The 72089-nt window shown below is 36.6% G+C and overlaps 3 protein-coding genes across 3 annotated transcripts; all 3 read left to right on the top strand.

Annotated features, from left to right (window-relative positions):
• Positions 1-5804: 5804 nt before the first annotated feature.
• Positions 5805-7188, top strand: LOC104903750 (uncharacterized). The gene is made up of 2 exons (XM_010691863.2): positions 5805-6745; positions 6828-7188. The coding sequence occupies exons 1-2, from the start codon at positions 6129-6131 to the stop codon at positions 7186-7188; spliced, it is 978 nt and encodes a 325-aa protein (XP_010690165.2). The 5' UTR covers positions 5805-6128.
• LOC125491578 (uncharacterized) lies at positions 7141-8640 on the top strand. The gene is made up of 3 exons (XM_048646891.2): positions 7141-7332; positions 7417-8058; positions 8359-8640. Exons 1-3 carry the CDS (start codon positions 7249-7251, stop codon positions 8638-8640), a joined length of 1008 nt encoding a protein of 335 aa, XP_048502848.2. The 5' UTR covers positions 7141-7248.
• A 179-nt stretch (positions 8641-8819) lies between these two features.
• LOC130592020 (uncharacterized) lies at positions 8820-10449 on the top strand. The gene is made up of 3 exons (XM_057396058.1): positions 8820-8937; positions 9048-9335; positions 10167-10449. Exons 1-3 carry the CDS (start codon positions 8893-8895, stop codon positions 10335-10337), a joined length of 504 nt encoding a protein of 167 aa, XP_057252041.1. The 5' UTR covers positions 8820-8892; the 3' UTR covers positions 10338-10449.
• The last annotated feature ends 61640 nt before the right edge of the window (positions 10450-72089 follow it).

A 72089-nucleotide genomic window follows, 5' to 3' on the forward strand; every position in this document is an offset into this window, starting at 1 on the left:
ATTTTTGTGTATAATTGTGGTTGATTTGGTGAATTTGTCTTCAAAGTCTCTTGTAAGTGGTGATACTCTTGATTGTTAGCAACTTGGTTGCTACTAATTGTGGATTGGCTAGCTGGTAGATCTTAGGATTAGTTTTTGATTTTTCTTTTTGTGTGTTTTCTTTTTTGTGTGGTTTGATTTTTCTTTTTGTGTGTGTCTTTGTGTGAAAAGTCTGCTTTGTGGTGTGTCATTGCAGCAGATCATCACTTCTCCTTCCCCTTTATTGCAAAATAAAACTTTTTACCACCATGGGAAGAAGTAGTGGTGAAGGCTCCTCCAGTGGGACGAAACGTGCGCTCATAAACAAATTTTTCCACAACTTTCTGAGCGCACGTTTCGTCCCACAAAGTTCTATGACTACACTACCTGCAACTACCATAACATCGAATCGATGATAAGGGAGATGGCAGGTAATGTCGGGTTATCGGACTTTCTTGACGTCCATGCACCTACTTATGATCAACTCACTCTCGAATTCTTGAGTATGTTGAACACAAGTAAGGAGCCGGGCACGGGTGCTCTAGCTATCCAATTTCGTATGTTTAATCAAGCTAGAGCACTCTCGACGAATTCTGTGAGGCATTCGGGATGGATTCTCGAGCTCCTTGTGATGCCCCTTTGGGCACCATCTGGCAGGGATACAATGAGCAAGAATGGTGGGCAAAATCACCAACGGCACGACTCCGTTTCGGACGAATTCGTCCAAAGCGTCGGAGATCATCCACTTGCTCTCCGTTATTCCATAGGATGTTGGTTTACACCATCTTTCCTAAACAGGAAGTCGGGCAGTTGAGAAGGACGAGCTGCTGGTTCTTTGGTTGGCACTGACGGGGCCCACCATGAACCCGAATTAACTTTGCTGCGCTCCTCCTTAACCGACTGAGGAGATTCGGGGGGGGCACTACGGTGATTGGGGAGATCCTTTGTGGTGGCATGGTCACCCGACTAGCGTCCTACCTTGACTTGCACGATGACCTGGCTCGCTTCGAAGGAAGCAGCGTGCCACTGTTGGTAGTCCAACAGATTGGATGGTGCCAGTTTGCAGCAGATGAAATTTCTGCGCGTTACAGAAGGAAAATGTACTGGCTTGTGGGGGGGGCAACCTTACTGTTTTATAGGGCCCGACTTCATCTGGGACCTCCCGCTAACTGTGAAAACCGTTGGCGGTTCCCCCTGCCCATGACATCCCACGGGCTATCCCTGAGCCCATCCTACGGAGCGCATTCCACGCGTTCCGAGAGGTCCCCGACCACGCATTCCTGAGAGTGAGGTGGCCGAAGCTTCTCCTCTCAATCCTTCGACATGGGCTCGTCATGGCGCCATAGCCCGATGCAGGCCTCTCAGGAGGCCAATCACCGTGCGGTTACGCTACTCTTGCCGGTATCCGCACCGACCTCGACCATGTGTCTAGGGTGGCTTGGCGCACTCACCTCGCCAATGTCCACTCCGGACATGAGCCTCCCTTCCCTAACCATCCCCACATCCTCCTTCTTTCGACCCTCGAGAAGGGCCGTTTGAGGAGCCTTCTTTCCGTCCTTACCCCACTACCCTCCTACTATCCTGATGGGTACTCTGGTGGGTATTTCCCTCCTTACCCCCCTCCCGATGGGGGTAATGGTGGGAACTATTAGGAGCTTTTCATGACCCCCCTCTCCCTCCTTTTGCAACTCCGAGCGCGGAGTTTTGCTTAAGCTTGGGGGACTTGCATGTATGTCCATATCTTGGGAGTTTTGGGGTCATTGATGGTTAGAATTTAGGGGTCTCATTGGTTTTCGGTATCAGTTGGTGATTGTTCCTGTCTGTGGTTTTGACTCCCCCACCCCTGCTGACTTCTCTTCACCTGTACAGCTTTGCTTTGGTAGTTTGTTTTGGTAGTTTTGTTTTGCTTTGCATATTTTTATATATAAAAAAAAAAAAAAACATTTTCCTCTTTTATTCTTTTTTCTTTTTTTTCTGCATTTAGGATAGCTTGGTTGCATGCATGATTTGTGGCTAAAGAGTTCATGACTTGATTGGAAGACCTTCCTTATATTAGACTTGATGATTTTGGAAGCCCTGTTGTGACTTTAGCGTCTCTTGAAACCGATAACTTTTGGTAGAGTCTCTTTGAAATTAGGCGAGTTGGATGAATGGATTGCCTTGCCTCTTGTGCGATAACCCGAAGGAGGGCCAAGAACCTCGTAAGACTCACTCACAACCCTCACCATTGATCGCCTAACTTGTGACTTGCATTTTAGCTCCCCAAGATTACATAAGACGAGCCTCTAGGAGAATGATTTAGGGCGTTTCTTTTGCTAGTAATAGGAGCTACAAACCAAAAGCTTGAATACCTGCATAATATTCGCTTCTCAACCCATCTGAGCCTTTCTATCCTATTTTTGCTTAACCCACATAATGAGTCATGGCCAAACTTTCCCCAAAGTGGAGTGCATGTGTAGTTTGTTGAGTTAAGTTGTTTTGATATTAAGTCTTGGTTGAAAGGAGTTAATGTGCTTGTATGATAGCAAAAGTTGAAAAAAATTTGTGAAAAAGAAAGACAAAAGAAATAAAAGAAAGAAAGTTCTTATTGTTTGATTTGGTTTATTATTGAAAATGAAAAGAAAGAAAGATCAAATTGATGAGAAAATGAAAAAGTTCACAAAGTGAAAAAGGAACAAGTGAAATTCAAGGTATGTGTGAGATTTCTTTAATTGAGAATGTGTTAGGACTAGCTTGGGGGAGTATTTACCCCTAGTTTGACTCCACTTACCCTTTTTGCACCACATTCCTAGAATATAATCACACACCTACTAGCCCCTTACAACCTTAACAAAGTCCCTTTTGACTTCTAGATTGGACTTGATCTATTTAGTAGTGGCGGGGAGATTTTGTGCAAGTCATGATGAGGGTCATCAAAACTGGTAGAGGCGAGCAATTATGGTTGAGCATCCCTAGGGAGGAGTCAAACTTGGGTCTTGGAAGTGGAGAAGAGTGAGAAATCATTCTTGGAAAGCTTTCTTTCAAAAAGACTCGGTTGATCGGTGGATTGAGACCTTAGAGTCACTCTTGTGCTTCCTAATCATCTTCCCTCTTGTGTTTGGTTGGTCTCCTAAATCTTGCTATGAACTCATTTAGCTTGCATGTCATGTTGTAACCTTGCATTTAGAGCATATAGGTTAGTTTGTTGCATGTTTCCCTTTTCTTTTTATTCTCCTTTCTTCTTTTTCCTTCCATTCTCATTCTTGGTTTACTTGAGGACAAGCAAAACGCTAAGCTTGGGGGAGTTTGATAAGTGCGTTTCTAACGCACTTTATTACTTTCTTTTGGCTTGTTTTAGCTCCTTTTTCTCCTTTTCTTCCCTTTTTCTCCTCACTTTTCCCTTCTATTTCATTCACTTGATCATACTTGATCATAGTGACATTTTGCTAGATTTTCGATCTATTTTGATCGAATTTCTAGCACATATGCTTTCACCATGTTTGTTCGTGTTTCTATTGCAGGTATGACCCTTTTCGGGGCCGAGAAATGCGAGAAATGGCACAAGGGAACGAGCTAGAGGCTGAGAGGTAGCCTGAGGTGCACTTGGTATGCCCCGCACACATGTGCGCCCGCACAAGCTACTGGTCGCCGCCAAGCTACTGGTGCGCCCGACCATCGACCAATTCTGGAGCACAAAACAGACGACATTGGTGCGCCCGCACAAAGCATAAGGTGCGCCCGCACCTATGTCTGGTGCGCCCGCACCAACCCATGGTGCGCCCGCACCATCTACGGATGATTTTCACCTTGAGGCAAAAGGGTAAGATGTGCCCGCACCTGACGCCTGGTGCGCCCGCACCTAAGCATGGTGCGCCAGACCTCCTTATGGTGCGCCCGCACCTCCTTATAGTGCGCCCGCACCATGCGTTCCGAAACAGAAAATTCGATCATTAAACCCCTTTTCCTTTTTAGTTTTAGACGGACGCTTTCATTCTAGTTTTCAGAGAATATTTTAGGGTTTTGTATTAGAGAGAAAACACTTGAGTTTTTCATTGGTAATTGAGATTAGAGATCATAGTTTGTGTTTTGATTGATATTGAAGGTACTTTTCATTCATCTTAATTCAAAGTTTCAGTTTTTAATCCATTCTCTTGGTGTTTGTTTATGTTCCTAGATTATTTTAGATCTTCATTCTCTTAGTTTCATAATTGCAATTCCATTAGTTTAATCATTACTTAATCATGTTTACCTTAGATTAGTCATAGATTCATTGTTTAATTGCTTTAACTCCATGATTAGTGAGTAGTTTCATAATCTAGGGTTAGGGTGAAAGTATGAATTAGGGTTTTAAATATGATGTTGATGTGATTGTGATGTTAAGAGGTTTATGCATTGATCTTGGTGTTTTGAGACCTTAGGATAGATATTGATCACATTTTATCTTTGGTATTTTGATTTCAAATGTTCTAAATCGAATTTTGAACTCTTTTATCATCCCCAAGAATCAACTTAATTTCTATGCCAAGATATTGGATGGAAATTAAGGTGATCCTTCACTAGGGGTTTTCCAAACTTATTGAATCTCTTAATCAATTAAGTAAAGACCATTCGAGAGAGGATTTAGTTGATTGATTAAGTGATTACTCTTGAGGACCATTCGAGAGAGGACTCAAGTAATTTAGAGGGAAACTAAACCTTACATAATCATCTCCGTACATCACAATCGCATTAGCATTCCTTGGCTATTCTTATTCATACTAGTAATCTTAACTCTAGTGTCTTTTATCTGATATTTAAGCTCGTGTTATTTGCTTGTTCGTGCTATTAGATAGACTTAATAGTTACCAAAACTCTTTTAAACCCCCAAATACCCTTCAATTAGGTAGTCTAGACTTGATAGGCTTTAATCAATCCCATTTTCCCTGTGGATCGACCCTTGACTTGCCCTTACTATTCTCTTAGTAATTGCTTGTTAGGACTTATAAATATTGTTTGGAAAACGGTTCTTAGTGCCTTAACGACACACTAAAAACCTCTTATCACTAACTTGAAATGTGAATACAACATTCCGCATAAAGCCATCGATAGTGTTGCATCCTTAGTTAAGGATATTTGTCCAGATGTGAACAATATGACAGATACCTTTCGCAGGACTCGAAAGTTGCTTGATGGACTTGAACTTCCTCACTATAGGATTGATGCATGTCCTAATGGATGCATGTTGTTCTGGAAGGAGCATAAGGATCTTAATGAATGTCTTGTTTGTAAAGCAAATCGATATAAGACTTCAAGAGTAAATGGAAAAAGTACTCCAAAAAAAGTTCTTTTTTACTTGCCAATTGCTCCAAGGTTGCAAAGACTATATGCAACGAAGTCAACGGCTAAGCAAATGAGATGGCATGCGGAGAATCTGCGAAAGAAAGGCATTATGTCCCATCCTTGTGATGGTGAGGCATGGAAGAATTTTGATGAAACCTTTTCTGATTTTGGCAAGGAGTCACGAAATGTTAGACTTGGTCTTTGCACTGATGGGTTTTCTCCATTTGTAAAATCCGGTAAACAATATTCCTGTTGGCCAGTCATGTTAACTCCTTATAACTTGCCACCTTGGTTATGCATGAAGAAACCGTTCGTGTTCCTAAGCTTGATTATTCCAGGTCCAAAGAATCCTAAGGGGAACCTAGATGTTTTCTTGCAACCTCTCATTGAAGAATTAAAGCTTTTATGGGAGGTAGGGGTATCGACTTATGATGTGTCACAAAAGCAAAATTTTCAAATGAAAGCTGCTTTGCTTTGGACTATTAGCATACCCATATTGCATGGAGAATACTAAGGTCTTCACTCTAAAAAATGGTGGAAAGCAGACATGGTTCGATTGTCATCGTCAATTCTTACCACAAGATCATCCTTTCCGTCGAAGTAAGAGTGCATTTTTTAAAAACAGAGTTGACAATTCTTCCCCTCCACTGAGATTAAGTGGAGAAGAAATTTGGGAACGTGTTTCGTAATTGCCAAAAACTGGAGGATTGGAAGGTTTATGTGGAACTAGGGGAAAACTCAAAGGTTTTGGAAAACTTCATAACTGGACAAAGCAAAGCATCTTTTGGCAATTACCATACTGGAGCAAGCTTATGATTCGCCATAACCTTGATGTCATGCACATTGAAAAAAATGTGTTTGATAATGTTTTTCATACAATCATGGATGTTAAGGGGAAAACTAAAGACAACCTGAAAGCAAGGAAAGACTTGGTACTTTTTTGTAAACGACGAAAGTTGGAAGTTCGAGAAGATTCAATTAGTGTGCCAACTGCTCCATTTGTTTTGTCCATGGAGAAGAGAAAGGCTTTGTGTGAGTGGTTGCTATGCTTAAAACTTTCGGACTCTTATGCATCTGACTTAGGTAAATGTGTTGATACCAAGGAGTACAGGTTATTTGGTTTGAAGAGTCATGATTGCCATGTTTTTATGCAACGATTGCTTCATGTTGCATTCAAAGATTTGTTGCCTCCAAATGTGTGGAATGCTCTAACTGAGCTTAGCCAATTTTTCAGAGATATTTGTTCAACTTCTTTGCAATTAACGGACATGATTCGATTAGAGAATAATATTGCAGAGATACTTTGCAAACTGGAAAAAATATTCCCGCCAACTTTCTTTAATTGCATGGAACATCTTCCTGTTCATTTACCTTATGAGGCCAGAGTTGGTGGACCAGTTCAATATAGGTGGATGTACCCTTTTGAAAGGTAAAAATAATTATTATTTTTGGTTATCTTGTAATTCATTAAGATAATTGATTAATAATGATAATTGAGTCCATTATTTTAGGTTTTTGTACCACCTAAAGCAAAAAGTTGGTAGCAAAGCACGAGTTGAAGCTTCTATTTGTAATGCATCCCTCACGGAGGAGATTTCCAACTTTTGCTCCCATTATTTTGAGGAACATATTACCACAAGAGTGAGCAATCTAGGATTAAATTCTAGAGATGATGAGGAGCCAAAGGATTCAAAACTACCGGAGATTTTCACTTGTAACGATGGCTATAGCGCATCCCAAGGTCAATTAGTATATCTTGATGATAAGGATTATGATATTGGCCACAAGTATATCCTTGGTAATTGTGCGATCCTCGGAGATTTTGAGCAGTATGATCTTTTAATTGTTAAGATTCCTAAACTTTATTTATGATATTAGTATGTAACTATATATAACGAGGATACTATTATTTGCAGTCTACTTGAAGAATATATGATAAGAACATATGGCTGCTTAAATGCGAAAGATGTTTGGACCAATTATGATCATTACTTTCCAAGTTGGTTTAAAGGACATGTAAGTATCGTACTTAAGTAACGATTTAAGATGAACTCTCGATTGATAATGATTGAACATTTAACTATTTTTTGATTTTCGTAGGTTATGGATACTGGTGTAAATGACGATGTTATTCATTCTTTAGCACTTGGTCCGTCGACAAGGGTCTGGAAATTTAATAGATATTTCATTAATGGTTTTCATTTTCATACTTTCAACTTTGGTAAAAATAAATCAACCACAAACTATGGTGTTTGTGTGAAAGGTGTTGAAGGAAATGATTACTTTGGGGTTCTTGAAGAGATTATAGAATTTGTTTATATTGGGGCTAAGAACAGCTATAAGACAATCTTGTTCAAATGTGCATGGTATGATCCTGGACAAGGCACTAGGATGCATGAAAAATATAAACTTGTAGAGGTTAATCATACAAGAAGTTATCCAACGTATGATCCATTTGTATTGGCTTACCAAGTTGAGCAAGTCTATTTTGCACCTAGTCCTACTATGAGAAAGGAAAGAAATCCATGGTTTTATGTCTTTAACATTAAACCTAGAGGTACTATTGACGCTCCTTTAGATGAAATGGCATTTCAAGAAATAACCACTGAAAACCCTCCATTACTTTCGGAAGATAGGCAAGATGATGGTGATGACGATTTGCATTGGGATTCACTTGAGTATGAAATCCTTAATGAAGAAGAAGAAGAAGAATTGGAGGAAGAGGAAGAGGAAGAGGAAGAGGCAGAAGACTATCATGATGATGAGGAAGAGGAAGAAGACCATGATGATGATGGTGATGATAGTGCTGGTAACGAAAATGAAGATGGTGACAATGATGATTTTAATGCAATGATTTAATGTTTAATGATGTAATTTGATCACATTTTATGCAATTTAGTAATCCTTGTTTTATTTGTAGGGATTGTTAAGATCTACTATATGTAAATGTCATTTTTATTAGCATCTGTTTTAAGTTTAGACATAAATTGATTTTATTAATCACTGTTATGTGCGATTGTGTATATATTATCCCATATGCAGATGACTTATAGGTGTCGAGGTGGTTTAAATGGGAGAGGTCCCATTATTCGAGGACCCCGCAAAGTTGTTGAAACACGTGACTTTACAGAATCGGATGCAACAGAAAATGCACTAGAAAATGCAACAACAGAAACAGAACACGCAACAAATCAGCAAAGTGAGACTCATATTAGGAGTGATGAACAGCTTAGCAATGGGGATCTTGATAGAGGCATAACTGTATCAGATGATAGGTGTAATCCTCAAGCGAAATTAGTTTTGGACCCTGATAAATTATGGTAAGTTTGCATATCTTCTAGCTTAAAGTTATTTCAGCTTGTTTTCGGTTATATCCTAGCTTTTACTTATTGGTATCTAAACTTAAATCTTCTAAGTTATGTGGCCTAATTTATATTCAAGCTTTAGTTTGCTTCTAAAATTACATTATGCATTGTAATTTACTACTTTCTACAGGTTTGTCCATCGTGATGTAGTTGATGTAGTAGTGGAGACATCGTATAAGACATACTTCAAGGGACCTTACTACAATTGGGTATGACTCCACGAGAAGTCAAGGAAAGATGGTGGAATGCTTTCAAGGTTAGGGAAAGAAAGACTATAATACTTCATGCAATAAATTTTTATTTTTATGTGTATAGTGAGACTCATTATTTTGCTACTTTGCTCGAATTATGTATGGTCTTTTGTAGCAAGAGTTCTCTTGGGATCCATCGGTAGCTTCATTGGTAAAGAAGGAATGGCAATCAAATTGTGCGAGGCGCCTTAGTGGTATAGTGTTAAAGGTTTGCTCAGATCCAACATATAGTGCTACTTGGTGTGCTCCCAGTTTAAGAGAACGTATGAAAGAAATGAGAAAAAAAGATGATGATTTCATAAGGAGAAGTAACCAATGTTCTAAAAACAGATTGAGCAATGAAAATCAAAAGGTTCACCATCGTCAATGTTCCATTTCGACTGAGGAAGTGAAGCTCAAACTGGTATATTTACTGCTTTTATTATGCGTAATTTGTTGTTGTTATAGGGTTGTTTTGTTGCTTTATTTGGTGATGTTTTAGGGGCTATTTTGCTACTATTTTAGGGATGTTTTTGCTGTTTTTGGCCGTCATTGGGGATGGTTTTGGACTGCCATTTGTCCTCCTATTTGGTGTTGTTTTAGAGGCTATTTTGCTGTTTTAGTGATGTTTTTACTGCTTTTTTGGCTGTCATTGGGGCTGATTTTGGACTGCTATTTGGCCTCCTAAATAAGCATTGTTTGGGGCTACTGGTTCGGGTTAGGTAGGGTGCTGTTTGGGGCTATTTTTTGTGCTGTTGGGGCTATATATGATGCTGTTTGGGGCTGTCGTTGCTGCTGTTTGGGGCTATTTTGGATTCTGTTTTGGGCTGCTGTTTGGGCTATTATGGGCTACTGGTTGGGACTACTGAGGGTGCTGTTTGGGGCTTTTTTGGGTGCTGTTGGGGCTTTTTTGGGTGCTGTTTGGGCTTTTTTGGGTGCTGTTTGGGCTGCTGTTTGGGTGCTTGGGCTGTTGTTTGGGCTATTATGGGCCACTGGTTGGGGCTAGTGAAGGTGCTGTTTGGGGCTTTTTTTGGTGCTGTTGGGGCTTTTTTGGGTGCTGTTTGGGGCTGCTGTTGGGGCTACTGTTTGGGTGCTATTGTTGTTGGTTTGGATGATTAGTTTACCTTATTTGCCTAATTCTTCAAATATGTACATGTAACTTAGCTAACAAAGCTAAGTTAATCTTATTTGCTTTATTGTTTGCTTGAGTTGATATTTGTAACATTTTCCTCTTTTCTTTCCAACAAATATATAGGAGAAGAAACTTAAGCGTACACCCACAGCAGCTGAGCTATATTACGATGGTCATGCTGGTAATGATGGTCAATTTGTAAACACTAAGGCAGAAGAAGTGTGGGTAAGCGTCATTTTTGGTTATTCACACTTAGCGATCTTGTATTTGCTTTTTTTTTTTTTTAAATGGTAACACTAATCTGAGGTTATGATGGACATTATTCTATTTTCAAACATGTAAGTGGGTGTATCTTGAAGTGATCAAAGGAGTTATGATTTGTGATGGTATATTTGGGAGAAGCAAAATTGGTTATTTGTTGTTGTTATTGTTGTGTGTTGGTATAATTGTTTATATTGATTTTGGGGTCATGTATGAGTCACTTACAAGTTAAATTTTTACCACATAATTGGGATTTCATTGTATATATGGGGTCATGCTGGCGAAATTTGTGCAAAAATAGCAGCAAAAATATAGATACTATTGTGTTTCATTACTATTGCTTTTTTTGTGTTTTATTGCTATTGTATGTTTTGTTTAATATATGACATTAACTATATATTTCAGAATGAATTCGAGAAGAAGAAATCTGCAACCTTGAATGTGACAGTGAGACGCAAAAGATCGAGGATGAATTGTTTTTTGAGGCTGTGGGCGGGTGGAATGAAAAGGGATAAATATTTGGTTTGGGTGCAGCTGCTCACTCATATTACGAAAGACCTACATTTGAAGAAAGGCACGATAAGAAGTCACAGAGAGACTACATTAAGAGCTTGGAGACTCAATTTGTTGAACTTGCTGCACAAAATGACGAACAAAAGGAAGAACTAGATGCAACAAAGGAAGGGCTTGTTGAAACCCAAAAGGTGTTGGTTGAAACTCAAAAAACGCTATCCGAAACCACTGAAACTTTCATGACTTTCAAACAACAAGTGGACATGTTTATGCAAGCTAACCTCCTCGCCCTTGACACTATGGTTAGCATATGATTTTTGTATAGGCTTTCAAAGTATCCAATGATTTTGTTTGATACATGCTTCTAGTATAGGCCTTAACATAGTGATTTTTGCATATATCTTAAGTGGCCGTTTTTGTATATCGTTATAAGTTCCAACTTGTTTTGTACTTCGTATATAAATGACTACTATTACATATTGTGACTTGCAAATTAATGTAAAGTTGGCACTTGGTTATTAAATGTGAATTAAAATGGTTTATAATTGTTTAGATCTATAATTTATGTAAGACTTAAATAGGCAAACGATTAATATTTCAAATGCCCGTCCCAAAATTTAGAGACGGATTCTAAATATATTCGTCGCTAATAACAGAAAATTATCAGCATTGCATCCCTCCCATTAGAGACGGATTTACATATACTCGTCGCTAATAACAGAAAAATATCAACGTTACACCCATCCTTTTAGAGACGGAATTTTATAATCCGTCTCTAAATTTAGAGACGGATTTTAAAATTCCGTCTCTAATATCGGAAAAGCAATAAAGATAAGGTAAGGGGTCAAAACACTTCTTGATTAGAATCTATCCAGAGGAGGACTTGGGATAAGAAGAACCAGAGAAGCTAAGACTGTGTACTTTGATCCCAGGTTATTTCTTTTTTTTAATGTAGAAAGGTGAGGCACACTGCCCTACTTTTGTCCAGTTAGGAGAGGTGCGTGCAGAATCCCTATTTCCCTAGAACGGTTCTCGCTTCTCACTCAGAACAGAAGTTCGAGGGTTCAACCCCCGAGTTGGCAACCGTGGCGCGAAATCCGTCATTGGCGAAACAATTATTTGGTTATGCTATTTTGGGCTTTGCTCTAACCGAAGCTATCGCATTGTTTGCCCTAATGATGGCCTTTTTGATTTCATTCGTATTCCGATTTTTTTCAAAGAAAGGGAAGCTGGCGGGGCCCCAGTTTAAGAGTAACAGACTGAAAAGGTTTGTGAGGTTCCTGCTAGGGCGACTCTCACTCTAGTGGGAAGAAGGCAGGTGGGAACGAGCGGAGCGAGAGCAAAGCAAGTTCCAGTGGCGGGCTGTCTTCATGGTCCCATTTCAATCTTTTTCATGGGAAGATATTCTTAGTTCGCTTTTTCTTCCAAAACCTTTCTTTAGAGACGGATTTTAAAAATCCGTCTCTAAATTTAGAGACGGATTTGAAAATTCCGTCTCTAAAGTTAGAGACGGATTTTAAAATTCCGTCTCTAACTTTAGAGACGGATTCAGCAACGGATAACTATCTGTCTCTAAATTAGAGACAAAATGATAAAATCCGTCCCTAATTTAAATTAGTGACAGGGACTTTAACAACAGGTGTTATCCGTCCCTAATTCTGTCTCTAAGCACATATAGCGACGGAATATGTTGATTTAGAGACGGATCCTTTCCGTCGCTATAGAGCTGTTTTTTTGTAGTGTAGTAGATAGATTTTATAGTTATGTAGGATAAACATGTGATGTGTATGTTATCTTAGGTGTGTGATTATAGGATAGGATTAGCTTAGCTCTTATCTTGTTGTTAGTTTAATTCTTATCCTAGTTTTATGCTTATCTTTAGTCGAACTTGTACCCTATATAAGGGGCCTTTATTTCATTAATAATACATAGAATTAATTTGTGTTTTAAACATACTTGTGATTATTGTTTTGCTTGAGAGCTTAACTAATCGAACCATAAAAGACTTTTTAGAAGTATTAAGTTTTTAGCGCTAAACATCTTAATTTCATGAGTGATTTTAAGAAGTGTTTAGATTCTTGTATTCAAGTTTCAGGAGTGAACTTGGATCAAAAAATATCCCCTTTGTTCGACTAATATCTTTGAGTTGTTCGAATTCTTGGAGTTAATTCTTCAAGATTCTTATTCATCCTTGATTATTAAGCTATTTGGTTTAGTAATCATATCAAATCATTTGGCAGTCGTCAGGTCTAGTAGCATATCGGCCCAAAACTCGCTTTATGTGCATTTGCAATCTCATCTTCATGATCATTTTGCTTAAACACTGTGTCGAACTCTTCAATTTGGTTCTCAAAGAGCGCTCCATGTATTTTGTTGCCCTACTATTTGTGTGTGCATTAGAAAAGGTGTATACGAGTATGTGAAATGAAATATGTAGTGTTAGTTATATTTGTGGCAATACGTAAGTCAATAGTTGCTTTGGAAGTAACACAAACAACAGTTACATTTATTTTAATCACTATTTGCTTAAAAGTGTTATTTTTTGGAGAGTCTGATGTATCTGCTGTGTTTTTGCATCGAATCTAATTATACATTGCAACTTTAGTACCTTAAAAATAGATGTGTAACAGCACAGTTACCTTCTCATCCTCAAACCTCAACTGCTGGTAGCGTGTTTTTTCTGAGGTGAAATCAGCGTACGTGACTTATCTTGTAACGAATGCGCGTCAATAAGAATGCATACAGGGGTGGATTATTAAGTTTGCATATTAAACATAACAACTTCATTAGATGTCAAGCAGGGTAGCCACATATCTAATCAGGTTCAACAGCAAGCAAATATGTGGCCAGTGCAACAACAATGCATTGTGTTCAAACAGTAAGCAATGAAGCATCATATGTTACTTGTCTTAGATAAAAAAAGGTCGGGCCTTTCAAAGAATCTCAAGAATTTGCATCAGAGTTAGTTTCACATTAACTTGACACTTTTGACAGTTAAAAATATCCAGTGGGAAGATGGTTAAGTACAAAATAAATATAGTTGGTGGTGGAATAAACAAATGCGAACGATACTATATTGAATGTTTACATTGTTAATATACTTTAGTTTGATTGTAGTAATTTTTTTTCCTACAATAGAATCTAATTTGAAAAGTTAAGTGGACATCCGTCTTGTCTTGAAACTAATCTGGAAGATAATTAAAGGGTTCTCTATAAGATTTAATTTGTGTTTTCCTTAGTGATGGTGTTTGAGGTTATTTCTGTAAGAGAAATAAATTTGTTTACAGTTATGCTTTAAAGTTCCTAAAACTATATGTCTATATTTGGCAAGACTCTAGAGCATTCATTTACAGCAAAGACCTAGAACAAGGCTCTGCACATTAAGTTGTTCTGATGCAAATAATAGAGACAACAGGGCATGAATTCAAGCTTTTTTAAATTGATTGGATAGAATCAAAAGAAATTTTCATGTGAGCATGTTGTTCCAAAAGTAGGAATCAACCACATACACTAATAATTGTAACACATTGGTTGAAAGCTATGAAGCACAGGTACTTCACGGGGCGCCGATTCCGGTACGGGTACGCACGTCTCTAAATAATGGGGGATGACGAGCCATCTAGGGACGACTAAGCTTTCTTGGCAGGGACATCTTGGGAACAGTTGATGTAACTTTAGAGGCGTCCCATTGCTTTTCCAGCCAACAAACCACCAACATCTAATAGGCGATGAGATGGCATTAGAGAAGGATGAACTCGTGAGTCTCAGTTGTATATGAGTTTGAGAGAGGGGAAAGGAGAGAGGAGAACAGAGAGAGGAGAGAGGGGTAAGTAATAGTTGTTGGCTATATCACATGTTCATCCTTGACCTTTTAAAAGACGGAATTATGGCTATTGTTCAAAGGAATAGTGAACTGAGTCACAATTCCTTGAAATTCACTATTCCTTTGCCTTGGCAAATCTCAGCCCTTCATTTGTTCTTCCATCTTAGCCTCACGATCTTTTCACTACAAAAAAAAAACTACATATAGAGGCAATCCAAAATTGCATCTAAATATATATTTGTAGCCTCTAATGGTGTTTAGAAGCAATTTTCTCGCTGCCTCTAATTAGTCCGTCGCTAATTATAGGTTGCCTCTAATGCCACCTTTTAGAGACAAACAAGTTATGGTGTTGCTAATTGTTGGTTGCCCCTAATGCCACCTTTTAGAGACAGACAAGTTATGGTGTTGTAATTGTTGGTTGCCCCTAATCCCACCTTTTTGAGGCACAAAACTTGAATTGTTGCTAAAGCCACTTACATTTAGAGGCGACCACCACGCAGTCGCTAATTATAGGTTGCCTCTAATGCCATATTTTTGGGGCACACATGTTACGTTGGTGATAAGACCATTTATATTTAGAGGCACCCATAAGTTTGTCTCTAATTTTAAATTGCATGTAGTGCTTAGTTTTTGGGGCACACAAATATTGTTTCTAAAACCACTTATGTTTAGATGCAACTATAAATTTTGCCGAAGATTCTAATTTAAGGCAACCACTTCTTTTGCATCTAAATATATTTAGATGCAATTACGTTTCATAGGATCAAAACACATTTAGGGGTATTTATACATGTTGCTCCTAATTATATTTAGATGCAACTGTAAAATTTTATAAATTAGCATTTTAGATGCACCAAATTGTTATAATGATATTTAATAATGCTACGTAATTTTTAATATTATTTATTTATTTACTTATTTTGCATAATAATTCAGAAAATTAACATAAATGGAAGAAAGAAATTATAGATTTATCAAAGAAAGAAATATGCATTTATATCAACGTGACAACTATACGCAATCCAAAATAATATCCATAGATGGTGAAACATAATAACCTAGAAAGTTTTAACATAATCATTCCCGTATATCTAAGGAGGCAAAATCTAAGTAACTTAAGCTATGTAGTCAATGAACCATATCTGCCAATCTGTTCCAAAAAGTATGTGCCCAAAAAATCTCCAAAATATGCAACTGTTGTACAAGTTCACTAATACTACTAAGCCGGGCTTAGTAATACCCTGTAACCTCATTGTCACTAATACTACTATCACTGTCGATCTCTATGACCTCATCTTCGTCGCTTTCATAAGGTACAACAGAATATCCATCCCCTTTCAAGATCGTGACCTCATCATCACTCTTTTCACTTTCATTGTCCTTATATATGTCTTCTTGGTCAATAATAATGACCCCGTTGTTCCTCCTCCTCCTGTAAGACCTTCTTCTAGGAGCAACCAATCCTGAGTACAAACCAGAAAGATCCAACATTAAAATTCATAAATAACATATATAATAAAAAGAAAAAGAATACAGTAGATGTGGTCTTCCATGTGCCAGGTTAATAATGTTATATGGTATACCAGAAGATGTGTCCCATGCAGGCAATCATGTAAAGAACGCATAAATGACAACGCAAGCAAGAGATGAAAAGCATCATACACTACAAGAGAGTAGGTTGTGAAGATTCTAATCTCTGCAACTCAGAGCCTCAGAGGTAAAAGGCATATATTCAGACCAAGGTCAGAAGTCAGGAAAATAAGATTAACAATATGAAGTATCCACCAAGCAAGTATGATTAAGAATATGAAGTGTTAACACCTGCTGCTGTAACAGAAGTAAAATTTTTAGTGATTTTTAGATGTCAAACTATAACACATTAATAAACAAGACATTTCTGTAACACAATTACACTATTAACATTACACCAAAAACCTTATACATTCATCTTCTTAACAATTGTGATCACATCCAATGACTTTATTAATGAACTGCTAATTATCATAAGGTCTTCAGGTTTATCTCATAAGAGGAAAACATTCATTGGTTTATTGACATGAACATAAAATATCAATAATCTTGAATGTATATTGGGTTGAATTGAGTGATAAATCTTTCCTTACTCTAACATTTTACAGCAATTTGAGCTTCTTTTTCTAAAAGGATAAGTTTAACTGTTAGCCCCATTTAACCAAAATGTTGCATCAAGTTCAGTCAAGGAACAACAAACATATGTTCGAGCAAAATATAAGACGTGAATGCAGCAGCCATCTCAATCTCTCCAAAGCCCACATTTGGGCCTAGATAAGAAGCAAAAAAGAGGCCCTCATGACATAAGTCCAACCTGGACACAGTAAGCAACACAACATACTCAAATTGCTTTCTCCATATGTGTCTCCGATAAGCCCAGATCAGGAAATAAAGTGCAACAGCACAACAAATAGTCTTAAACTGAATTCAAGCCACTAACCTCTCAAGCCATAAATTTCATAAAACATATCAATACAATCACAATTACAATAATTATTAAATAAGAAAGTTAAAAAAGAAAAAGAAAGAACCTGAGAAGCAGAATAAGAGGAATCAAGTTACCTTAGATCAAGGAGCAACAACAACAACAAGATGATTTGTAAATATCACTAGCTCGATTCATGAATATCAATTTTGATATGAACTCAGGCACATAGGTTTCTTGCATAAAGTTAACAAACATAGCTAGTCAGATACATACACTGCCATCCCATTAAAGAGAGAGAAGAAAACAAGAGGAAATGGTTTTCTTTACCATTAATGGCTGAGGTGAATCCTTCAATTGACTGAGCACTTCAATTAGCTATCAGTCACATAATAAAATTTGAAAGCCGAAAGACATCATAATTTAAGAACCTACTACATCTCTATATCATCATTTATAGATTGGTCACATCTTCCGCAACCTAACATTGCTGCTACGGGCGAAGAAAATGATAGATGTAAGTTACTTCACACTTGTCCATACACACAGGGTGACAGTATTTTAACATGTCAATCAGACAGTGATTCCTAAGGTCAATCAAGGGCATAGAAATATTAAGTGTAAATTGAACTTAGAGTTTTCTAATACTTTAACATGCTGCTAGATTGATTTACCCTGTCCAACACTATCGTTTCCCCCCATTCAGGAGGCACACTAAGACCATTACCCTCCTATCATATCCTATACTTAGTTACTGGTTCATTCAACAACAAATCAGGGAGTTTCCTTGCTTCTGTCTAATTAGTAAACCAAAAAAAATGCAATATTCTATCTTTAATTTCACTGACATGGTAACAAACCAAACAACAACAACAACAACAACAACAACAACAACAACAACAACAACAACAACAAAACAACAACAACAACAACAAAAACAAACAACAAAAACAACAACAACAACAACATAATACCAGAATTAAAGGGACGTATTTAGACCTTCTGATTTGAAAACAAAAATTATTAACTAAATTGAACAAAAAAAAAAAATATTTTATACCTTCTGAATCATCAACCATCTTCTCCTTCCCCTTATCTCTAGCCGCATTTTTCGGGGATGAAACCCTGACCTTCTTCCGTTCCTTTTCATTGTCCAATTCGCTCCCCTTTGCTGGAAGGGCACACACAATTTGACGACCTTCTACAACCTCTTCTGTAATAGTTCTCATGACCGTGTCGAAGGCTGTTTTGGCATATGTACTCATGAATGGCGTTGTTGCTTTGTTTCCCCTCAAAGGAAGAAAGAAATCTAGAAATTTCTTTCACTGATAAGGTCGAAACAAAGTTTCGGCCATGCCTTTCTTTGTGGATCTTCTTCAATTTCATAAGCTATTTTTAATGGTGTTAGATCTACCATTTTTTGGTGTTTTGGGGTTAGGTCTACCGGAAAAGGGAGGGGATTGGTGTTTTAGAGGACCGAAGGTTGAACGCACGAGAGGGAGGGGAAGGATGAACGCACAAGAGGATGAGAATTAGGGGGTCATATACTTGGTTTGGCAAAGGGAAGGGAAGAGGTTAGGAGGTTTGTTTCGTAAGCGGGAATCTATTTCAGAAATTAAAAAATTTCCCTCCTTAAGTTATCTTAATTATATCTTAGATTTTTGGGTTTGAAAAACTCTGAAATTATACCGTGAATAATATCTAATATTTTAGAGAATTTTCATATTTTCATATTTCAGAAATTAAAAATTTTCCCACCTTAAGTTATCTTAATTATATCTTAGATTTTTGGGTTTGAAAAACTCTGAAATTATACCGTAAATAACATCTAAGATTTTAGAGAATTTTCATATTTTCTTCTTTATACATCATATATTTCGTCTTGGGAAAAAATATTTTCATTTATTGTTCCGTATGAAATAAAGGCATCTTCTCTTCGGTATAAAACAGCTGAACTGAACTGAACTGAATTGAAATTGAATTAAATTGAATTAAATTGAATTGAATTAAATTAAATGTAATAAATATAAAAATAATATTCAAACAATAATAATATGAATATTAAACAATAATTATAATGATAAATAATAATAATGAATAATAATAATAGTATTTTGGATATTTTTAAATGATAGTTATAAATAAATAATATTAATAATCATAAATTAATAATAATAGTAATAATTAATTATAATAATGATAATTTCATCATATATAAACCGTTTTGACGCGATTTTATTGGTTTATGAGCTAAAAACGTGGGTTTATGTGTGCTTTTGACCTAAACCATGTTCATCCTAATAATAATAATAATAATAGTAATAATAATGAGTAAAGCTACAATAAACAAACTAATATATAGAAACAACAACAAAAACAATAACAATAATAATAATATTTAACAAAATGGTTATAAAAGATTGGAACTGAACTGAACTGAACTGATTGGTGCTGAGTTGAACTAAACTGGACTGAACTGATTGGAGCTGAACTGAACTGAACTGAACTGATTGGAGCTAAACTGGACTAAAAATAATTTGGGGAGAACACCCCTAAGAGAAAATTCTGCACGATCACACATAGTCATAATATTGGCAACAATTGAATATTTCATAATTTTCTATTTGAAGTAAATAACATGCATGTCATTGATAACTTCTTAACAAAGACTCAATTATTGATTTATATTTATGAGCATAAAGTTGCCAATAACTCTGTTATGAAGACTGTATTAACTCACCAAACTAATTTATCGACACATGAAATGTCTTACCCGATTAAATTGATCGATACCCTTGATTGAGTCATGAGTGAAAGTTAACCAACTTGTGCATAAATATTCATCATTGTGCTGGCTCCATTTAAACTTCTCTGTTGTTTTGATTGTGGTTTGAATAATTACCTCCTATTCTATAGCCTCATTTTGAGGAGTTTCAGATTATGCACCAGACCCCTAACATGGTGGTTCTTGGTTCATGATAGATGCCCTTACATTATTGTCATGTCTTCTATCTTTATGCACCAAATTAGGTTCACTCAAAGATGGAGGTTGTCGGTGGTAGCCCAGTGCAGTAGGAAGACCACTTGGCCTAATCATACGAGGATAGTAAATCCGAGGGTCAAGGGTAATTGGAAAATTTTGATTATAACGAGCGATTATTTTCGTTGTTGGAGGAATTTTGTTGATAGTCATAATATTGGTGATTCGATCTCATTCATTTAGAACACTCACTCACAAATCACTCAAAAGAAACTTTACAAATCACGTCATAAAAATCACGCAAATCACTCAAACAATCAGGAAACTTTATCTCTATTTAAAATAATAATTAAATTATTACTTTTTAATAGTCTTTCCTATATATAATAAAACTTTTACATTAATAAAATTGGACGTATCTTTTTCTATTATATAGCATCGATTAATTATCAAGGTAAAGGTTTATGTAAAATATATAACATTCAAGAATTAAAGTACAACATATCTCTATTATATAACGAAAGGGGAAGAGCTATGGTGTCCCCGAATGAAGAGACTATATGTTACCCCCTTCCCATTCTAAATTACAATTTACTTACAAATCAAATGTGGCTTAAAACAAAAATACCAATTATAACACTATGAAATCAGTAAAGTTTGATCATTAATATCAAATGACTAGAGTGGAGTAGGATATATTTGTGTATGTAAGGAAGGTAATAATCAAGTTTGTGACACGGGTCATTTTTACATTAATAAATTTAACGTATTTAAGGCAAAAGTTATTACTCCCATCTCACAATAGTTAATTGTATATTTGCGTTATGTAAGAGTTTTTATAAATAAAATATTCAATGAATATTTTTTAGTATATCTAATCAATAAAAAAACTTCCAGTACATTTAAGCATGACAACGATAAGCTACATCAGTCATTGAACGCACGAGTCTTAAACTGGTTTTAACATATATTTTTATTACATTATATGATTATAAGAGCTTTAAATCATGATTATTCAATCTTATATAATAATTATAATTTCAATAAAGTTGGAAAAAAACCACTATTTAATAAAAAAAAACAACAATTATTACTTCAACTTAAATTCAGTTCAGTTCAGCTCTCAATTTTCTTCTCTTATCCAAAAAATACTTTTAGTGATATTCAGTCCAGTTCAATTTAGGTGTTTTGAGCTAACGTACAGAGGTCGTGAGAGACACGTATTTATTAAACTGAGCTATTAGAAAATTGGAAGAATTTAAAATTGGAAAATTGAAATAAAAAACTCACAACATGCACCTTAATTAAGATAATTTGTGACATAGAGAAGTAAAAAGTAATAAAAGTAATCCATCCCCTCAAAAAGATTAAAATAATAAAATAATCAATTGAATTAAAAAAAAAACTCAAAATTAGGAGAATTCCGTTGAAGTAAACCGCAATTAGGAACTATCTCCTTCTTCCCCTATCTTCTTCCCATATCTCGCACAAAAAAAGGCCAATTCAATCGCGAAAAAATCTTCTATGCAATCTCAAAAAAAAGGAGGGAATTATTAGCGACAAATTTGAAGTGAAATTAAGTGAAAAAGCAATTGACGATTTCCCTCCTTATTTTGGCGGTAAGTGTTACTTTAGTTGATTGTTTGCTTGTATAATTCATTCAATTTTACAAAATCACGCACAAGATAAATGAAATTCTTAATTTATCGAAATTATAATTTTTTTTGCAGAGTGTTCAATACTCATGTTTTTATGTAATTTTATCTAATATAAACCAACTAGAAGCCATTTCAATTACTTAACGTAATTTTATCTAATATATATCATGGCATTAATTTGGACTACTTTGATGCAGTGGGATAACAGTGAAGATCGAATTGCTGTTATTGGTTTGGGCTTGACAGCTGTCATTGCATTCTGGGCATCCCTAAATTTGGTTGCGGTAAGCACCATAGATAATTCTTGTGTTATGTGAGATTAAGATTTAGAGTTGTTAGTGAGAAATTTTGGAAACTTTGCTTCGGAGTTGTGTTGAGAAGATGAAGGAGCCTTTTGTAGTCTTATATTTTGCTTGAATTAGGAGCTCTCGAGTTGATAATACCTAGAACGAGTGCACACTGATTATCTACTTTCTGGTTTCTAAAATACAAAGTTGCAACCTTTCCACTTTTATTCTCTCTTAAGCTCTCTTGTTCTATCTTAATCTCTGTTTACCCAGGAGACTAGCAAGAGTCTATAACAATAGTCAATTTCCAAAAAATAAAAAATAAAAAATAGAAAAGAGAAAAGGGAAGGTGACCATTCACCCAAATTTAGCTAGCAATCTATAAACTTTTACTTCATTGTAAATATAATGTGCTACAGCCTACAGTCCAGCAGCTGAATTGTTATTTTTCAAAATAGGACTTGTTACAAGATTTGAAGTTTTATTGTTATTTCTTGTCTTCTGTCTTTCACTTAGCAAGTTACTAGTTTGTTATGATTAGCTACTTCTCGTCTTTCTAGTGCAAATGGTTGAAGCTAGATATGTCCATATACCTTGTGGACACTTGGTCTAACAATTATTGATCTAAACAAAAGTAGCTGACTTCCTGAGCAGAAGGTATACATGTTCTAGCATGAGCTAGAGATTTGAAGAAGAATCTGGTAGCTTAAGACTAGGGTGGAGATAAACAAGACCTGCATTACCACTTTCATCGATTTTGATATGTTTTCTCATATACAAGTATATATCTAGAGTTTCATGTTAAATGTTCTCCGCGCAGTTAGGTGCTATCGTGATTATACACCATCATCCACGAGTAGCTACCATCATACAAATCTGGGAGATGAATGAAGATCGGTCATATGATCCTTTCGATTTCTTCATCTTCAACAGGATTGTTGAGGTATTGATTGAATTTTTATTGGTTTTTACTGTGAAGTTGGCGAGTTTGGAATTGGATCTTGCTTCTTTTCTCCCTGTTGATGAATCTGTTGTTTTTGACATTTGTTCTTGTGCGTTTTTTGTTGCTTGTTTCCCATATGAAACCCTAATTTCATATAAGTTCTTGACTTTTACGTTCAGGTTGTTGTTATTTTACCTTTTCAAAGACTTTGCCCTAATTCAAATTGAAAGAATGGACCACGGTTTTGATAAATTTTAGTCTCTGATACATTTATTTTTGGTGATTTATGTATTAGGCTGCTTCTTCCACTACAAAAAAAATTGGCTATAGAGGCACATCATTTGGCCGACTTGCCTCTAAAACCTCCTTTTACGATCACATAAACATGGTTGCCTCTAATTATATGGTTTTTAGTGTCAAGTATATTCTGGTGCCTCTAAAGATACATTTTAGCATCAGATGAATGTTGGTTGCCTCTAAAACCTTGTTTTTAGCATCACATGAATATTGGTTGTCTCTAAATCCATATTTTTAGTGATACGTATTGATTAAGATAACAAGAGCATTCGAACAAGTAAACAAGAACAAAGAAAGAGAACATAAAATGTTTGTATCAAACCGGTTCAATTAGATTGAACAACCACCACTTTCACTAACCCAATTACCACCAATCAAAGACTAAGCTATAACAATAAGCTTCTAGCTTGAGTCTACTTTGTGATTCAATCACTAAATCAACGTTTAAGTGAAAGAACTAAGCAAAGATTTGAGAATGGTCTAAACTGACCGTAAAGAACTATAAGCACACAGCTTAAGGTTTTGAGTATAACTCTCTCAATTTTGATTCAAATGACTTAATTCCAAAAAGAGTACAAAGCTAACATATTTTTTTACCTTGTGTCCAAAAATCAGCTGATTTGGACCACAAGAGCTACGCCAACTAAGCTAATAAAAAACATGAAACAAATATTACAATCTTTCCAGCACACTTCCTACAAACTAGCTTAGCCACCCTATTGGAAGTACAAAACAGAAGAACTACCAATGGAATACTAAAGTAAACATATTAAACTATAACTCCTCAAAAGCTTGTACCATTTGCAGCACAAAGCATTGCTGCCCAAAAGCTTCAAAGAGAAGCATGCTGGGACGCTGGAGCTGGGCAGAAGGCATTCCTTGCCTTGAAGTCTTCTTCTTTCATTGGATATGGCCTTCCTTGCCCATGTGATCTTCATATGGGTTCATACACTTCCCAAAGGCTTCATTTCAGCTGGAGGTGGCAACCAAAAGCAGCAAAAACATCTCCTAATACTAGCTTAAAGAACCGAACTAAAAGAGCTTAAACTAGCTTAGCTCTTAAAGCATGATTAACATAACTTAAGCATGTAATTAGACTACTAATCACTTACTAAACTTGATTACCAATACATAATGATGATTAAGGTATCATTAGTATTAGCTAATCTTGCTTAAGTAGAGATTAACATATGATTAGCCTAATCAAGGTGCTTAAGTAAGGTTTTAGAATAAACCGAGCTAGTTAGGCTTAGAAATTGAACCTCCTTCACCATGTTCTCCTTTTGATCATGTAGAAGAAGACCTTGGTTGCTTAAGCTAGATGCTCCTGCATCAGTTAGCATCACATGATTTTAATTGAACCTTCTTCTTATTAGGCATGAAAGTGTAAGTATTAGTCCTACCATTATGCAAGGTTTCTTTATCAGATTGCCAAGGTCTACCTAAGAGTACATGACATGCATCCATAGGTAATACATCACATAAAACTTCATCCTTATAAGAATCACCAAAAGAAAAGCTAATTAAAGCTTGTTTTGTTACCTCCACACAATTGCCATCATTAAGCCAATGAAGCTTATATGGTTTTGGATGTGAGAAAGTAGCATGATTGAGCTTGTCCACCATAGAAGATGAGGCGACATTAGTGCAGCTCCCTCCATCAATGATCATCGAGCATATCTTCCCTCCAATCAAGCACTTGTTTGAAAGATTTGATCCCTTTGAGAAGGAACCAATTCAGCTTCTTTGGCATGAAGAACTCTTCTTAAAACAAGGCTTAAATGATCACCTTGAGTCACCTCTCCAACCTCCAAAGCATCTCACTTTCGGCCTCCTCTTCAGCTCCTCTTCTTGTTCTCTTCATGTTCAAGTGATTCTTCTATTTTTAATGTCAATTAAAGTCATTACTCTTTTATTAGGACATTGAGCTTGATAATGACCATAACCATGACACTTAAAGCACTTCACATCAGATTTTTTTGAGGTTTCATCCACTACTTTCTTCCCTTTATCAACACCTTCAACCATCACTTTAGGGTGTAAGGAGATGTGTATGGTGTTTTAACATTAGAAACTCCCTTAGAATAGGTAGTTCCCTTCACAAAAGGTTTCTTCTTCTTCTCCTTAATGTGTTTTTCAACTTTAAGAGCTAACTTAAAGAGTTCATCTAAGGTAGAATAAGGATGTAACTCCACCTTCCTCTTATGTCTTTTTCAACCTCCTAGAAATCTAGACATTGTTTGCTCCTCTCTCTCGTACATCCAATTTCATTAACAACTTTTCAAACTCATGGATGTAATGTTCTACCCCTTTATGGTCTTGAGATATTTCGCCAATTGTTATACAAATCAAGGTGTAAGTAGATGGTAAAAACTTCTCCCTCATTTTCTTTTTTAGCTTACTCCAACTCTTAGTTTAGGCTTTTGTTTCTATTCCTAGCTAAAACACATTTCCCACCAAAGGGATGCATACCCCTTTAGCTTAGCTACGCAACTTGAAAACTTTAGCATCATCATACTTTAAGTTCAAAATTCGATCACACTTGAACACCCATCTAAAAACATCGGATTAAGGTTTCCATCAAACTCGGAACTTCTAATTTAATGTCTCTAAAATCATCTTTCTTTTGTGGTTTTCTCCTAGTTCTTGAAGATTCAAAAGAAACTCCTCACTACATTCATAAGCTACTCCTTCATCCTCCACATTTTCTCTCCTTAAAGGCCTCTATACCCTTCTCTTACAACGTCATCAAATTAGCCATTTGCTCACTCAAAGTCCATTTGATTCTCCATCCCACCATCCTTGCTTCATCACATTCATACCTCTTTTAAACTGATTTTCTTCACCTCCACTCATGATTGATTCAACCTCAACAAGAATAGGCTAGAAAGAAAGAAAAAAGAGTGTGTTTGGCTTAGAATTAGGTTCGGTTTTAGGGGGGATTGTGTTTGGGTTTTGTTTGTGTGTTTAATGTGTTTAGGGGATGAATTAGAATGCTCTTAATCAACCTACAGCTCTGATACCAAATGATACGTATTGATTAAGATAACAAGAGCATTCGAACAAGTAAACAAGAACAAAGAAAGAGAACATAAAATGTTTTTATCAAACCGGTTCAATTAGATTGAACAACCACCACTTTCACTAACCCAATTACCACCAATCAAAGACTAAGTATAACAATAAGCTTCTACTTGATCTATTTGTGTTTAATCACTAAATCAACGTTTAAGTGAAAGAATAAGCAAAGATTTGAGAATGGTCTAAACTGACCGTAAAGAACATAACACACAGCTTAAGGTTTTGAGTAAACTCTCTCAATTTTGATTCAAATGACTTAATTCCAAAAGAGTACAAAGCTAACATATTTGTTTACCTTGTGTCCAAAAATCAGCTGATTTGGACCACAAGAGCTACGCCAACTAAGCTAATAAAAAATATGAAACATATATTATAATCTTTCCAGCACACTTCCTACAAACTAGCTTAGCCACCCTATTGGAAGTACAAAACAGAAGAACTACCAATGGAATACTAAAGTAAACATATTAAAATATAACTCATCAAAAGCTTGTACCATTTGCAGCACAAATCATTGCTGCCCAAAAGCTTCAAAGAGAAGCATGCTGGGACGCTGGAGCTGGGCAGAAGGCATTCCTTGCCTTGAAGTCTTCTTCTTTCATTGGATATGGCCTTCCTTGCCCATGTGATCTTCATATGGGTTCATACACTTCCCAAAGGCTTCATTTCAGCTGGAGGTCGCAACCAAAAGCAGCAAAAACATCTCCTAATACTAGCTTAAAGAACCGAACTAAAAGAGCTTAAACTAGCTTAGCTCTTAACGCATGATTAACATAACTTAAGCATGTAATTAGACTACTAATCACATACTAAACTTGATTACCAATACATAATGATGATTAAGGTATCATTAGTATTAGCTAATCTTGCTTAAGTAGAGATTAACATATGATTAGCCTAATCAAGGTGCTTAAGTAAGGTTTTAGAATAAACCGAGCTAGTTAGGCTTAGAAATTGAACCTCCTTCACCATGTTCTCCTTTTGATCATGTAGAAGAAGACCTTGGTTGCTTAAGCTAGATGCTCCTGCATCAGTTAGCATCACATGATTTTAATTGTCTCTAAAACCATTTATTTTAGCATCAACTATAGTTAGTTGTCTCTAAAGCCATGTATTTAGCGTCACATGACTTTAGTTGTCTCTAAAGCCATGTTTTTCAGCATCAACTGTAGTTAGTTGTCTCTATAGCCATGTATTTAGCGTCACATGAATTTAGTTGTCTCTAAAGCCATTTTTTCAGCATCAATTGTAGTTAGTTGTCTCTAAAGCCATGTATTTAGCGTCACATGAATTTAGTTGTCTCTAAAGCCATTTTTCAGCATCAACTGTAGTTAGTTGTCTATAAAGCCATGTATTTAACGTCACATGAATTTAGTTGTCTCGATAGCCATTTTTTTCAGCATCACATAGATTATTATTACATCTAAAGATATTTCTTAGTGTCACTTGAATTGTCGTTAGTGGTGTAAAAAACTCTTCTGACTGCTGGGTCAACCTGATATTGACCTGATTTGAACCTGGTTCGACCTGTGAGGGTCAGTCTCTAGACCTGATTGAAACCTGACATGTGATTACCCAGACCTGACCGTAGTGGTGTCAGAAACAGATCTGACCGCTAGATCAACCAGATTCTGACCTGACTTGAACCTGGTTCGACCTGTGAGGGTCAGTCCTCAAACCTGACCTGTTTTCATTTTCTTTATGAGGATACACCCCTTGCGTATTTATTTTGGTTATTTGGATCAAAAGCAATATAATATTTGGTTTAGGTTTTTAGCATTTATGACTAGTTAGTGTATGTTTCTTTTATAAAAAAGGTATGAGAAAAAATATCTCAATTGTAACTACTTTTTAAAAAATCATAACTAAAAAATTAATAAGATAATTATCGAGCTCCTCATGAGTTAATCAAGTTGAGTTGGGTCTTGCTTGACTCCACTCATTTTGCATTTAAGTCAAGTGAACTTGAGCTGAACTTTGAATAATTTAACTGAGTCGAACATAAGCTACTTGTGAGCATCTAAACTCGATTAGCCCCTAATTCAAGTTTGATATGTCTACTTTAGGGCTAACAAATTCATATTTGTTAATGATCAGTTTAGATTAGTGAAAATGGCACACTCTACTCTAGTATGATAAATCAGATAGCATATTGTATGTGGCCCCTTTGTCATAAATTGTCAAGGTGGAGAAAGTCACGAGATCGAGTATTGTGAAAGACAACATATCTTAACTGTAAGATAATCAAAACATCAAATGAAATAAAAAGATCAAAAAATCATTGTATTAAGAAAAATAACCTATTAAATGCAAAACATTATACATTGATTATCAATTATGATCAAGAACTGCATGTGAAGATGGGACCGATTAACTAAGCAATTAGAATAACTAAATTAGAATAAATTATGGAATCGAAATATGAAACTAACCAAACCCTTTAATAAAAAACAAAGAATAAAGAAAACTACTTATGGAATTCAAATACAATATTAATAGCATCTATATTCTAATTCAAACAATACAAATATGTTTTTTTTCCTTACAGTTCACACATATTACTATCATCAAGATAAAAATGCAACTTCTTTCCGAAATTGTCAAATCCATAACTTTGATTCCAATTCTAAAATAAGATAGTAATTATTGCTAAACAGGATTTAAATTGATACAGAATTTTACCGGAAAATAAAAACAAACTCGATCAATCGAACGACATTTTAACACACAGATCTAATGCCTCACCAATCAGGCAATCACAATGATCTAATTTCTAAGCTAACTAAAAATTGAGCAACAACAAGGAAAACGCAGACTTCACGGCGATAGCAGGCCACCAGTAGTTGCACACCTCGCGGCGGCGCGTCGAACATCAATGTTGGAGGCAGGCGAGGAAATGGGATACGGAACAACCAGCAACAGCAGCACCGACAAGGCTCCGGTTATAGGGAAATCGACGAGCGACGAGCGAATTTCTAAAAAAGAAGGAGAAATTGGATCATTTTGGACCATTAGATCAATAAGATTTTTGCTCTTTTACAAATCAAAGGCTAAAAATTAGGATTCATGTGTTTGTCTTTTGACCAATGAGATTTGAGAATGATAATGTTTATGGATTATGACAAAAAAAATTATTGAATAACCAATTAACAATATATATTATTATTATTATTATTATTATTTTATTATTATTATTATATTATTATTATTATTATTATTATTATTATTATTATTATTATTATTATTATTATTATATATTATTATTATTATTATTATTATTATTATATATTATTATTATTATTATATTATTATTATTATTATTATTATTATTATTATTATATTATATTATTATTATATTATTTTATTATATTATTATTATTATTATTATATTATTATTATTATTATTATTATTATTATTATTATTATTATATTATTATTATTATTTATTATTATTATTATATTATTATTATTATTATTATTATTATTATTATTATATTATTATTATTATTATTATTATTATTATTATTATTATTATTATTATTATTATTATTATTATTATTATTATATTATTATTATTAATTATTATTATTATTATTATTATTATTATTATTATTATTATTATTATTATTATTATTATTATTATTGTTGTTGTTGTTGTTGTTGTTGTTGACTTCTAAGGGAACACTATAAGAGGGGGGTGAATTGTAGTGTGACAAATATACGTTATTTTTTGAGGAATTATAAAACAACGAAAGGAACAAGAGAAATACACAAGAGATTTTAGCGAGGAAAAACTTCCTAGGCCTAATAGGAAGAAAGAACCTCGACAACAAGGGATTTTGACTCAATACTTTCCACTATAATAGGCAAAACGACTCTGTTTACAAACCTATTACTTTTCTCTTGAGCCACAATTTAATTTACTAAACTTAAGTTCCCAACGACAGTTCCCACAACTAACGTTCCTCACAAACTTCACTTGAAGTTCCTTTCTCTTTCTCTTTCTCTTGCTTCACTCAAAGCTTCTCACACTTACAATGAAACTCACTCAAGTTTCTTCCCTTTCTCTTGCTTTACTCAAAGCTTTTCTCAATACAGGATTTCACTCAAAATCCCCTTACCCCAAAAACCAAGATTAAAAACGATAAAAACAATAAGAGAATAAGTAGGAAATACGTAAGGAACACAAGAGTATATTAAAGGAATGACGGTACTGACTTTATCTTAGTTAAACCCAATTTAAACCGAAGTCAGACACACTATGGAAGGACTACTAAAGTTTGACACTTTATGTAAGAATAACTTAAAGTCCGACACATTAAACTTTAGATTAAGCGCCTTTATAACATAAGTAGCCATGAAATAACTTACCGCTAATTAATCCACTATCCCATGATCTCCATGACGTTATTTAATTTATTAGTTTTTATTAAACTTTACTTGAGAATTAAATAGCCACTAACCCACTACTTAACTTAATAGGAGAAGCAATAAAGTATAACGTGGTTTATAAAACTTGAAGCCTAATTAAACTAATTAAAATAAATTAAGGCTTTAATAAAATAATATAGCCCATTACTCCACAAACAGTAATCGTGCTTAAACGTGATATTAGTTTGCTTGGGGAGTAATTAAACCATATAAATTAATTAATACTTGGGAAATAATAAACAAGCCCACTAAACCCACTAAAACGTTTAACAGTAAAACATTACGTGGTTTTAGATACTTGGGGAATAATTAAACTATTTAAAAATAAATGATTTAAAAAAAATATCTTTTTAAAATATTTAAACAAAAACCGAAAAATCAGATTTTATTTATAAAGAAAATCTTTACAAAAGATAATATTTTACTTAGAATAAAAAGATAAGATTTTAAAATAAGATATTATTCTTTTCAAAACATAAAATCATTTTAAAATATTTTCCTAACAAACTCCTAACTAATCCCTAAATTAGTGGATCTAGTCAAACTAAGCTAGGACTCCTAAATAAATAAGTTAAGCGCTTCATATATGTTAGGCGCACAACATAGGACGCTTTTAGGTCTGTTCCCAACCCGTGTTCCCAAACTGTACCAACGTCTGTTCCCAACATAGGAACAGAAACTGACATAACCTTTTTACCATTTAGACTCATTAAACCTAGGAACTTAACTAGAGACTCTAAACCTTCATTCCAACTTTATACCTCAAGTTTCCTTACCTTTCCGGATCTTGTTCCCTTTTTACATTTAGGAACTTTTTTTTTTTTGAAAGATTACATTTAGGAACTTAAATACAAACTCATGCATTCTAAGCTTCCTTCATGTTAGGATAGTTGTTCCTTTGAATATCTTCACTTCAATCTTCAAGTCAAGCCTCTTCACTTCAACCTTGATTGTAGTATTCTCTTTATCCATAGGAACAATGCACCTCGCACATCTATCATAACAAGCATTCTCACTGCTATAAGCACACTCTTTTACAATGATTCTTGCACACATAAAACTCATAAACTTTGTTAGTTAAATTACTTTAGTTTGTCTTCATCAAAACCATAGTAGGTCAACAATTTCCCCCTTTTTGGTGATGACAAACCAAGGCAAAGTAATATAAAAACTAACATAATTATAATATAATATTATAACGCAAGATCGTATTAAGTAGAGAATAGACCATAGTAAGAATAATAAATAAGTTACTTTGCCATAATCTTCCCCCTTTTGACATCATCAAAAAGCGAATTACTTTTAAAGAATTCATGATAAACCTTTCTAACTTATAGTGACACCACATCACCATAAACATAAAATTAATGGTCAAACATGAGTTAAAAATTTCAATTAGCTCAAACATCAATCTAGTAATATTAGCCATCCTCATGCACATGATGATCAATTGGTCAAAGAGGCTAAAGCATGTTAAACATAAACCACCACTACTACCAAAGTGCAATTCATATAAAAGCAAACAAACGAAATGTCCAATAGAATTAAAAGAGAGGATCAAAGGCTCATTTTGTTAAGGAATGGTTGGTATCGGCTAAGTGGCAAAGATATATATGTATGAATTGGTCACTTGTTCCTCCACTATTACCTTTCCTAAACTTCTAGTTTTCTTGTGAGTAGCCTTTGAAGCACACACTCGTTCCTTTCAAATAACATGTAGTTCTGATGTGAATCTTAATGAAGAATTCACTTAGTTAGGCTCTTTTATGTAGTTTAGTGGATGTTGATATTGAAAGTTTGTATTTTTTTTGTTGTTTTTATTTATTTAGTAACAAGATATGAAGAACTCAGGTGTATTTCAGCTCACAGTTCAACTAGGGTTTTGGATTCTCTCCTGAAACAAGGTGGATTCTCTCCTGAAACTTAAATTAACTCAAAATCAATCTACTTTATTCAATATGGCCGAAAATCCCTTATATAGTACAAGATTTTCCTAAACCTACTTGAACTAGTAAAACAAATAAACTTATTTATCTTTATCTTAAGGATCAAGATAAATAATTATCCTATACTTATCAATATTATTTCACACGCCTAATCAGAATATAATTAGGAAAATTAAAACTCCTACTTTGACTCAATGATAAGGAATTAGACTCCTAAATATAATAGGATTCCTTTATCATTTAAACACTTAATTAAAATAAACTGAAATTAAAAACCCTAATTTACATAGAATCCTAACAGAACTAGAATTCTATATAATTATTATTATTTCCATATCAAACTCCCCCTCTAGAAAAAAACTTGTCCACAGGTTTTAGTCTGGAAAGCATGGAACCAAATCACAGGATGGAAATGTGGCACATATTCCATTTCCTAGGAGCACTTTGAATGTTTCATAGCCAACTTTTTCCACAATTTCAAATGGTCCTTCATCCATAGGTTCTCCATCTTTATGATTCACATGAAGCTTTTGAGCATAAAGTGACAACCATACTTTGTCTCCTAAATCCATCTTAGAACCTTGGCGCAATTGTAGAAGTTGTTGTCTTCCTTCCTTTTTGTTTTGTGCAGTTTTTAAAACTTCATGATGACATGAACTTATGCAGACATGAGCTTTGTCTTGGCTATCCTTTTCCTTCTCCTTGGGGCGCCTAGAATTAGGTGGTAATGATTGTAAAATCATTCTTTTATCCCCCATTAAAACTGAGTATGCATTAGTTTTACCATTATGCATCACATGTCTATCACTTTGCCATGGTCTTCCTAATAATAATGAACATGCAAGCATAGGTAAAGCATCACACCAAAGTTGATCCATGTATTCACCAACACGAAAACCAACTAAAGCTTGTTTACGTACCCAAATGCCATCATCATTCAACCAGCTAAGTTTATAAGGATGTGGATGCTTGCGCATTTGCAGATTTAAAGTTTCAGCCATAGACACATCACAAACATTAGTACATGAACCACTATCTATGTTAAAAGGACAAACTTTACCCTTGATTATGCAGTTTGAATGGAATAAATTATTACGTTGCTCATCCACATAATCATCACAGTGAGAAGATAACAAAGAGCGACGAATTAACAAGGAAGGATGCTCTTGTTCTGGGGCACAAATAGGTTGATTCGACCAAAAATCATCCTCATCCATTGAAGGAGAAGGAGGGTGTGGTTCTTCGGCCAAATAAAGGACCAACTCTTCTCGGGTGGTTAGGGTGGTGTTAGGGTAGTGGCGCGCAATGTGGCCGAGACCTTGACAACGAAAACATTGTGTTTTCTTACTTCGAATAGGGCCATTAGAAGGGGAAGATGTTGGCGGTGTTGGCGCGGGTTGTTGAGATTTAGGAGATGCATTCGGCACTTCAGGCGTGGGGTTGGATGGCGTGGCCGAAGGTGGAGGTGAAGGCAGAGGAGCAGCCCATGGAGTACGTGTGCGATTATCCTTTAGTTGACGTTCAATTTTTGTAGCCAAAATACATACATCATCAAAAGTGACTTATTGTTGCAACTCAAGAAGATTGGCAATGGATCTATTGAGACCAACAAGAAAGCGAGCATTTTTTTGTTCATCTGCTTCTTTCATATCACATGCCATATGCAATCTTTCAAATTCTTTGATGTAGAGCTCGACACTCATAATAGCTTGACGTAAGGCAGTGAGCCGCACAAATAACTCTTGGCGGTAGGTGCGAGGCACAAATCTCTTGCGCATCTTGGTCTTTAGGGAGGACCAACAATCAATTGGTGGCTTTTCCTCTCGTGCACGCCTAGTTCGGGTAGATTCATACCAAAGGGAGGCATATTTTGTGAGTTTAAGGATAGCATAGGAAAAGCGAGACCCATCACTAAGGTTTCGGTGCTCAAAGTGGCGTTCAATTCGTTGTTCCCACTCCAAATAAGCTTCGGGGTCAAGGTCACCATCAAAGGTGGGTAGGTCAACCAGACGCAAGTCGTCCTCGCGACGAGGCTGATGGGGAGGTGGGCGAGCAAAAGTATCGTCGCGCTTGAATTCCTGGAATTGCGTGGCCATGGCAGCCAGCTAGGCAGTGAGGACGTCAACCTTGTTGTTCGTTGCCTGGATGGCAGCGTACATCTCGGCTTCGTTATCGGGCATGGTGCACAAGAGTAGGCGAGGCTGGGCGAGTGTGGGCGAGGCTGGGCGCGAGTGATGCGCGCTATGCGAGGGAGTAGGCGAGGCTGGGCGAAGGTAGGGCGCGAGGGATGCGCGCTGTGCGAGGGAGTTGGCAAGGGGCGAGCTGGATGTGCGAGGGAGTATGCGAAGGATAGGCGAGGGGTGGTAGAGCAGCCACACCAATTGATGTGAATCTTAATGAAGAATTCACTTCGTTAGGCTCTTTTATGTAGTTTAGTGGATGTTGATATTGAAAGTTTGTATTTTTTTTGTTGCTTTTATTTATTTAGTAACAAGGTATGAAGAACTCAGGTGTATTTCAGCTCACAGTTCAACTAGGGTTTTGAATTCTCTCCTGAAACAAGGTGGATTCTCTCCTGAAACTTGAATTAACTCAAAATCAATCTAGTTTATTCAATATGGCCGAAAATCCCTTATATAGTACAAGATTTTCCTAAACCTACTTGAACTAGTAAAACAAATAAACTTATTTATCTTTATCTTAAGGATCAAGATAAATAATTATCCTATACTTATCTATATTATTTCACACGCCTAATCAGAATATAATTAGGAAAATTAAAACTCCTACTTTGACTCAATGATAAGGAATTAGACTCCTAAATATAATAGGATTCCTTTATCATTTAAACACTTAATTAAAATAAACTGAAATTAAAAACCCTAATTTACATAGAATCCTAACAGAACTAGAATTCTATATAATTATTACTATTTCCATATCAAGTTCCTTACTTCTTTTTCAATATTTTGAATATAATTCTACTGTCTGTTCCATATATTGAGATTCAAGGAAATAACTGATTCCTTTTGTTTACTTTAGATTTGATACTAAAGGAACACCTTGGGACTACTAGAACCCATTTTTTGACAGCTTTATAGAAGTAGGAACTTGAACATTTTTGGAACTTTTTCTCTTCTATTACTCCCTTTCACACATCTCTCCTTTTATTCTTTTATTTTTCTCTCATATTTTTTTTTCCGTCTTCCTCAAGCTATTTCTTTTCTTTTCTTAGTTCCCCCTCAATTGTTGCATCATCATCAATATTCAAAGTGATAGTGGAGGAACACAAACCGAAAGTTTTGGAATTATGGTGAATTAAAAAAGAAAAAGTATATATATAAATGTGAGATGAAATTATTTTAGGGGAATTTTTGAGATTTTGAAGTAGAATAAAAGATATGAGAGTTTAGGGAATGATATAACTCATGTGAAAAAAAATTGGACATTCATACGTAATGCACTTGATTCATGTGGAATGTATAACCTATGAGTTCCTTAGATGAAAGGAACTACACTTTTTACTCCTTCTTCCTCTTGACTAACAATTAGCAATATGGACAATAAGGGGAATATTACAAAGACATCAGTGAGTCATCTTATCAATTTAACTCATGACTATGCATAAAACATAGAAGCAATTGTGGTGACACACTTTCATATGGAAGATATTTCACAAAAACTCTACATAAAAGCGCTAGATGAATTTTACATTTAGGGAAAGACAAGACAACTTAACTCATTTAACAAAATCACCTCTACTATTTTCATAAACCTTTTTAAGTGAGCGAAAAAAATCAATCAAAGAAGCGCAAGGAACAACGAGTGCCATATGTTGTTCCCCCTCACGAAGGCATCCATAAAGTCTAGCAATTAGAATTAGGAACCCAACTTTGTTTAGGTTCCATAGTATGACACATATTAGACTTTTTAACATGTAACTCAATTTTAGACTTAACATCAAATTTGGCCATTAAACATAACTGAGAAGTTCCTTCATCTCAGATTCAGAATCTTGTTACCATGAGGGACACTCTTTAATATAGTGATCTAATCTACCACATTTGAAACAACCAGATTCATATTTGGACGTAGAAGACTTTTTACCTTTGGTTTTGCTCGATTTGAGATGTCTGTACATCTTCTTGAATTTTCGAACAAGTTTCACAGTTTCTTCAGCATCAAAATCTTTGTCCTCTTCTTCCTCTTCATAGGCCTTTAGAGTAAGTGCCCGATTTGTAGAAATTTCACCATATGGAGTTCCTAAATGAAGTTCATGGGTCAACAATGAACCTGCTAGCTGCTCTAGACTGAACTTGGTGAAATCTTTCGTTTCTTGGAGAGCAGTTACTTTGGCCATCCACTTCTCCTTTGGCAAGCTCCTTAAAATTTTGCGTACTGTTCCTCAGACGAAATATACTTTCCAGAGAATCCAACTCGTTAATAATGTTCGAAAATCGATTAAACATATTACGAATTGTCTCATATGGTTTCATTGAAAAGAGCTCTATTTACTCATTAGAAGATCAATCTTAGACCTTTTTACCTCATTTGTTCCTTCGTGAGTGACTATAAGTAAATCCCATATTTGTTTAGCAGTTTTGCACCCCATGACACACTTGTATTCATGAGGTCCAATACCAGAAGACAACAGTTGAATAGCTTGAGCATTCATTTCTAACTTGTTATAGTCAAAAGCATCAAAATCACATATATGTTTAGGAACTACCTCGTTTTTCTCGTTTTTAGTTGTGACTTTGAAATCGCCAAACTCTATGACTTTCCATACCTGGTAGTTTTGTGCTTTGATGAAGATCTCCATTCTGTTCTTCCAATAGGTGAAGAATTTCCCGTTGAACATTGTAGGTCGTAAGGTTGACTAACCTTCTTCGAGCTTTTCAGTAAGTAGTGTTCCCATCATGATCTTTTCTCAATAGGGTTTCCTATGTTTTTGTGAGTTCCCGCTCTGATACCAATTGTTGACTTCTAAGGGAACACTATAAGAGGGGGGTGAATTATAGTGTGACAAATATACGTTTTTTTTTTTTTTGAAGAATTATAAAACAACGAAAGGAACAAGAGAAATACAAAAGAGATTTTAGCGAGAAAAAACTTCCTAGGCCTAATAGGAAGAAACAACCTCGGCCACAAGGGATTTTGACTCAATACTTTCCACTATAATAGGCCAAACGACTTTGTTTACAAACCTATTACTTTTATCTTGAGCCACAACGTAAGTTACTAAACTCAAGTTCCCAACGACAGTTCCCACAACTGACGTTCCTCACAAACTTCACTCGAAGTTCCTTTCTCTTTCTCTTTCTCTTGCTTCACTCAAAGCTTCTCACACTTACAATGAAACTCACTCAAGTTTCTTCTCAAGTTTCTTCCCTTTCTCTTGCTTTACTCAAAGCTTTTCTCAATACAGGATTTCACTCAAAATCCCCTTACCCCAAAAACCAAGATTACAAACAATAAAAACAATAAGAGAATAAGTAGAAAATACGTAAGGAACACAAGAGTATATTAAAGGAATGACGGTACTGACTTTATCTTAGTTAAACCCAATTTAAACCGAAGTCAGACACACTATGGAAGGACTACTAAAGTTTGACACTTTATGTAAGAATAACTTAAAGTCCGACACATTAAACTTTAGATTAAGCGCCTTTATAACATAAGTAGCCATGAAATAACTTACCGCTAATTAATCCACTATCCCATGATCTCCATGACGTTATTTAATTTATTAGTTTTTATTTAACTTTACTTGAGAATTAAATAACCACTAACCCACTACTTAACTTAATAGGAGAAGCACTAAAGTATAACGTGGTTTATAAAACTTGAAGCCTAATTAAAGTAATTAAATAAATTAAGGCTTTAATAAAATAATATAGCCCATTACTCCACAAATAGTAAACGTGCTTAAACGTGATATTAGTTTGCTTGGGGTGTAATTAAACCATATAAATTAATTAATACTTGGGAAATAATAAACAAGCCCACTAAACCCACTAAAACGTTTAACAGTAAAACATTACGTGGTTTTAGATACTTGGGGAATAATTAAACCATTTAAAAATAAATGATTTAAAAAAAAAAATCTTTTTAAAATATTTAAACAAAAACCGAAAAATCAGATTTTATTTAAAAGAAAATCTTTTCAAAACATAAGATTTTAAAATAAGATATTTTTCTTTTCAAAACAGAATATCATTTTAAACTCTTTTCCTAACAAACTCCTAACTAATCCCTAAATTAGTGGATCTAGTCAAACTAAGCTAGGACTCCTAAATATATCAGTTAAGCGCTTCATATATGTTAGGCGCACAACATAGGACGCTTTTAGGTCTGTTCCCAACCCCTGTTCCCAAACTGTACCAACGTCTGTTCCCAACATAGGAACAGAAACTGACATAACCTTTTTACCATTTAGACTCATTAAACCTAGGAACTTAACTAGAGACTCTAAACCTTCATTCCAACTTTATACCTCAAGTTTCCTTACCTTTCCGGATCTTGTTCCCTTTTTACATTTAGGAACTTAAATACAAACTCATGCATTCTAAGCTTCCTGCATGTTAGGATAGTTGTTCCTTTGAATATCTTCACTTCAATCTTCAAGTCAAGCCTCTTCACTTCAACCTTTATTGTAGTATTCTCTTTATCCATAGGAACAATGCACCTCGCACATCTTTCATAACAAGCATTCTCAATGCTATAGGCACAACCTTTTACAATGATTCTTGCACACATAAAACTCATAAACTTTGTTAGTTAAATTACTTTAGTTTGTCATCATCAAAACCATATTGGGTCAACAATTATTAATATTATTATTATTATTATTATTATTATTATTATTATTATTATTATTATTATTATTATTATTATTATTATTATTATTATTTATTATTATTATTATTATTATTATTATTATTATATTATTATTATTATTATTATTATTATTATTATTATTATTATTATTATTATTATTATTATTATTATTATTATTATTATTATTATTATTATTATTATTATTATTATTATTATTATTATTATTATTATTGTCATTATCATCATCATCATCATTTATATTATAATTGTTATTGTAATCATGTTATTTTATTATTATTAATTATTTCGAATCATAATGCTTACCATAATCGAGTCATTAAAATTTTATATAAATCCAGTAATTGATTGTATACTCGAAGTTAATATATAATACTCGTTATTATTATCGTTAGTTATACTATTACAGCATATGAAGAGTCGATAGTCATTAATAATCATTCACATGTTAGCTAAAATGGTTCCAATATAATTATATCATATTGTCGCTATACTAATTTATAATCAATAGAATATTAGATTGGTTTTACAATTATTTTGATATCAATTTTATATATTAAAATAATTCAACATATTAGTATTTATATTGTTATTGTTATTGTTAGTATTCCTGTTCTTATTTGTATTACTATTGCTACTATTACTGTTATTATTTGTATTTTTACCTATTACCGTTGTCGCTTTATGTTTATTAGTATTATTATTCTCATTACCATCATAGCTATTTACAAACTTATATATCAATCATAATGCTTATAATAATAAATCATTTATATAAAGTTTGGAATTGATCGTCTACTCGTTATTATTGTAGTTGGTTATAATATATAATATTAAAACATATGAAGAGTCGTTCTACTTTTTTTTACTCATTAGAGTGGTTTTACGCAGTTGATTATTCATCTTAGCAAAACACAACTCGATATGGGTACAATATCGACTCCAATGATGGCGCAAATAGAGGAAGTCTGCTTGGAGCTAAACTTTTCATTGAAGTAAGGAAAGGGTAACATCCTCAACAAAACAGCACTATCAAGATCCTGGACACCATTTTACACGACCAAGACTCGGGCAAGTCAGATGTTTTCTTCGCAGTTGTCAACGCCGATGACATTCCATGCGTCATCGAGAACACCCATCTTTCCAAACACACAACTAAGACACATGCAGATAATTTCGTCTACTGTATGGTTAAGCCTGCCGCCTTGGATGAAGGCTAGTTGGTCGGTGACCTCAGTCTTAATGTTGTTTAGCCAACGCAAAACCAGCTAGGGACAAAGTTTGTGCTCCCAAGGAGTCATTCTCTCGTATCAGCACCAGTCCCATCGTTTGAGTTCCTTGTCAATTCGCGACTCTTGTCAACTGTGGCGACCAATGTCGTGAACTCCTTGATAAGAGGAGCAAACACATTCCATGGCGTGCTGACGACTAACCATGTGCAGGATGAACACCATGTAAGTAATCCATACTATAATTATGCTTCTAAGCCTTTTTTGGCAGGGACATCGCAACGGCGTTGAGGACAGTTGGGACATGTAGACCTCCTGAGAAGGGAGCTGGCACATGTATAGACAATGATTTCTAAAATTCTAGAGGTACCATCAACTTTGGAGAAGGTAGCTCCATGTAGTTATACCGACTCAGCCTTTGCAGATCATATTGCACTAATGGAGATTTCAAATAAGTGTATGTACTGTTCAACCTATGAAGTTCTATGATAGTAAGTCTGATCTGATCTTATCCATATAGGTATGATTCATCAACAAAGAAAAGAATTTGACCAAGGGTAGGCTTAATGGAAGTAGTGTTGTCCTTAAAATTACAGAAGTCAGTAGAAAGCACCAAGGACATAGTTCTCTTGGGATCAGGCGGGGGAAGCACTTGAATTGGAATAGGAGGTTTGTAACTGTAGCAGCACTAGGAGTATGGATAGAGCCGAATGAGGTGGTTTTAGCTACTTTTACATGACGATGAAGGTCATCCACAAAGGGGGCACTGTCCCGATAGATAACTTATTTCTTATGGAAGACGATGATAAAATAATAAGAAAAATTATAATTAATAGAATATTAGATTGGTTTAACAATTATTTTGATATCAATTTTATATTAAAATGATTCAACATATTAGTATTTATATTGTTATTGTTATTGTTAATATTCCTGTTCTTATTTATATTACTATTGCTACTATTACTGTTATTATTTGTATTTTTACCTATTATCGTTGTCGCTTTATGTTTATTAGTTATTATTCTCATTAACCATCATAGCTATTTACAAACTTACATATCAATCATAATGCTTATAATAATAAATCATTTATATAAGTTTGGAATGATCGTCTACTCGTTATTATTGTAGCGGGTACGCTTATAATATATAATATTAAAACATATGAAGAGTCATTTTACTTTTTTACTCATTAGAGTGGTTTTACGCAATTGATTATTCGAATTTTATGATTCACGCGTTTCTGGTCGTAAATAATGAGCATTTACGACCATATATCCTAATTGGTCGTAAATAGAAGAAATTATCTACGACGAGATGAATTCTGGTCGTAAATGCTTATTATTTACAACAAGATTCATTTCTTGTCGTAAATAACGAGCATTTACGACCAGATTTATTAAACTGGTCGTAAATATAAGAATTTTTTGCGACGAGATAGAAATCTGGTCGTAAATATCAAGATCTAAAATTTTGGCCAAAATTAGAGCGGGATTCATTCCCGGTTAACATTTGTTGAAATTTAAACCTTATATTGTAACCCACCCACCTCATCACCGACACAACTCATCTCTCTCCTCACGTTCTATATTATACGTCCATACACCCCCTCTCTTTCTCTCTCCTCTCTTCTTGTTCATCTTCAATTCTTCTCTTATCAATCTCGTTTTTCTCTTCAAATTTTGCAGCAAATTTTCAGATCTTGCAAATTTCATTGAAGAGGTTATTATTTGTTATTTTGTCTAATTAGCACAGATCTAGATTATTTAAGGGTTTATTTTCGAAATAGGTTGCGAAAATTTATGGGTTTTTCGCTTGATTTTTTTTGAAATTTGAGGGTTTCAATTTTTTGGGGTTTGGTTTTTTTCGTCTGATTTTTTGTAAATGAAGATTTGTTTTCCTTTTTTGGGCCTTTCTGTTCTTGATTTAGGGTTTGATGTGGGGGTTGAGGGGGTGGGTTGGGGGAGTTGAGGGGTGGGTTCGAAGGGGGATAAGTCGGGGGGTTAGAAGAGGGGGTGGGGTGGTTGGGGGGTTGGCTCGAGGGGTTGAGGGTGGGGGGTTTGAAGTTAGGTTTGGTTTGTTTTTAGGTGGCGGCGGTAGGGTTTCGGGGTTAAGTGGCTGGGGTTGGTGCTGGGTTGGGCGGTGGTGGCGGCGGTGGGAAGTTTGTGGTCTTCATTCTTTTTTGTTTCTCGCTTTATGATCTACTACAGTATTACTTTGGTGCAATTTTTGTCTACATTATCTTGCCAAGGATTTGAGAGCCTTTTTAATATGTTTGCAAACTAGTTATTGCATTTTAGTATGGACTAATAACTATATAGTTCAAATTTTCTGATATATAACTACAAAAATTTAAGATGCAAATGCAATACATTTTGCTAAAGTCACGTATGATAATCCAAGAAGTTATTGTGTTTACTTTGTGATTTATTAGTGAACAACATCCTAAGTTGACGCATATAAAATTGGATTTATATATAGTACATCTAGTTTGTTCTGAGACATATTTATAAGATCATTTTCCACAGTAATTGATATGAGCGAACCTGGAGCTTCTCAACTAGAAGAAACCAAGGAACATATGGACATTGTAGAGACCCAAAGTTCGCAAGTTCTTGATAAGAATGCTGTTGAAAATGCAAATGCAAGACACTTAGAAGGAGGATCGATAAATGTGTCTGTGCCTTTGGGTGACCGTAGTGGTTCTATGCCACTGGACCTTAATACTGAAGTGTGCACTGATGAAAATTCAGGTTATAATAATGTTGTTGTGTCTTTAGATGATTCTAGAAAACATTCTTCATGTGCAAAAGCCAAAGGAAGCGTTGAGCATAATTGTTGTTGCTTACATTGATTTTTTTTTTATTTTAAATTTAGGCCCTTTTCTGATTTTTTGGCGTTGCAGGTGTAAATAAAGGCCGCGGCGGCGGTGGTGGTCAGGCTGGGACTGTTCAATTTCTGGGTTCAAATTCCAGGAATTACAAAACTAGAATTTTTGGCATTTATTGATTTATTTGTAAAATTTATTTTGATTGAATTGTATTTTTTAGTTTAAAGTTGTAGAAACTAGTTTTTAGTTGTATTTGTTTTAAGTTGTGTGAGATAATAAAAATTATTAATAGTTTGTTAATTTATTGTTTATTATTTTTTTTAATGACAATGTAGTTTATTAACATTAGATTGTAAAAAAAAGAAATTAGCAACTAGGTTTAGTTGTTAATTTTTTTTTTTTTTTTAATTTTTTTAATCACATTTGCGATGACTAGCAATTGCGATCAGATCTAAATCTGGTCGCAAAAAGGTTTTTACGACGAGTTTTTTTTAAATATTATTTGCGACGAAGCCTTCTACGACCACTCGCGACCACATGCGTTTCTGGCCGTAAAAGGCTTTTTACAACCAGATTTCAGCTTTTTGCGACCAGAAACCTGGTCGTATATAACAGTTTTTCTAGTAGTGATTACTAGTGATTAGGGGCAACCTATAATTAGCGACTGACTGATGGTTGCCTCTAAATGTTAGTGGCTTTAGCACCATTTCAAGTTTTGTGCCTGAAAAAGGTGGCATTAGGGGCAACCAACAATTAGCGACAAGCATATGGTTGCCTCTAAACATAAGTGTCTTTAGTAACACAATAACTTGTGTGTCTCTAAAAGGTGGCATTAGGGTCAACCAACAATTAGCGACAAGCATATGGTTGCCTCTAAACATAAGTGGCTTTAGCAACACCATAACTTGTCTGTCTCTAAAAGGTGGCATTAGGGGCAACCAATAATTAGCAACGGACTAATTAGAGGCAGCAAGAAAATTGCTTCTAAACACCGTTAGAGGCTACAAATATATATTTGGATGCAATTTTGGCTTGCCTCTATATCTAGAGTAATGTTGACCGAAACACTTAGTGGTATCTCAATAGTTTCAACATTTGAGGAATTAGATAGTTTTTGATTAGTGGGTGTGTCAAATGATTCAATCTTTGAGTAATGAGAATGTTTTTTTCAAAAGTGGGTTTGTGTAAGGTTTCGATCTTAGTGTCAAATTATTTGATTCATTTCCGTGTCTTGAGTTTATTCAATATAGCATCTCAATTTTATTTGATTTGAAGCTATTATTTAATATGAATTTATTCAATATTTCATCTCGATTGTATATGATTTCAAGAGCTTAGATATGGAATTATCCATATTCATAACATTTTAAAAGTGGGAAAAAAGTTACTATTGAATTCAATACTGAAATGGGTGAGGATTTTTGTTAAATACATTGTAGATAAGCATTGACATATCTCCACCCACTAGTGCAGAATCATCGATTTGCATTGGACCTGGGACCATCATTTACGTCGGACAATGGTGCGACGGTACACGTCTCGACTTAAATCGAGATAATTGATCTGTGTCGGATGAGGAAACGACGCGGATGAAGAGCTACTTACGTCGGACTTACGCGATGTCTAACACACATGACCCATTAACCCCATCCATTTTTTAGGTTTTTGCGTCGCATGAATCACTATGTGCGATGCAAATCTTGTATTTTTTTGTTAAAAAAAAATAAATTTGCGTTGCATCTTTCACTATGTGCGACACAAATCACGCCTTTTTTATTAAAAAGAAAAAACATTGTCTGCATAAATCTAACATCAAGATCTCAAACAAAATGAAAAAATTTAAAATTGTCACTATGTATTGCAACATCTGCATGTCCAAACAGAAGTTGTATGGCAGAAAATCTAAAACCTAACATTAAATCTAAAGCATCCCTCTCGTTGCTCTGATTCGTAAAGTTGTACTGTCGTCGAAAAAACGAAAAAAATGATAATGAAAAAAACGAAAGGTCATCAGTAGAAAGTTTTTAGTTTTCAAATCTAAAAATGAAAAAAGAAATTTTCAGATCTGAAAATTCAAACCGAAAATCAAATCTAAAAAATGAAACCCTAAATGAATCAGATCGAAAAATTTAAAAAATATCGAACTTGTGTAGTTGCCGGAAAAAAAAGACAAATCGAGTAGTTGGAATCAATTTCTTTAATGGCGATTTCGAGTGTTTACTGGATAAATCGAACATGTTGTGATCCATTATCAATTTCTTTAATAGCGATTGTGAGTTTAGTGCCATCATCTTGTTGGAAGAGAGAGAGAATTACATTCGGATGGGAAGAACGCGTGTGAGAATTTCAATGGTGATTTTAGGGTTTAGAGGACAGAATACATGAGAGAGAGAGGGAGAGAGGCTCTGAGTTGAGAGAGACATGAGAGAGAGAGAGGCGCTCGAAAAAAGAAAAAAAAACGCGTGTGAGAAAGCTAGAGTGAGGAGAGGCGCTAGGTTTTAAAGAAATTGAGTTGTGCTGATCTGCGTCGGATGGGCCAAGGGATCCGATGCACATTAGCCTTTTGCAACGCATATTAGTTAACTGCGACGCAGATAGGGCTTCAAAATTCGTCACCTGGATGCAGTGATGTGCGTCGGATGAGATTCATTGTCCATCGCACATGAGCTATACGCATCGCACATCAATAGGGTGCGACACATATGACTCGAATCTGGTGCTTATGCAACGATGTTTTGCGACGCACTCTTCACAGCATGTGACGCAAATTACGCTTGTGCGTCGTTTTGCCTTTCATGCGACGCAAATGGGGTGATACAAATCCTCCTTTTTCTAGTAGTGACCTTTACCTGTTCTTCCATATGAGTCACACGTTCTTTTCTTTCTTTCCTCTTCTTCACATCTCTATTCAGTCTCCTCAATCCTATCTTGTCTCTCTCCTCTTTCTCAATTTTTTTTTGCCATTGCTATAGAGTTATGGGGCGCCATTAAGGGTGAATCTCGCTCTCCTCTTCACTATACATAACTTCATAAGCACCTAAACAATCAGAGCCATCCATCCTTCCTCCATTATTAACCACACGATTATTGTCTTATTTAATCTATCCTCAACTCTTTAGGTCTTTGCATCTGGTTTATCCTCCAAACAACAGCCCGCAACAATTTCTCTCTCTTCTCTGTCTTCGTTTCTTAATTAATCTTCCTTTATTCAAATTCTAGGGTTTGATCTTAGGAATTTTAGCTTTTCTGTCAAGAACAGAATTCGATTTCATCGGCACTTTGTCATCAAATTGCCAGAATCAACCTCTTTTGACGAGATTTGGAACTCAAATTTCCCAATAATCGAAGGTATGTTTCATACAAGCTTTAAAATTATCACTTTTTTACGCAAATTTGAGTGAGAAATCATATTATTCTTCATCGATTTCTTTAAAACAGTTTTCTAATTCTTCCATGGGATGATGTAGGATTGTTGTTTTATTCTTCTTCTCGCAATTTGCTACCTTTTCTGCCATAATAGCATTATGTAGGTAAGAAAATATTGTCGATTTTAATTCTTTAAAGGCTTGATAGTTCATCATAAAGGCCTGATAATTTCGAATTCGATAAATTTCAAAGGCCTGATAATTCATGTTTTAGGATTTCATTTTAATTGAAAATGGGTAATTTGATACGTCAACCTCTTGCACATTAATCGAAAAAACACCTTCCTTTCATTAACTCATGTCTGCTCCCAAATTTTCACTTCAATTTCTATTGTCACTTTTGCTTTGTGAACCTAGATTGGGATTTCAATAAAGAAATCTAACTATACAATCAGTTAAGTAAAAAATTGAATTTTGGATGGATAGCTATAAAATAAATTATAAAGTTAGTCGATATGGTTTGCTTGGATTAGATTAGCCTGATTTTTGCTACGGGTTTTAGTTTTTGCAATTTTCATGATGTTCAAAAGAAAGTGTTGTTGTTTGTGTCGATTTTGAGAACTAATTGATCACTTCATATTTCATCAGTATATGTGTTTATATTTCGGTTGTTTATGAAGAGTAATATATTTGATGTTAGGAATGATTATCGTATTCTATAGCTTTAAGTTTGACAATGCAGGGAATTGCAGGATTTCATTGAGGTAGGATGTAGGATTTAATTTAAGTTTAACACCTCTCCTCTCCTCTTCATTTTCGCCCATCCCCTCTTGCCTTCCTACAATCCCGTCCCTTCTCACTTTCTAAATCTTCTTCGTCTCCTCTTTTTTCTGTTTCTCACCTTTTATCCCGCTTGTTGACGGAAGTCCGGGTGGGATTAGGCTTCGACAAGGGGTACTTTCCTGTGATGTCAAGGTAGATTTCTCTTCGGTTCAGATTGTACCGAGGGTCGTGCCTGTTGTCCTCCAACCGGGCCTTTTTGTCTTTCTCTTTTCGAGGGACATCCCTTGGGTTGTCCGCTCGAGGAGTGTACTCAAGCTTCCTCTTTCTGGAGCTGGGCTCATCATGCGCTTTGCAAATATCGGAGGACTGAATGAACTTCTGGGCACGGTTCATAGCTTCTTAAAATGATGAGGCTTCACTTTCCGCGAGCTTAAGCTTGAAACTGCGAGGGGTACAATCCGGACATGAGCGCGGTGAATGCGAAGATATCCTAGAGATCGGAGACCTTTAACGACTCCTCATTGAACCTTTTGATATAGTCGGCTAAGTCCTCATCTCTCCGCTGTCTAATCGACATGAGGTGAATGCTAGTCTTACGATGTCTTCTACCGGTGATGAAATTCTGCTTGAAGGCTATATCGAGAACCGCAAAGCTCGATATACTTCCGGAGGGGAGCTCCGTGAACCAGGTTAAGGCCATCCCCTTCAAAGTAGTTGGGAAAAAGTTACACCATACAGCCTCGCTGCTAGTCTGCACACTCATTTGTGCCTTAAATGTTGCCAGATGTTCTGTAGTTCCATCATAGTGGTCGATGGGAGGAACATTGACCTTTCGAGGGGTGATGGCTCTCATGATATTATCCCCGAAGGGTGTCATGAACCCTAGATTGCCCATTTGAGCCTCTGACTCGCGGCTGGACTCAGAGCTACTAGACGCTCGTTCTCGATGACCCCAACGATGTCGAGGCTCCCTCTCTTTATGAGGCTCCCTCTGCTCTCGAGGTTCCTTCTCTCGAGGTTCCCTCTCTCGAGGCTCGCTCTGTTCTCGGTTAGGGCTGGGAGACATATTCCTTGCCTTGGACTGTGCTCGTTTTTTGTTTAAGACTTCGCGAGCGTCATGATTACCGTTTCTCAGATGGCGCTCGTTGATCCCATGTCGCGTGTCCCCCCTGCTGGGGCGACCTGAGCTGCCCTTCGAGATACCCATGGTGAACTCGGCGGATCGAGGGCTATGACCTGGGGTAGATCGACGTTCCTTGCTCGATTGTGATCAATAACCAGCCAAGGCATGGGAGGTAGAGCGGGTCTGTTCGAGGGCCATTCTCCTCTTGCCTAGAAGTTCAATATTAGAGCTCGGAGGCCGCACTCAAAATTGTCGCTGAGACGGTCAGCGAGCTGCTGAAGATCTTCTTGAGTGACTGGATTAGGGCTGGGCTGCTCATATTGAGGGGGGCCCACTGGGGTTTGAGCTGCCCTAGCTCGAGGCTCCCCGAGGTTAATTGCACTTGTAGCCTCTCGAGGATGTACCTCCTCGAGGACGTGCTGGTGGCAGGACGAGAGGACAGGGGCCTGCTAGGGGTTCTCCGCTGTCTTGTCAACCACCTCATGAGATGGTGCTCTCGAGTGATAAGAGGGGACAGGAGTCCTTTGTTGTCTCCGATTTCTCCGAGTGATGGCCATGACTTTTAGTTCGATGTCCCCACAGATGGCGCCAACCTATTTCGGGTAAAAACTTGTATTATGCGGGATGGATCGATATTAGGGTTAATGAGGGTTGGATGCTCGAAGATCGCTGGGAGACCTGCATAGGACGAGAGTTAGACTACCCCAGGGGTGGATCCGGGATCGCCCCTCCGACGATCAAGTCAGTTGATGTGTATTAATTGGGATCTGTGAAGTAGTTTGTCTAGAAGTTATTACTTCAATAAATGGGGATATGCGCCATATTTACAGGTGTTGAAATGTGTGTAGAATGTCTCTGCCATTCTGGCACAGGATTTAAAATGGGTGGATCCCACTGGAGGATTGCCACGCTGGCAGGGAGCTTTGGAGCATGTAGTGGCCCAGTGGGAATTATTGGCCCCAAACAATATGAGTATGAGTTATGACTCCTGATGAAGGGCTACGACTACTAGACAAGGGTTTAGCGGGGAGTACTTAAATTGAGATTTGAGGCCACTACAACTTTAATTTTACTCATGTATATATGTGTGTGAGAGACGAATAACAAATGTGACACGTGGTCTGTAATGGGAGTGTATATGGAAAAAAGCATTACAGACGCATAAATGTATTCAAATAGTTGGAGGAATAGCACTCAACATATATGCTCTACTTTAGTTGACATATGACAAATAATGTTTCTTTTGCAGGGTAATCATGACTTTTTCTTGCAAATTGGTCCTCGCAACTCGCTATCAAGGATCCAATATCTTACTTCGGACTTTGGGTTACAAAGTCCGGAAAAGGGAATGCCTTGTAAATTTAGGTCTAGCACCCTATTTTGAGACTAGGTTTAACACTTTTTTTTCTATTAGGTTTATTATTAATTATACTTTTTCTTCCTGTAAAAAAAAATGAACACACAACTTGTCTTTTTATGTTGCTAAAATCTGTGTTCCTGGAAGCCAGTTTAATCACGTGCCCATTTCCTTTGTGGTAATGTTAATCTTTGTCTAGGCAAACAAGTACTAATTCATAGTACTTTTGGTTCAATAGGGCTAATGCTTATAAGCTCTACTCCGTACTTATTACGTAAACGATATCGAAGTCTTTGTTGTTAATGTTGATTATGGTCTTCTAACATGTAATTTTGACTCTTCTTATATTCAATGTTATTCTATCTCTTTCTTATTTAGTAATTGAATTACAAACATACACAAAGTTAATATGTGCAATTAAACCATAGGCATACAAACAACTCGCACCATAAGCATTGATCAACTTTTAAAAGTAACTTGAGTCATTTTGAAAACAATTAAATTACTAGAATAATCTTACTATTTACTTAGCTTATTAGTGAAGGAAGGACAAAGTAGGAGAGGAGAAATCTAGAAGGAGCGGAGGTAGCGTGAGGATAGAGGGACCAAGGAAAAGACTTTCTAATGTGACGAGTGTGTATATGGGTGGACTTAGCCTTACTAAATACTTTATTTTTCATGTTAGTCAAACTATATAGGCTCGCTAAAATCTTACTATCATATTTATGAGTGAAAAAATAAACACAAAGGGGATGAGGGAGCTAAAAGGGGAGGAAAACAAAGTGTAATACCATGAAAGGACCAAGTAGGAGAGGACTTTTTAATGTGATGAAGGTATATAGGAGGGGAATTAGCCTTACTAAAGACTTTCTCTCTTATCTTAGTCTAATTATATTGGAGGGGAATTAGCCATACAAAGGAGAAAGGGACAGAAAAACACTATATTGAGATAATATTTTCATTTATGTTTTTCTTTAATGGTTCCATAAGCAAGTAATAAGACTCACAAAGATATTTGAATATGAGTGAGGGAGGAAAAGTAAGTGATAAGGAGGGAGAGAGGATCAGAATGACAATGACGCTGAAGATAGAGATTAGGGGGAGGTTGAGGAAAACGAAGATAATGATAACAAGAAAGCTATTCATATAATACATTAGTTAATATAGTAATTGAACTATTTGAAAAGTTAAGGGATGTAGTTAATGTTGATTTATTCTTTTTTGACATCTATATATAATTCAAAGGCATACATGAGTGATTTAATTTAGTTTATATTAATGAAAATGGAGAAAATAAACCCTAATCTAAGGTGGAAATTTTCTAAAGAAATTTAATAATCTAATGTGGAAATGATTTTTTTTAAAAAAATATTTAATAATATTATGTGGAAATAATTATTTGTTTTTGAAAAGATTTAATCTAGCAAAACAAGAAAAGACAAGCAACACATGGGAAGGAAGCAGACATCTTAGATAAATCTAACATTGCAAGCACAAGCATCAAACATCTTAGAGCAATAGCTTCACATTCAATCAGATAATATGTCTAGCCTAATTCGAATACCGAAAATACGCCATTTTGGAGTGTCACGAGCATAGGCGCGTGGTGCAACAACTAGTTTAAACAAAAGTACTCATAGTTGTTGGTTGTTGCCAGATGCAATTATGTACTTTTGTTTAAACTAGTTGTTGCACCACGCGCCTATGCTCTGGTTGCCACTAAGTTTGCAGGATGTGAACTATGTTTACAACAACAAACATATATAAACTTAGATTAATAAGGTTCAAATGGATAGCGTGCACAAGTGGTGCCTTACGACCAATAGGCCTTCAAAAACAAATCTAGGATACAAGAAATCACACAGAGGCATTTTTTTTTGCTGGTTTGCTTGGTTGCTCTGATGGGAAAGGCACTTGTGTTGAATAAGATTTAAAAAAGATGTTCAGTTCACAACTATGCATTAGAAATGTTATTGGCTACTAGAAAAAGTCAAATGTTAATAGAGTTATCTGGAATTTCAGAGTAAGGTGTTTTCTGAAATGCAGTGGTAGTAGGAATCTTACCAAGGGTTCCAAAAACAATTGTGATAGACCCTTTAGGGCCAAAGCAAGATGGTTTGAGCGTCACATGTGATACATCAAGTCCCGGTTTCGAGACTTGCCACCATAGCAATGTATACATGTGGTAGTTGCTCCCTCCTTGCCTCCAGACTGACCTGGATCCATGGGGTGTGGGTTTCACCTACGTAGCCCGGGGTTCACCATTCTCAAAGTGGATGGGTCCTCGTCACCAAAAAAAAAAAGAAGCATTTTGGTACACCGTACACCACAACAATTGCATGTAATTTACTGAAATGCTTTAGTAGTGGCTATATATAATGGTGTTCAACATTGAGTAGGCTTCCAAAAGCATATACAAGCTATAGTAAGACATGGGAACGCAAAACTACTTTGTAAGCATAAATAGGTTCTTTGATTATTAGGACATGATAATCATATTCATATTTAGGTTGATTGTTGCATTATATTCTTAAGTTTTGTTTTTCTACTCCTATTCGGTATGTTTTCTTGTTTTTGATGAATTTCAGGCTTGAGGACGTATTTGGAGTATCATTATCTAAATTTGAGGATTAATAGTACTTGGAAAGAAACTACAATAAATAGGGATCGTATGGATATGTCATAGTACGAGTTTGAGCAAAAAAGAAGCAGAAAATCATTAGAAGAAATGTGAAAACGGAGTCACGTCTACTGTTCAGATCATAACTTTTGATGTGCTTCTTATAATTGAATCATTCCAGAATATTTGGAAACTAGACTTAAAGAGATTTGCAACGATAGGTGGTGCGCCCCAGGGAGATGTTTAGTCAAGGAGTTATGCCTTCCGGAAGATTCCACTATTTTTGCTGGAATATGCCACGCGTACGCGCGGATCATTAATCCACCCATTAATGATTTATTTAAGACTTTCCTTCTCTTGTAAATTATTTTCCGAGTCATATTAGGTTATTGAATATTATTTATATTAGCTTTTCATTATTTCTCTCTCCATCTCCCTTTACACGTTATTTCTCAGTTTTAGATTTACTTTACTTTTCTCTTCCTTTTCCTCTCTAGTATTTTAGTTGCAAACCCTAATTTTTCATGTTCTTCACTAATTTATGAGTTTCATTAGTTTCTTTCCTTGATTTATTTGATTATGCTTTTCTTTGTAGATTTATATTTCATTATTTCTTTCATGATAGAGTAGTTTTTATTTCTAGGGTTTGGGAATCCATGTTTATATGATATAATTATTGATTGATATTTATTCATGGTTTGATTAGTTATTGATTTCTCTAATTGATTAGTGTTTTATTGTTAATCTTGTAATCTAATCAATTGTCTGATTAAATATTGCTAATATCGAGTCATAGATCGAGAGATAGTACTCTTTTAGAGGCTTACCTATAATTAGCAATTTTGATTATATTGAGTGACCGTACTAGCATATGTTGATTTGAGAGCGTTAAGGCCCGACTGTAGGATTAACATATGCTCTAGATATATGATTAATTGAACCATTGATGATATTTTGATAGATTATAGTTATAAACATGGTGAACCATTACCCTAGATCCTTTGTAGTTTGATTTTTGTATTTTATTTAGTTTATAACTTTAATTCAAATATTTGTGATATTGTGATATCTACACCTTAAAAACTAGATTAAAACGACTATCTCTCTATGGATTCGACCTTACTTACCCTACTATATTGTTAGAAGGTTTGCTAGGATTTATTTTTGACAGGTGTACGACAACCTGTCAATTTTTGGCGTTGTTGTCGAGGAGACGATATTGTTTAATTTAGTTTTTATTGTTGGTGAGACTAAATTGTACAAATTTTTTCCCTTTTGTGAATATTTATATTTTTTTATCACTTTTTTTTGTATCATGAAGTTATGATACTTTGATGATGGGGATAATTATTTTGCTAGGCAGCATAGTAATAATTCTTATGATTCTCATGTTTATAGTGTTGATGCTGATATGATTACTAAACCAATAAGCTTAATAATTGTTATGGCTGAGTTTTTTGCAGAATGACATTGACATGATGACACGACGACTGTGACATGAAGACGCGACGAAAAGACACGAGGGTAAGGTCAGTCGGAGTACAAGTAACGGATTATCTGAAAATGGAAAGAGTTCAGCAAGGCATTAAATTGGCCGTGAGATCCGTCGACAAAGAGTAGATTATGCAAAGGAGGGAGAAAGATTGCAATGTTGGAGTATAATTAGGAAGATCTCCTATAATCACGCTACTGTTACCATTGTAATAGATTTAGAATTTATTATTGTACTCGTTGGGAAAAAAGCCAAAGGAAGAAAAGGCATACAAAAGAGAGAGAAGTGTCATTAGAGAGGACTACGGAACATTTTTTGTACTAAGCGAAAAGAAAGACATACTTTGTAACGATTGTCACTAGCATATAGCGACAGTCAACCATAGTAGATTGGTGGATCTTCATCCACCCGCGGTTTTTACCCATCTTCATTAGGGTTTTTCACGTCACCATCTTTGTGTGTTCGTCCAGTTTGATCCCCATTGCATTCATTCTTAGCATTGTCGTATACAAAATCTGGTTAAAATCGTCCCGAACATAATTCTGTCATAGTAGACAAAATGTAGCATAAACAATTTGGCGCCCACCGTGGGGCATAACCAGACCAACTACTGTTCAAAATCCATCGAATGGGGGAGACACCAAATCTCGACGAAATGTAGAGGCAATATGAGCAAATGAGAGCATAATTGCTCGAAATGAAGCAAGCTAATGAGCAGTTAGCCACTGACTTCACAACATTGCAAGAAAGGATTAAAAAATTGCAAGAAGAGTTAGCGTTGTCCAAAGCTTCCAAGGTCCGACGTCGCACTAATCTGAACGACATTCCTTACATGAGGGACCTCTCTGAGTCAGACGATGAGGAGCCTGAAAACAACGAAGAACTCGAGGATGAAGAGCCTTTGAATAATGAAGAGAACGACCAAGGTGAAGGAGAAGCGAATCTTATGGCAAAGTGCATGGTCCAGCTCGAAAAGCAGATTAGGCGCTTGATGAAGCTCATGTCCCAGCTCCCCGGGGCCCCGACGCCAAGCATCATGGAGCATCCAGATGGCTATGCAGAGTCACCGTTCGTAGAGAGGATCATGAGGGTTGTGCTCGCCAAAAAGCTCAACCTGCCTACCCTCGCTACTAATTACGACGGTTCGACTGATCCAGGCGGGCATGTCACTCAGTACAAGCAGCGATGCGGCAAGCGTCAATCCCATGGCATCTGGCAGAAGCTTGTATGTGCAAGTCTTTTGGAGCCACGCTCACCGGCCCCGCTCTCAAATGGCTCGGATCCTTCAAGCCAGGAAGCATTGGCAATTTTCCACCCTAGTCAACAAGTTCTATGAGAAGTTTGAAGGCAGTCGTAGCCTGGAAAAGCAGACGAGCGACCTATATGGCGTCGTCCAAGGGCCTAAAGAATCTATTCACGATTATTATAATCGCTTTAATAAAGAAATGATTAGCATTAAAGATCTTGATACTAAGACTGCTATCGAATGTTTCAGGGAAGGACTAATTCTGCGAGCAAAACTATACAACCGTCTGACAAAGTACCCGTGTCAAACGTTCGAGGAAGTCAAGTCACGAGCGTTGACCCAAATGAGACTGGAAGAAGACGATGCCATCCTCAACACCATATCAACGTTTCGTGCACCATAAGCTACCAACGACGGGAAGGCTTTCGTCCCCAAAAAGAATAATTGGCGAAACCACTCGTATGGTCGCTCAAACAAGGTAAACAATGTTGCTGACATTGTCGAATATGCAGGTAATGACACTGGATGCGCCAACCTTCCCAGATCTAGAGTCCTATGGATTCTCCGTCGATGTCATATGCGTCGTAAATGCCTTGACCAAAATCAAAGCACCCGTCCGTTGGCCATAGAAGAGTGACCGACCAGAGGCGCAAAAGGATCAGATAAGGTGGTGCCAGTTCCATCATGATCATGGCCATAAGACGGAGGAGTGAATTGCGTTGCGACGTGAGGTCGTGTTCATGCTTAATAAAGGGCATCTCAAGGATCTCTTAAGCGACAAAGGTAAAGCGTCCTTCGAGAAGAATCCTGCGCAGTCCATCCTTCCTGCGTTCCCCACGCACGTAAAGGTAATTAACGTTATTTCTGGTGGGTCCGATGTATGTGGACTAACGTACTCCGCAGCCAAAAGGCTAGAAAGAGAGGGCACCCCCTCGTCCGCCGTTTTTAAACCTTGCAGGTCAGTGGAAGAACGCAAGCTGGAAGCGATGGTAATTACCTTTGACGACGACGATGTCTGCGACATAGAACATCATGATGGGCTAGTTATATCCTTGACAGTCAGTAATTGCTTATTGAAGCGAGTGTTAGTCGATGGGGGAAGCTCAACCAATATCATATTCAAAAGCGCCCTCGAAGGTATGGGATTGTGTGATAAAGATATTACTATAAAATCTACTGTTTTGGTTGGATTCAGTAGAGAGGCCCAACACACTGTCGGAGAGGTCACACTGCCAACATTAGCCTAAGGCGTCAACCTGCCGACGAGATTCAACTTTGTGGATTTCCCGTCTGCATATAACATCATTCTCGGCACCCCATGAATACACAAGATGAAAGCTATCCCATCAACCTATCATCAGACGCTGAAGTTTCCAACCAAGTGGGGCGTCCAAGAAATAAAGGGTGAGCAAAAATCTGCAAGAGAATGCTACAGCTCGTCGCTCAAGCCCCCAAAGGCAGCCATCTAGCAATTAAAGGATGGGTCAGTGCCCGACGCGCCCAGTGAGCAGGACGTGGATGAAGTGATGCTCGATCCATCCATCCCTGATCATGTCGTTCGAATCGGAGCGACACTGTCACAGGAAATACGAGGTCAGTTAATCAATTTTTTAAAGGCTAATCAAGATTGTTTTGCTTGGTCCCATGAGGATATGACAGGAATCAGTCCCGACGTCATAACACATAAACTCAACGTCGACCCCGAGCACAAGCCCGTAAAGCAAAAAAGACGTAAATTTGCGCCTGAAAGGAACCAAATCATCAATGAAGAAGTTGATCGACACTGAAAAAATCCGCGAGGTAAAATATCCAGATTGGTTAGCCAATGTCGTGGTCGTGAGCAAGAAGAACAGAAAGTGGAGAGTCTGCATAGACTTCACGGATTTGAACAAGGCGTGTCCCAAAGATCTGTTCCCTCTACCCCATTGACGCAATGGTCAACGCGACGGTAGGCCACAAGCTCTTGACGTTATTGGATGCATAATCTGGGTACAACCAAATACTGATGCACCCGGACGATCAGGAAAAGACCGCGTTCGTCACTGACAAAGGTATATATTGTTATAAGGTTATGCCTTTTGGTCTGAAAAATGCAGGTGCCACCTACCAACGATTGGTCAACCAAATGTTCGAAGATCAATTGGGTGACACCATGGAAGTATATATAGATAATATGCTCGTCAAATCCAAGCAAGCAGGCGATCACGTCAAACACTTATCGGAGGCTTTCAACGTCCTGCGAAGGTATGGCATGAGATTAAATCCCACTAAATGTATATTTGGAGTGACTGCAGGAAAGTTCCTAGGGTATGTCGTTACGCAACGAGGGATTGAAGCTAGCCCGGATCAAATAAAAGCTCTTGTCAACATCCAATCTCCAAGGAGCGTCAAAGAGGGGCAGAAATTGACCGGTCGTGTAGCCGCGCTGAATCGTTTCATATCCAGGTCGTCTGAAAGATGTCATCTATTCTATGACGTCCTGAGAAAGAATAAAGGCTTCGAATGGTCGCAACAACATGAAGATGCGCTGCAAGTACTCAAAAGGTACTTAGCGTCACCGCCGTTACTGTCAAAGCCAAGAGACGCTGCAGCTTTATCTTGCGGTGAGTAACGTGTCCGTCAGTGATGTCCTGACACGAGATCCAGAAAGTCAGCAACTCCCAATCTACTATGTCAATAAGTCTCTGCTAGACGCAGAGACCAGGTATACCTCATTGGAAAAACTCATTTTAGCCATAGTTGTTGCTATTAAAAAACTTAGGCACTATTTTGAGACACATACTGTTATTGTTATGACTAACTATCTTGTCAAGTCTGTCTTGTGACACCTCGAATTAACAGGACGCATGAGTAAGTGGGCAATAGCACTTAGTGCATATGACATTCAGTTCCGTCCGAGAACAACCATTAAGTCGCAAGCTTTGGCAGATTTTGTGGCGGACTTTAGCCCATAATTAGAAAAGCTTGCAAATGATGAAGTCGCAAAGATTAACCAATTAAGTGACGAGTCTTGGGTATTTTTTGTTGATGGATCTTCCAATTTTCGTGGTGCAGGTCTGGGTGTTGTGCTAAAGTCGCCACAAGGGGGCAAGGTAGTACGAGCCATTTGTTGTGAATTTAGAGCGACGAACAACGAAGCCGAGTACGAAGCGCTCATAGCAGGAATGACGTTAGCAGAAGACATGGGAGCAAAAGCGTTAAAACTCTTCAGTGACTCATTGCTGATAGTCAGCGAAGTCAAGGGCGAATTCGCGGCAAAAGACTATAAAATGGCTATGTACTTAGAAATAGCTCATCGTAAGAGTAAAGTGTTTGACCCGTTTGACATTTTGCAGATACCAAGGGACCTGAATACGTAGGCGGATGCGTTGGCTAATCTCGGATCTTCTTTAGGGGACATTTTGTTTACTTCCGTCCCTATAGTTCATCTGGCAAATCCTACAGTCGCTAGGAGTGTTGGAGACACCGTCGCGCCCACGACTGAACGGCTCCAAGACAACCAAGAGGTCGTTGGTAACGTCGGCAGCCTCGTGGCCACAAGCGACCTTGACACTGAGGAGGTAAGTGTCAGTTGGACAAAACCGCTAACGATGTGCTTCCAGCAGACAAGGCAGAGGCGCGCAGAATTTGGTTTAAAGCATCACGGTACGTGCTCATTCAAGGAGTACTGTTCAAAAAATCTGCCACAGGCCCCTACCTACGTTGCTTAGAAAAGGATTAATGGGGGCAAGTCTTAGAAGACATGCATGAAGGAACGTGTGGAAATCATTTAAGAGGACGTAGCTTGTCCAATAGAGCGTTGCGCATGGGATACTATTAGCCCACAATGAAGAAAGACGCAATAAGGTATGTTGCCAGGTGCGATAGTTGCCAACGACACGTGGGTATGACGCATAAACCTTGTGAGATTTTGTATCCTACTTTAACACCTTGGCCTTTTATGAAATGGGGCATGGACATAGTTGGTAAATTACCTCCAGCCCCAGGTTAGAAGGTCTTTATGTTGGCACTAACTGATTACTTTTCTAAGTGGATAGAAACAGGTTCTTTGCAACAAGTACGTGACAAGGAAGTGATTTATTTTATACATACCAACATTATTTGCAGGTTTGGTGTTCCGTCCGAAATAATTTGCGACAATGGGTCGCAATTTATTAGCAATAAGACGAGACGTTTCTGTGACGAATGGAACACAACGTTGCTAACGTCAACGCCAAGATATTCGCAAGCCAACGGATAGGCTGAGTCCAGTAAAAAGACGATCATTGACACTTTAAAGAAACGACTTACAGCCAAAAAGGGTACATGGGCGGAGGCGTTACCTTCCATCTTTTGGGCTAATCGCACGACACCACGCACTGCGACATGACAAACACCGTTCTCACTAGTATATGGTTGTGAGGCTGTCTTGCCTTCCGAAGTGAGCGTCCCGACTGCGAGATGTAGTTTAGCGACAGAGCAGCAGAACTGTGACGAGCTCATAAGCGACCTGGATACCATTGAAGAGTTGTGTGACGCAGCGTTGGTACGCATGGCGGCTCAGCAGCAAGTAGTCGCAAGGAGTTTCAACAAAAACGTCCAAGCCAAATCCTTTGTTGAAGGTGATTGGGTCTTAAGAAAAGTATTTCAAAACACACAAGAGCTAACGCTGGTAAGCTAGGACCTAAGTAGGATAGACCATATCAAATTATTAAGGTAGTAGGAAATGGAGCCTACCAACTGGTCCGACGCGATGAGAGCTCCATACCACGCAGTTGGAACGCTACACATCTCAAACGATACTTCTTCTAGTTAAGTAATTTACTTTGCATTCCCGTCATTGTGTAAGAAATAAATAATGATTATTATCATGGCTGTGTCGCTAACTGCTAGGGAACTTAGTGTTCTCTCACCGTGTAATACTGACTTCCAGGCAAGACATCCCCACTTGTTCCAATAACGCTGCGACGATCTTTACGATGTAACGAGTAAACTTGCATGTTATTATACAATAAAGCAAGAAGTGACGGTCATCATCATCCAAAGTCCTCCGATCTTTACCTACCCCAGCTAAACGTTACGACAGGGTCACTGCTATTCAAAGCCACAACTGTTTTCGACGTTCAATGTATTTTTCTGGCAATCGCATGTAAGTGTTACTCGTATGTGTATTCAAAGTTGTTAAGTCCAAACGTTACGTCTGAACGACCAACGAAGGCTTACTAAGCGCGTGACTATGCCTTAGGAACGTCAGAATAACGACTGAAACACACGCATGTTGCACAAAGTAAAAACATAAGATTAAAAAGCACAAAGCATAATTGTCAAAGTTATGGCCACCCCTATGGGCGACCCAAAAGTACAAACGTCAGAAGTTATGGTCACCCCCGTAGGTGACCCAAAAAGTACAGAACAAAGAGTCACTCTCTTGAGTGACCCAGAACAAAGTTCGATAAAAGTTCAAAGAAAGAGTGCATAATATAGAACGATTAAAAAACTAAGCGTCAGAGGCTTTGTTTGCTTCTTTTTCTGGCGACGTAGCAGTTGACGGAAGAGTGGCTGTGACCTCTTTCTCAATCTCCGGGTTGGGCGGCACGTCCGACGCAATAAACCTGGCGCAAGACGCAGCATTCTCATCTACCTTCGATGAAGAATCCGCCGCCGCAGCCAAGTCTTCTTCGTCCATCAAATCCTTCATCGACCCCATGTATTGAAGCTACAGGTCGATATCCTTCTGTGGCGTCCACGACGCCGTCTTCTTCATCAGGAACTAATACATCAGCTTAGCCCTGACCCTAGTCGTAACCTCAGCCTCAAGAAGGTCCAGTTCATTCTTCTGTGCGTCAACGCTCGCTTAGAGAGTCTCGATCTCCCGATGCGAGGATTCTTCCAAGTTAGTCGCCTTCTTCCTAAGTTCCTCCAGCTCTTCTCCATTTTTCTTTAGAGTTACCTGCATGTCCTCCATAGTCTTCTTGTAAGACTCCACTTTAGTGTCTTTGGGTTTCACGTCCGATTCTGCCTTCTCCATCCTTTGCTTCATGGTCAGGTGACCCTTCAACAGGGATGAGATCTCCCTCTTCGCCATAAGGAGATGTTGAGAGGACTGCATAAAGAGAAGAGAGTGTATGTCATTTGGCAGTTATAAGTTATTGTCATAATAACGTAACGTCTTAAAGCAAGTTAAGTGTCTATACCTGGAATAGGAGCTCTAATCCAGCCGCCATCATGCGAGGGAGAGTGTGTTCCTTTATCCTTTCCATAGCACTAGGAAAAAGGAACCTGTCAGCTTCGGGCCATATGGACCTCTCCAACGACATAAAGTCGTTGGGAACAGTCACAGTGTAAGAAGGCCCACTCTTGTGTGGAGGGGCCAGAAAGTCGGTTTTGCGCGTCTTAGATGCGACATCTTGTTCGTCGTCCAAGTGGACGACGATCGTTGTGTCCTTCTTTGTCGACGACGTCGACAGGGACACAGTGTCAGCTGAGGATCCCCTCTTGTGTTTGCGCAGCATTTCAGCCAGTGGTTGGTTGTCCAAACTCCCCCTATGGCGCGAGTGTGATGAACCTGTCCAATAGCGTTTAGTCAGTAAAGTGAATTTTTCTGGTAAAAGTTGTACCCTAAGACAGAAAGAATAAGTAAAATTACCAGATGCCATAGATGAACAACTGTCTTGAGAAGTGAATAGAATTCTTCTGAATTGCCTGTCTTCTTCTAGTACTTTTAAAAATTTGTCGCAGAGACTCTGAGACTCGTCGCGATGCGACAGTAACTTGGGGTTAAGAACTGCAATAGAAACGATGTAAGAGTAGTGTTAACGACGCGATACGAATGTAGAAAGACTGAAAATAAACACACCTTTAGTATTCCAGCCGCTAATCAGGGACTTCCAAGCTTCCCCTTGAGACGATCTCTTCACAAACACAAACATGTTCTCCCAACCTCTGTCGTTCGACTGAACTCCCCCAACCAGAGGTTATAGCCTCGCTTTTGCATGTAGGGCTATTCTTTTTTTTTCTCTGACCCTAATTTCATAGTATAACAGTAAGTCGTGAAGGGTGAAGGCTTCCTCCAACGACGCTGTCACCCTCTCGATGACGCTCAAAATCCGCCAGATTTGGGGCATAATCTGCTCAGGGCTGATCTGGTAAATTTGCATCAGGTCTCTTGCTAGGGGGGTGAAGGGAAGTCTCATGCCTATTTTAAAGGGGTACTCATAGAGCACCACTCAGTTGGTGGGACATGTTTCTGGTGGTTCATCAGATTCAGCATTCCTAATAACAGTATTGTCGGGCAAATTTCCTAAGTCTAAAAACCTTAGCATGTCCTCCTCAGACATAGTTGACAGTTCATCATCATTATCACTCCTCTGTTCTACGACTTTTTCCTTGCCTCTCGATTTTTCCTGGTTTTTCACGAATGTCCTAATGCTACGTCTACTAGGTGCCATAAGTGCAATTGAGGAAGAGAGGAAAAAAAGTGAGAATTGAAGAAATTGACGAACGGAAAGTAGAAAATTACCTGGTACTAGTGATCGTTTTTCCGGCGGAGAGAATAATGGGAGTTATGGAGACTATCTTACTTGAGGAGAGAGAAAGATTTGGTGGGTTGAAATTCTCAACCGCCCACAATATTTATGCCTTCAAAAACAATCATGACTCTGAGCTAACGGTTAGAATTAAACGGCTATTTAAAAAACAAAAAACAACCTTTTTCGTTTTGAGACCTTTGGGTTGCCCAGTATAACCACTCAAGTGGATTTTGTTTCCTCCCTTATGTTTTTTCCGAAAGATATTTTCCACATTTGTCGCATGAAATTTTTTCTATGCTTTTTTGGTAAAGTGCTTTGCTTGCATTAAAGATTCTTCATTTGGTTTAATGATTTTTTAACAATTGTCTCATGGTTTTCGCGTTACACCGACTCCACAATTGGGGGTAAACTGTTATGGCTGAGTTTTTGCAGAATAACATTGACATGATGACAAGACGACTGTGACATGAAGACGCGACGAAAAGACACGAGGGTAAGGTCAGTCGGAGTACAAGTAACGGATTATCTGAAAATGGAAAGAGTTCTGCAAGGCATTAAATTAGCAGTTAAATTAGTCGTGAGATCCGTCGACAAAGAGTAGATTATGCAAAGGAGGGAGAAAGATTGCAACGTTGGAGTATAATTAGGAAGATCTCCTATAAACAAGCTACCGCTACCATTGTAATAGATTTAGAATTTATTATTGTATTCGTTGGAAAAAAAGCCAAAGGAAGAAAAGCCATACAAAAGAGAGAGAAGCGTCATTAGAGAGGAATACGGAACATTTTTTGTACTAAGCGAAAAGAAAAACATACTTTGTAACGATTATCACTAGCCTATAGCAACAGTCAACCATAGTAGATTGGTGGATCTTCATCCACCCGCGGTTTTTACCCATCTTCATTGGGGTTTTCCACATCACCATCTTTGTGTGTTCGTCCCCTTTGATCCCCATTGCATTCATTCTTTGCATTCTTAGCATTGTCGTATACAAAATCTAGTTAAAATCGTCCCGAACTTTAATTTTGTCATAGTAGACAAATTTTAGCATAAACAATAATCAAGTCAGAATAAGAATCTTGAATTTATGTACGCCAAGAATCGAATGAAACCCAATGATATAGACAAACAAGAACAAGGATGTAAGAGCCCGGATCTCCCCAACTAGCTTACAAAAGGTTAAGTATAGCGAAAGAGACTCTAGTCGAGATAACCCGAACTATTACCATCACACTCACCGAACTACATCGGAGAGTGTGGAACTCATTTCCCAATTCTATTAAAATTAATTAACTACTACAACTACGCCCTGATTTTCAAACTTCTGTACCAATAAATCTTATAGAAAATTCGACAGAGTTTCCTTTGAAATAAAATAGGACAACTCTAAAGCGAGAAATAATATGAACATGTTATAATTTCAATTTATAAAATATTTCCTAATCTCAACATCCTCAACGCTTTCGCGGAGCAACACCCAACAGAGAATCAGGAGCACTAACTAACAACTCTTAAATGGAGAAACAAATTATGGAAAATAAACGATTATCTATTACAAAGTCAAGCGTCCTCACTTTGGTAATAACTACAATACTACACCATCTTGTATCAGCTTTAACTTGCAAAAGTTTAACTCACGGCTTCAACCTGAAACATTTAGGGAAACTGCCACCCACTTAAGTGACAGGCCACAGAATTGACAAAACAACATACACACATCGGCAAAGCTGAGTACTAAACCCGTAAATAAGCTTATCACATGCTTTGGTGGCTTTTACTTTAAAACGACTCCATAGTCAACATAGTTATATTGTCGTAACATGCATCACATCAACTCATGTCGACCACATGCTTATTATATCATTATCTGATTGTTTCTTTTGGTACTACGCCATCATTCACATAACAACATATGCAACAAGACTACTTCCAAGCAATCGTAATAGAAACATATTTCATAAATATTTAATTAGCTTTCCAAACATATCACAATTCCTTATGAGGAATCTAAGTCAATCAATTATGATATAGATGATATCATTTATTTCTTTTAATCGACTTCTCATCATAGATCCAAACTTATGCCTTGATACTCTGTCGATGATTTTCTTATATTGTTATACACAAACCTTTATCAGCAATAAACAACTTTTACTACAACGATTCCTTATCGGGAATCCAATAACAAAATGTGATTCCTTATCGGGAATCCAATGTCAGAATAACTCTCCACGATATATTTCCTTATCAGGAAACCAATATCGATATTCATATTCAAATATTGAATAAGCATTCATAACTTACCTGATATGATTCCTTATCGGGAATCTCATATCGAAACAACTTACCATGATATGATTCTGTATTGGGAATCCATTATCAATATGTCTTTCATACCTTGCTATAACATTCTTTTTAACCAGGGGGAAAGAGAACACGGCGGAGGAGACAAAGCTTACACTCCGACAGTGGGGCACGTCACCCAACCATTCGCTTTACTTTTGGCCAATAACCGCGACTAGTCTGGAGTACATTTTTCCACTAATTCAATCAGCCATCCACAAGTTTCACACTACCTGATATATTAACCGATTATCGCCGACATAGAGCAATGGGCAGGTTTCCCTGTGGGGTCCCCAAGGTTCACAGTCCATGGGGTACTGTTCGTGTCACCTCATCCGTCGACTCAGACGAGGCTACTTTCCCCTTTTAGATTCCTTTCGATTATCGTTCATAACTCAATCAGCTAATTCGTACAACTCATCTATATTGATAATAATTGCTACCAATCTTTGAACGACAAACTAAGCAAGATGACTTCTCCTTAGAGAATTGTAATTGCATCACATATAGGATCTTTAGAAGCAAGCATTTCAAACTAATACTAATATGCTTTTATATGAAATTCAATTTCATTCATAGGACTTATGAACTCAACGATTAACAAATAATCATGCTCGATAACTATCAACAATAATGATAGATGATCTCTCAGCTAGAATTAACTGACGAGAGTTACTAACCAATTCCACACAACACATACTTTTGCGTGTAAATAGTTCATATTCTTTTTCACTTCACCAATATCTATGTAGACTCATCTCAATGATGATAATAACCGTTATCAAACACCATCAACAATTACAATAAGTCTCTCTCTTAGAATTAACTAAGGAGAGTTAGCGTAGATTCCACAACTCGAGATTCATAAAATAAAGGTTGATTAGACCTAATCAATTATGGGGCATGTTATCTCGTAAGTTCGATTCCAATATAAATACCAACCATTAATGGATCATATTCTTACTTAGTTAGCGAGTCAACCTCCCTTTTAATTAGAAGTCATTTAATTATAACTCAAACTACTTAAAAGTAATGCACAAACTTGCACTTATATAATCTCCTAAACCAACTTAGTCCTTCGAATTCTAATCAATCAATTATCCAATTAAAATACTTTATCAAACACGTCCTCACTAATCTAACCCATAGTTAAGTAATTTAATTTTCATACTCTTCATATCATTATAGTAATTAGTTAATCATTTCTTTGACTTCATGTGAGATTGTTAATTAGGTTGACCCATTTAAGTACTCTACTCCAACTATTCTTCCATATAGTATCATTGATAACTCTAATCAAATTTTTATATAACTAAACTTTTAATAGAAAGACACCCAACCGATTCTAGAATATCCTTCTAGTTATAAGTAGAACACTTATCACAAACTTACCACATTAATCCACTTATTAATATAATATACTTTGACAAAATGATAATCTAGAATCAGAATTCTAATTATAAATTAGGTATGCTACCTTCTACAATTCAGGGAACTTCCATCAATAACATAGAAACAACTTTCATGTATCGCATAAAGACAAAACCAATAACATTATTTCATTACTATATTAATCTGTTACTCAAGTCGCCTTTAAACACTAATAAAGACCATTTAAGCCAAAAATCAGGACTTCTATAACATAATTAACAATGAACTCGAACAACTATTTTGAGTGATAACATGAATATCATTTAAGGTTTAACTTCCTATTAACATTGGGACCAGGAAATATAGATTAGCTCTTAATAGCCCAGAACATTCCAATTCTTTAATCATTAACTAATAACAAGTATTTCTCATCTAGTTTAATTATATAAAACTAACTCAATCAACTTTCTTAAATAAGAATGTCTCACGAGTCTAATTACAATTCTTTGATAAGGAGACAATAACACTAATATATTCAACTAAACTAGCAAATCCCATTAGTCGAATTAAGTTCATGTGATAAAGAGTCGTCAATCAAACTAACTTACTCAATTAGTACTCCCCAATACAATCAGGATAAAGATTACTGGTAAAATTATTTAACAAATATAGCTTGGAACTTATAACATCATTTCCTAGATTTCAATTCTAATAACTCAACTGCAAACCACATACGTAAATGAAACACCCACCTAACATGACTTATCTTTACTCATTGCAAGAAGAATTGATTTAAAAGAATTATTTGTAGGCAAAATTGATCTAGTTTACTAAGGCTACAAAACCCAACGATACCACAAACTGATTTTATATTGCAAAGAATCAAATTAGTACTTAGGGACTCTTAGAATTGACAACAACAACAACACAACAACACTACACAACCAAGCATCAAAACAACAACATATCCTCATCATCATCATCAACAACCAATAGCAACAACCAACTCCAACATCCAACAACAACAACCAACAGCAACAACAACATTATAACATAGCAACAACCAACTCCAACATCCAACAACAACAACCAACAGCAACAACAACATTATAACATAGCAACAATATACCAAGAATCTATCCACACACGTTCATCCAATTAATCAACACAACACCATCAAGATTGGTATTTGAGTTCACTATTAACAATGAATTCAACATTATCAACTATAACCACAATCCACAATCCATTTGTAATTTTATCAAAATTGAAACAACAATTACAAGGACAAAGGGATAAGAGTTTAGTACCTCTGTCAACCACCATTTATGGCGGCAACACATTGAAGATTAAGCAAGAAGCATCATCAACAACAACAGCAGCAACAACACGACACAACAACGATAAAAACCGAGTTGAGGAGAGAGAAATAGAACAGAGCAACATCAACATGGCGGCAGCGACGACGGCGTCAACAAATGCATACCAGAGGAGAGAGAAACACGGGACAGGGGAGGGAACCACGACAGCACCAACACAACTTTGACAGCAGCTACGGCGAGGCAACACACGCATCAATGGCGAGGAAACGGCGGGATTCCGGCGAACTTAAGATGCCGTCGAGCAGAGGAGAGAGACACGAATGAAGTTGGGACTTCGTGGGAGAGGGTTTGAGGTTTCTCGGGAGAAAGAAAGGATTTTGAGGATCTTGGGGTTTTTTGTCCTCAATTAAGTGAAGAATTTGACTGTGAATTGATGAATCACATGAAGGAGCTTGGTGGTACTATTAATGGAAGACACGAAAACAGGAAGGAGGAAGCAGGAGAGTTGTAGCTTGGGTTCCTTGAAAAGAAGACACGAGACGATAGAGAAAATGAGGGAGATGGGTTTGTTGTTTTTTTTTTTTTGTCTTTTTCCTTTGGACTACCGCTCTAAACTCAAGAGGACTTATTTCATTTAAACATAAAACAATAATACTACCTCCGTTTCTTAATAAGTGCAACATTTCCCTTATTTGTAATAGTCACAATAAGTGCAACCAAGCTCAAAATGGTAAAAAAAAGTTCAATATTATTACAATTATGCCACCAAAAAGCAAGAGGGGACCACAACTTTTTTGTTTCATCACTTGAATTACTCTACTTTATTGTGGTCCCAACTTTCTCTCTCTACATTCCTTGGTATTCCCCATTTTCTCTATGTTGCACTTATTAAGAAATGGAGGAAGTATAACTTAGAACACTCATCTAGTAATTAATATTAAATTATTAATAACTTCATAAAATTAGATAAATAGATATACTACAAACACTACAAATAAAAATTATGCTCCACAACTCAAATAAAATAAGAGTATCCAGAATAAAATTAACTTAATAATTATAATTAGCTTTTAAGTAAACGTTCTTAAAAGCATGGCTATTACAAAGGATATTTCTTGAATCAAGATCACTCCTGAAACTTGATAACAAGAATCTAAACACTCTCAATAACACTCCTAAAATTAAGATGTTTAACACTAAACGCTTAACACTCCTGAAAAGGGATTAATGGTTTGATTAGTTTAGCTCACAAGCAAAACAATAATCACAAGTATGTTTAGTACACAAAGCAAAATCTAAGTTTTATTAATGAATGGAACGCCCCCTTATATTGGCTACCATTTCGACTAGGATAAATGTAACAAAACTAGATAAGAATTAAGCTACCAACAAGATAAGAATTAAGCTAATTCTATCCCCTAATCACTTGCCTATTATAACATGTTTATCACATGTTTATCCTAATTACCTATAAAATATATCTACTAGATATCTATATATATATATATATATATATATATATATATATATATATATATATATATATATATATATATAATATATATATATATATATATATATAATAACATAGCAATCCTAACAGAACTAGTACTCTTATTTACTCCATTCCCACGCCTTCTTCCATGAGCAAAGTCACCATACATGCCAAGACTTGATTCTTTCCCTTGATTTTAAGCCCTAGAGTATCCATGATCAAGTCAATAGGCTCATGTAAAACAAGTGCCTTTGAATCCGCATCATTCTCCCTATCCACAAAAGAATTTGTCCTCAAATTCTCATCATCATAGGAAGGAGACAAATCACCTACGTTGAAGGTAGTACGTACGATTACATTCCCAAACTCATCAGGTAAGTCTATCTTGTAAGTATTATCTCCAATTACTCCAATTACCTCAAATGGACCATCTGATCGAGGCATTAGCTTGTTCTTCCTTTTGCTAGGGAACCTTTCCTTCCTAAAATGTATGCACATAAGATCACCAACTTTGAATCTATGCTGCTTGTGCCCTTTGTTAGCTCTTGTCTTTTATTGGATGCTCATCTTCTCAATCCTAGCCTTCACTTGTTCATAAGTCTTCTTTAATGCTTCCAACCTTTTCTTTACATCCGTATGTATATCATGCTTAGGCATAACAATAAAATCAATGGGAAGCAAAGGTTAAACACCATAAACTACCTTGAATGGAGAATGAGATGTAGTAGATGAGTGTGCCCTATTATAAGCAAACTATGCATGAGCTAGCTTGATGTCCCAATACTTTTGTGTCTTACTTACCAATAGAGACCCAAAATTTCGATTAGTGTCCTCAGTTTGGCCATTTGTTTTAGGATGATGAGTAGTACTAAAGAGCAACTTAGTACCAACCATGCGCCACACACACCTCCAAAAGTAACTTAGGAATTTAGAATCCCTATCAGACACAATGCTCCTTGGAATGCCATGTAGCTAATGATCTCTCAAAAGCACAAGTCAGCTACATGTGTTGCATCATCAGTCTTATGCATAGGAACAAAGTGAGCCATCTTTCCCTCTTTGAATACGAGGCAACCCTACTATGAACTCCATGCTTACACTATCCCAAGGTTGGTTAGTCACTTGTAAAGGTGTATATAAACCCTTATGAAAGGTACTCTTGGCCTTTTGACAAGTTGCATAATGTGTAACTATAAATTGAACATCTTTGATCATGTATTGTCAATAGAAGTTCTCTTGAAGAGTATCAAGAATCTTTTGCACTGCAAAATGACCAGCTATACCTCCACTATGCACCTCCCTCACAAGTCGGCCTCTCACTCCACTCTTAGGCACACACAACTTGTTTCCTTTGAATAAGAAACCCTCATGAACTACATATAAACCTTCTGGATGAGGTAGTTTCTCCCCAAAATCAGCATCCTCCTTATATAACTCCTTCAAGTGTTCAAACCCTAACACTTGTGCATCCACAATTATCAATAAGTATGAACGCCTGGATAGTGCATCTGCCACCACATTGGACTTACCTTCCTTGTATTGAGGAAAATGTGAAAGATTTGAGAACTTCCACCCATTTAGCATGTCTATGATTAAGCTTTTGTTGTCGATGGATGTACTTCAAAGCTTCATGATCAAAATGAAGTATGAAAGTGATATGAATGCACAATTAGGTTAGTTAAACACTCAAGGACTTCAAATAATACACCAAGAATACGGATAGGTATTCGATTATTTTTATAGTGAATTAATAAGAAGTTTTCGTGAGTTTTGATTAAAATTTGAGTGTGCAAACACAATTATCTTGATTCTTGGTTGGTGGCTTTGCCTTTATGCTTTGAAAACCCTTAGATTTATTTATTGTGGTGGCTTTGCCTTTATCATTGAATAGACTAAGAACTATCTTGTTCTTTATTTTGTTTGTTTGTTCGAATATTGGTTGATTAGTTTTACATACTTCTGCGCTTTGTTGTTTAATATTGATAGATTAAATACATCATCTAGTATCAAGAGCTTTGGTGACATCCATTAAAGCATTCAAGCATTCATACAAAGGTTCTTTGTTGTTCAAAAAAAATTTCCTCTAAGTAGGAGTGGTTTGATCTTCAAGAAACTCTTAAAGATCAAATCTTTTATCCAGATTCTTGATTTTTCACAAAGTTTCATCAATGGACATCATTATTAGTGGTCAAGTGGTGACAAAAAAGCCATCCAAGATCCATAACAACATCCAAGAATCAGATCATACACATCATTTATTCATTGCTTGGAGCACAAGTTTCAAGCTTTCAATCCAAGTTCTCTTTGGGTTGAGCCATGGACGACGAGCAAGGTGGAAGAGAGGGTACAGAGGGTAGAGTCCCTAGAGGACTAACCTTTGAACAAGCACAAAACTTGCGTGGGGATCGACAGTTAGAAGATCTAAC

This window comes from Beta vulgaris, chromosome 6 (genome assembly GCF_026745355.1).
Source record: "Beta vulgaris subsp. vulgaris cultivar EL10 chromosome 6, EL10.2, whole genome shotgun sequence".
Classification (NCBI taxonomy): domain Eukaryota; kingdom Viridiplantae; phylum Streptophyta; class Magnoliopsida; order Caryophyllales; family Amaranthaceae; genus Beta; species Beta vulgaris.

Excerpts from the sequence above, each read along its gene's own strand:
- LOC104903750 (XM_010691863.2), top strand. The coding sequence starts at position 6,129 with ATGATTCGCCATAACCTTGATGTCATGCACATTGAAAAAAATGTGTTT. Across the intron at positions 6,746-6,827 it reads TGGATGTACCCTTTTGAAAG|GTTTTTGTACCACCTAAAGC; the intron begins GTAAAAATAATT and ends CCATTATTTTAG.
- LOC125491578 (XM_048646891.2), top strand. The coding sequence starts at position 7,249 with ATGATAAGAACATATGGCTGCTTAAATGCGAAAGATGTTTGGACCAAT. Across the intron at positions 7,333-7,416 it reads CAAGTTGGTTTAAAGGACAT|GTTATGGATACTGGTGTAAA; the intron begins GTAAGTATCGTA and ends TGATTTTCGTAG. Across the intron at positions 8,059-8,358 it reads AGGAAGAGGAAGAGGAAGAG|ATGACTTATAGGTGTCGAGG; the intron begins GCAGAAGACTAT and ends TCCCATATGCAG.
- LOC130592020 (XM_057396058.1), top strand. The coding sequence starts at position 8,893 with ATGACTCCACGAGAAGTCAAGGAAAGATGGTGGAATGCTTTCAAG. Across the intron at positions 8,938-9,047 it reads GATGGTGGAATGCTTTCAAG|CAAGAGTTCTCTTGGGATCC; the intron begins GTTAGGGAAAGA and ends GGTCTTTTGTAG. Across the intron at positions 9,336-10,166 it reads AGGAAGTGAAGCTCAAACTG|GAGAAGAAACTTAAGCGTAC; the intron begins GTATATTTACTG and ends ACAAATATATAG.